A 72089-nucleotide genomic window follows, 5' to 3' on the forward strand; every position below is an offset into this window, starting at 1 on the left:
TGTAGAAGGTTGGACAGGAACGGTGCCAGCACACCCACAGATACATAGTGTCACACAATAAACTGCTTGTTAAAGACCAATCATAACTTTTGAAATCTTTAGCTGATGTCACAGTGTCTCCTGTCTTGCCATGTATGTTGGCGTTTTAAAAACAATTTGTTGACTGGGTCTAAACATTAGGAAATTAAGCAGATTTTTAGGGACACAAAGTCCTGTCATGTTTTTGGCGTATTCACGTTTCTAACCTTAAGTAGCAGTGTAGATTTTGATGTTGATGCCAAACAAATCCTCCCGCTGAAAATAATACAAAAATCTAATTTCTTTTGTTATATGTATCAAAGTGTGAAGTATGAAATTGCACTCTAGTTTGTATATTCAGTAAGAAAATTAACATTTGTTTAGGCAATCAGGTTTTTGAGCCTTCTGACTGAAACACATGTTCACGTCAACCAAACTCTGTGATCTTCTCCTCGAACTGCCTGCATGCTTTATTGTGTAGAATATTTATACCTTCCTGACCTAAAATATGTGTTAATAGTCCCAGTAGGTTAGCCAAGGCTATTACATGACAACTGTCTTTAGTTCACTGCTGAACTATTAAAATGAAATATTTCAATAATCATCCAGTAAGACTACCTTTCAGCTCAGCAGGGCCTCGTTGAGCAGGTGTTTCAGCTTAAAGTCAGCAGACATGAACAATGGCAACAATGTTAAACACACACAAGAGGATCCCTCTACTGGAATGGTATTTCCGTTTTTCTTTTAAAGCTGGAAACAATTTTAGCCAAGTGGCTTTGCCAGCTCTCTCTATATCCCCACTCAGTGGCATATCTTATATCGCAACTTATACACATGCACAATATTTGTCTACATATGAGGTGCCCTGCACTCTACTTCTCTGTAGCTTTCAGGACTGAAGCTATTGTAGCCTTTTTTTATTGATGGGAATCTCCATAGACCTGTCTGGGCTCTTTGGTACCAAGAAGAAGGGTGATCAGATATCTGATGAGATATCCAAGATATGCGCATAAGGTACCTCCGATCCCAAGAGTTCAACCCTGATTCTGATTTGAATCCCATCTATCTTGCCACATACAGGTCCTTCTCAAAATATTAGCATATTGTGATAAAGTTCATTATTTTCCATAATGTCATGATGAAAATTTAACATTCATATATTTTAGATTCATTGCACACTAACTGAAATATTTCAGGTCTTTTATTGTCTTAATACGGAGGATTGTGGCATACAGCTCATGAAAACCCAAAATTCCTATCTCACAAAATTAGCATATTTCATCCGACCAATAAAAGAAAAGTGTTTTTAATACAAAAAACGTCAACCTTCAAATAATCATGTACAGTTATGCACTCAATACTTGGTCGGGAATCCTTTTGCAGAAATGACTGCTTCAATGCGGCGTGGCATGGAGGCAATCAGCCTGTGGCACTGCTGAGGTCTTATGGAGGCCCAGGATGCTTCAATAGCGGCCTTTAGCTCATCCAGAGTGTTGGGTCTTGAGTCTCTCAACGTTCTCTTCACAATATCCCACAGATTCTCTATGGGGTTCAGGTCAGGAGAGTTGGCAGGCCAATTGAGCACAGTGATACCATGGTCAGTAAACCATTTACCAGTGGTTTTGGCACTGTGAGCAGGTGCCAGGTCGTGCTGAAAAATGAAATCTTCATCTCCATAAAGCTTTTCAGCAGATGGAAGCATGAAGTGCTCCAAAATCTCCTGATAGCTAGCTGCATTGACCCTGTCCTTGATAAAACACAGTGGACCAACACCAGCAGCTGACACGGCACCCCAGACCATCACTGACTGTGGGTACTTGACACTGGACTTCTGGCATTTTGGCATTTCCTTCTCCCCAGTCTTCCTCCAGACTCTGGCACCTTGATTTCCGAATGACATGCAGAATTTGCCTTCATCCGAAAAAAGTACTTTGGACCACTGAGCAACAGTCCAGTGCTGCTTCTCTGTAGCCCAGGCCAGGCGCTTCTGCCCCTGTTTCTGGTTCAAAAGTGGCTTGACCTGGGGAATGCGGCACCTGTAACCCATTTCCTGCACACGCCTGTGCACGGTGGCTCTGGATGTTTCTACTCCAGATTCAGTCCACTGCTTCCGCAGGTCCCCCAAGGTCTGGAATCGGCCCTTCTCCACAATCTTCCTCAGGGTCCGGTCACCTCTTCTCGTTGTGCAGCGTTTTCTGACACACTTTTTCCTTCCCACAGACTTCCCACTGAGGTGCCTTGATACAGCACTCTAGGAACAGCCTATTCGTTCAGAAATTTCTTTCTGTGTCTTACCCTCTTGCTTGAGGGTGTCAATAGTGGCCTTCTGGACAGCAGTCAGGTCGGCAGTCTTACCCATGATTGGGGTTTTGAGTGATGAACCAGGCTGGGAGTTTTAAAGGCCTCAGGAATCTTTTGCAGGTGTTTAGAGTTAACTCGTTGATTCAGATGATTAGGTTCATAGCTCGTTTAGAGACCCTTTTAATGATATGCTAATTTTGTGAGATAGGAATTTTGGGTTTTCATGAGCTGTATGCCAAAATCATCCGTATTAAGACAATAAAAGACCTGAAATATTTCAGTTAGTGTGCAATGAATCTAAAATATATGAATGTTAAATTTTCATCATGACATTATGGAAAATAATTAACTTTATCACAATATGCTAATATTTTGAGAAGGACCTGTATAGCTCCAAGGATCACAAGAACTGTTCTGTCCACCACTAAACATCAGATTGAAATGAGATATCTCTGTTTTTGGAGCAGAGTTACCAAAAAGTCTGCCTAATTTGTGATTCATTTTTATTTTGATCGAGACTTGTTTTTCTTTCATCAGCTTCATCTGAGTCAGGTATTATAACTACTAATGGTGTCATGACTGGTACAAATGGTATTATTAGAAACTGCTTTGGGATTATTTCAATTGTTATGGACATGGAGACAGAAATGGAAAGGGAAAAAATAAGCACGTAAGAGAGACAGGTGGGGCAAAAAGGAAAATGGGAGAGAAGGAGAAAAGAATGGAGGAAAGAAGGATGAAGACATTACGAGACAACACCCAGCACCTGAACCTGGGCTGGGCTAGACTGGGTTGGTGCCTGAACCTGAATGACCCTGGCCCGCACCCTGACCCCCCAACCCTACCCCAGTCCTCGACCCCCATCCTCATCTGGAGAGGGAGCCATGTACAAAAGAGGGGTCCACATGGTCCAAACTAGCCCGCCAACCAGAGCCGCCACAGGATGAAATAGTCCCAACCCCAATGAATTCCGATCGTAACCCCATGAGCCCCCCACCCCCAATGAACCCCAACATGAATTTGCCCACCGGTCCACCCCTAATCAGGACACAGATATTGAACACATGCCCCCAAACCCAAATGCCATGAATCCCTCCCTCCCCACAGGGGCACCCCCCCCACAAGTAAGCATCAACCCTAAAAAGCCGACAAAGCCCCGCTCCACACCCCCGCCGCATCCTGCCCCCACCACAGGACGTGCCGCGTCGGCAAGGCAAGGGCCCTGCGCAATGCTACCCCAGCCCCCACTCACAGTCGCAACAGGGCAGACAGCATGGAGCACCGCTTCCACAACAGCACACCCAACCCCACACCAAGATGGGACAAGCTCAAGATCCAAATGCCTGTGACCCCACATCCAAGAAGAGGACACAACCTCCTAAGCCACCCTCTAACAAGGTGTTCATTACACGGCAAGAATTGTGAGATGGCATAGTAGAGAAATTTCACTCTGAATAAATAGAAGTTACAAACTTAGTGAAAAAAAATTGTGAGGTAACAGAAATAATTTCATTTGTGACACATTAGTACCTGAGAGGCATTCATTTTACTCCACTTAATTTGTTTGTAAGTAACTTCCCGCATAACTTGCTGTCTTTACTACTTTACTTATGTCTTTGACCTCCAAAACTTCCCATGTATGAACTTGAGTTCCCCAGACATGCTATAAAATTAAAGATGTGATGTGCAAGCTTTAGGGCACCATACATCAGCATGTATGGTGAAAATGGCTGAGCACAGACCTGTCCCATCCGACCTGATGGAGCTTAAGATGTGCTGCAAAGAAAAAAGGGGCAAAACTGCCCAAAGATAGGTTTGCTAAGCTTGTGGCATCATATTCAAAAAGACTTGAGGCTGTAATTGCTGGCAAAGGGGGATCAACAAAGTATTAAGCAAAGGCTGTGAATACATATGTAAATGTGATTTCTAAGTGTTCTATTTGTCACAGATTTCCAAAAATCTCAAAAACTTTTTTCACATTGTCATAATGGGTTATTTGAGTGAAGAATTTTGACGAAAGAGATTAATTTAATACAATTTGGAATAAGGCTGTAACATAACCAAAGGTGAAAAAAGTAAAGTGCTCAGAATACCTCCGGGGTGCACTGTAAGTGGCCATCCAAAATTGCCTTTGAAGTGTAAGTTTGTTTTATTCATTGCAAACTGGGCTATGACAATCAAGTTTTAAGACTGGATCAGTGTCCTGATGAAGGCATTCTTAAATGATGTGTATCAAAGTTCCTGTTGTTGGTCTGCTGCCTGTGATTTTTTTATTTTTATTTCAGCTACACAGTTTTGATCAGCAAGCTGTGCTGTTGCATTTTGCAGGGTTAAGTTTTTTATACTCATACTTTCTGGACATTTTGTTGATCTAATAAATGTTTGCCCTCACAAGCATCTTCCACCCTTCACAATGATGTTCATCTGCTCTTCTCACTTTGCTCACATATTGCCAGACAGTTATGGGAGACACAAAACACAAAAAGCAGAAAAATTACTCATTACATTTATGATGTTCAAAGCAAAGCTCTTAGTTAGTGAAGATATATGGCTGAAGACTTCATGTTTGGAGTTACAGACAGGTGAACGGGGGCAGAACAAGAAACTAAGCTAGCTACAAGCTAATTAGCCCCGGTCCTGTCACCGGTCCTGTTCATAACTTTCATGGACAGGATTTCTAGGCGCAGCCAAAGGCCGGAGGGGATCTGGTTTGGGAACCAGTGGATTTCGTCTCTTCCTTTTGCAGATGACGTGGTCCTGCTGGCCCCCTCTAGTCGAGACCTACAGCACGTGCTGGGGCAGTTTGCAGCCGAGTGTGAAGCGGCTGGGATGAGAATCAGTTCCTCCAAGTCCGAGGCCATGGTTCTCGACCAGAAAAGCGCGGCTTGTCCTCTTCAGGTTGGAGGGGAGTTTCTTCAAGTGGAAGAGTTTAAGTATCTCGAGGTCTTGTTCACGAGTGGGGGAAGAATGGAGCAGGAGATCGACAGACGGATCGGTGCGGCTGCCGCAGTAATGGGGGCGCTGTGCCGGTCCGTTGTAATGAAGAGAGAGCTGAGCCGAAAAGCGAAGCTCTTGATTTACCGGTCGGTCTACGTTCCTACCCTCACCTATGGCCATGAACTTTGGGTCATGACCGAAAGAACGAGATCCCGGATACAAGCGGCAGAAATGAGCTTCCTCCGTAGGGTGGCTGGGCACTCCCTTAGAGATAGGGTGAGGAGCTCGGCCATCCGGGAGGGGCTTGGAGTAGAGCAGCTTCTCCTCCACATTGAGAGGAGTCAGTTGAGGTGGCTCGGGCATCTATACCGGATGCCTCCTGGACGTCTTCCTTGGGAGGTGTTCCAGGCACGTCTCACCGGGAGGAGGCCCCAAGGACGGCCCAGGACACGCTGGAAAGATAATGCATCTCGGCTGGCCTGGGACTGCCTTGGGCTCCCCCCGGAGGAGGTGTCTGAGGAGAGGGACATCTGGGCGTCTCTGCTGAGCCTGCTGCCCCCACGACCCAGTCCCGGATAAAACTGAAGATAACGAGGACGAGTACGAGTACGAATACGAGTTTGTATCATCGGACTGTATGGAAACAAAGAGGATGACAATGAAATCTCTAGATTTCCCCACAGAAGTTAAAGCTATGACTGTACAGCAGGTACAGCAGACCTCCTGTTCAAGGAGATAAAAGCGCTGTGACTGCAAAATGCAGAAAAAGACAAGAAAGTGTATCTGGAGAACTGAGTGGCAGAGTTGGAATAGTTGACTGGCATAAATGACATGATCACCACAGGGATATCCATTTAGCCCCGGTCATTCACCCTGGCTGTGAGCAGTGACAATGGGGGCGATTCTAAGGACCTCGAGGAGGTGGCTGCATTCCAGCCGAGCAAGAGGATCACAGTGGACTGTAACAACATTGCTGACAGGAATGCTGACAGGAAAGCAAGGGATCTAAGGAAGCACAGGAAGATCCAGAACACATGGTCATCTAACTACTAAGTCAGTCACAAAATCAGAGAATTCGTAAGAGAGTCAAATCTGAGCAGTCAATAATGCAATTAGAAACAGATTTAATGACACAGAACTGGGATAGTATGTATCAACAAACTGGCATCAATACGACCTACATTATATTGCTAAAAGTATTTGCTCACCCATCTAAAATCAGAAGTTTGGTGGAGAGGGGATTGTCCTGTGGGGTTGTTTGGGGTTCATTTTACTTAACCTCTTAAGCCTGACGGGCTCTCTAGGCCGCACCCCTTTTTGGCAGTAAAGCTCCACCAATTTTTCTTTCTTAAATATATTGCAAGAGGAGTCTTTAATCTTCCCACAATTCGCCAAATGGGTTTTGCACCAATACCTTTTAGTTTTACAGCAACTTAAACATAGGCAATGACATTTTAAGGTCTCTATTAGACATTGCTGACTCTGTAAACAAAACGGTACAAAAAGCAACTCTCTATTTGCAGCACCCCCACATGTCTCATAACATAAACTAGAGACACACACTTTTCTAACAAGGCATAACTTGTCTTTCTAGCATCTTCTCTAGAGTTGTAATTTGCTTGCACATTACAGTCTGCTGGTTGCTGTCCACCGGCTGCTAGCTTATGCAGTACTCCGTTAGCTTCCAGTTTGCAGCTGTAGATTTGATTATACATAGGGTAAATGTCATAACCAAAGGCTATGTCATATGCAGAAGGACTCCTACAATGGAAATCAGCACTTTTATTTGACCAGATTCCCTTTTATTTCCTTTTTGTGAGGTAAAAAACACATCTGGGAAAGTTTTGGCACCCTTTGCCTAACTGCCATTTTCGCCCGGCACAATGCCCTCTAAAACATTTTTGAAACATATATGCTTAAACTTATCCAGTCCAAATTTGCTGCAGTTATAGTGAAGATGGGGATGAATGCAACCTTGGGGTTCTCCTAGTAATTCCAAAAGATTTCCATAGTGTTTTGCAATGTTCATTTAGAAAAAACGTTTGGCGAGGCTCAGAAACGTTTATTTTTCCTTTGTTTAATCACCAATAAATCATACATATTAACAGTTAAAATAGTGGTTCCACTGGAAAAATATTATTTTATGTCTTACATTTCCACAGGCACCAAAAGTTTGCATGTAGGCCTTTTAACTGTGGAGCTATACTTGATTTATTTATGATATGTAATTTCAGGAGGATATTGCTCTAAGGTTAATAGAAGATATGGGTAACGAAGGTATGTTTTTACCTTGGGTTGAGATTTTTATTATATTTAGTTGCCTTTTCTAACTTGACACACTCTTCACATTATAAGTAATTGAAACACAGGACTGGAGTAATGGCAAAACGGTATATTTCCTTTGTTAGCAGATATAGTTCAGGCTACAAATAAAGGCATTTGGGCCAATTAGTTAGGTTAAAAATAATAATAATAATAATACATTTTATTTAATAGGGGCCTTTCTGGCACTCAAGGTCACCTTACAATGAATACAAATCAATATTAAAAACAAGAACAAATAAATAAAAAAATACAAATATAAATACAGCGATCAAGCAGTTAAAATGTAACAGTGCGAAATAGTCAAGTGCAGAAGGCAGTCCTAAACAAGTGAGTCTTTAGTGAAGATTTGAATTGAGAAAGTTAATTTATGTTCCTTAAATCGGTTGGTAGAGATTTCCAGAGCCGAGGAGCAAAGCGGCTGAAAGCTCTACCCCCCATGGTGGTGAGACGGGCAGAGGGAACAATCAGGTGAATAGACCAGGACGATCTGAGAGTGCAAGAGGGAGTAGCAACGTTGAGAAGATGGGATAGATAAGGTGGAGCGAGGACAACCTTGAAAGTGAGAAGAATGATTTTAAAGTATATACGGAACTTGATGGGGAACCAGTGGAGCTCTGACAGAACAGGAGTGATGTGATGGAAGGAAGGGGTTCTAGAGATGATACAGGCAGCTGAGTTTTGAACTAGTTGAAGCTTATGAAGAGATTTGTGTGGAAGACCGAACAGGAGGGAATTACAGTAATCAAGACGGGAAGTGACAAGGCAATGAACGAGGATGGCAGTAGTATGTGAAGTGAGGGAGGGGCGAAGACGACTGATATTTCGTAGATGAAAATAGGCGGACCGGGTCATGTTATTGATGTGAGATTGGAAAGAGAGAGTACTGTCGAGGATGACACCCAAACTCTTTACCTGAGGCGAAGGGGAAACAGAGCAGTTGTTGATATCAATGGAAAAACCGTTTGTTTTGGATAATGTGGTTTTTGTGCCAATTAGGAGAACCTCAGTTTTTTCACTGTCTAATTTGAGTAGATTGGTGGAAAACCATGATTTTATTTCAGCCATACAGTCAGTAAGGGAGGTAGACGGAATGTTGGGAATGGGTTTGCAGGAAAAATAGAACAGGGTATCATCCACGTAACAGTGGAAACTAATATAGTGTTTCCAAAAGATATTGCCAAGAGGGAGGAGGTAGATTATGAAAAGAAGGGGACCAGGACAGAGCCTTGGGTCACACCGGAGATGACAGAAGAAGGCTGAGAAGAAAATGCTTTTAGCTGAATAAATTGAGAGCGATGGGAGAGATATGATTTAAACCACTTTAGAGGGGTCTGAGTAATACCAATGGAGGAAGGTCTATTGAGGAGGGTGGGAGCTTATGGCTGTAATAGTTGAAGTTATCTAATCATATGGAAAGTTATGATTACAATGGATTATACGCAAATGTTTTATTTGTGTATTCTGTTTAGTAGAACCACCAACACCCGTACCTGGTACCTGAACCTGCTTATTAAAATATCATCTGGCCTGATCATTAACTTGGGGGTCATACAGGCATTTAACCAGTGTTCACTCTACGATCTCCACCATAGTAAACTGGTCATTAATCTTAAAACTCAGCTTTACAGTTAATGCATTCAGTTCAGAACCTTGTTTATCAAACACTGAATGAGCATCCATTTATGTTTATTTTGTAGTTTTCACGGTGCTGGAAAGTGTTCTGGAGATGCAAGGATTATCTTGGATGCTCTGAAAATGAGAAATAAATATTTGCACCTGTCAGAGACTCTTGTAGGATTTTTTTGATGTCATGGGCTTTTTCATGTAGCCAGGGAACTTTAAATGCTCTTTTCTACTCAGTCTTAAATATACATTTGTAAAAACAGAAGATAAATGGTCTGTGATAGTTTTCTTTTTTTTTGGCAGCCCCTATTAATATTACAGCAACACAACATTTTTCAAAGTTAGTCATTGGTTCTGATTTTGGTGTGCAACCCCAGGATTTTTAATGGTCCCACGTGGGGGGACTGGGGGTGCGTTGCATCCAACATCAGTCTATGATCTCAAAGATGTGCTTCTGTAAAAACAAAAGAAACAAAAAATAATTAACAAAAAAGTTAAAGTAAAACAAAAGAAAAATAATGTTGTTTGGTACATCAATCATGGACCTAAGTCGACAGGTAAATGGGGTGAATGTTAAAAGAGTTTTTGAAAATAAATTTCTTGGTGTCACTATTCATGATAAACACAACTGGAAACCTCACATTATGTCATGATGTAGGGTTGTTTGGTTTTTGGTTTCGGGGGTTTTCCTTATGTTTTTCACTGTTCAAGTTTTGAATCATGTTTCTGTTTATTTTCCTGGTCATGCTTTTGTTTTGTCGTCTTGTTCATGTTTTGTCAAGTTTGGTTTTCGGATCTGTTTATGCTTTTGTTTCATGTTTTTCTAGTTTGTGTTCAAGAGTCTCTGTTTTGCTCCAGTCACGTTTTGTTCTGTTAATTAAGTTTATTCAGTTCACCTGCTTCAAGTTAATCTGTCTCCTTACTCCACCTGGTTTTCACGCCATATATTCACACCTGTTCTGTTAGTCTTCGCGGAAACATCTTTCACTCTCATGCTCTTGTCTAGCTCTCATGTCTAGCTCTCTAACCAAGTCTTGTCTTTTTTTGATCATGCCATGCCTGTCTTGCCTGCCCGTTTGTTTTGTTCCTGCCTCCTGCTGAGTGTGAGTTTTTGTAATTAAACCTTTTCTTCACTTACCATCACGCTGCCTGCTCGTCTGCATTGTGGGGTCCAATATCAAGTAAACCGTGACACATTAGGCATATTCAAAATATACTGTCAAAAAGCATTTCAGTATTAACCAAAGCTAACTGTTCTAGACCACAAAGCACTTCCTAACTTAACATGTTGTGCCGAAATTTGGGGTAACAATTACGAAACAATAATACAACCAGTAAAAAAATTAAGAATACAAATAATACACAAAGTTGAACAGAACCACATCAGTACCACAAATGAGACTTTTTGTATTTCAATGCATGGTGTGAAACTCTGGAACACTCTGAATGTGGAGTAACAGCGATGTCCAAATATTAAACGATTCTAATAAAGCTACAAGAGGATGGTTATAGATGAACATGCTATGTAAATTAATGAAGTAAGAAAACATGTTTAATATACTTTCTTTCTAAAATGAGCGAATGTTGGATAAAGATAGACTAGATCAACAAACATATAGGATAAACATACTGAGCACGTTTGGGGGTTTTCCAGCTGATTCTTTTATTTTTTTTATTCACTTCTTCAAACATTTCCTTTCCTAATCTTGACTTTTTCTTTTGAGTTCAGATCTTCTGCATTTATAAATATAACATTCAACCTTCATGGGTTTAAGCCGTAATGTAGAACGAACTTTATCCAATTTAAGGGCTTAAATTAGTAACATACTCTTTGATATCTATTTAAATCAGAAGTCACGTGCTTGCAAGCTTTCATTACCATCTTTATTCTATACACTGCACACTAAAGCCAAGAATGTTTTGGCAAAGGCTTTAAGTTTTTTCTCCATTACTATAATTGCATTCAAGTTGAGATCAATATTTACGGCTCGTGGACCCAAAGGGCTGAAGGACTAAGCATTTCTTCTTCTCAGGTCTTTTATTTGATTAGGCAAGACTACGGGCAGAGCTAAAGTATACCTGCTGATTAAAGCTCAAGGAAACCTTCTTTCCTGGTAAAATAATGTGTCAATTCTTGACCTTCCACTGTACCTTTGGACTCAAACTGGCTCTTAGAAGAAAAGTGGCAAAATTTTCAATTAAACTTACCTAACATGATGAGATTTATGAAACGGCAAAAATCAGACGCAGGATGAAAATTAAAAAAAAAAGTCAAACTGAGGAGGGAATATTTTTTATATAAAACGAAGTGGGTAAGTTGGACTATGTAAAAGAGAGAAAAACTGTTGGTGAAGGACAAGAAACACAGAGCAATGAAGTCTCCAGAGTGTGAAAGGCCAACATCCCACACTGTGATTCCATCTGGCCTGTTTCTCAGCATGTGTGTGTGTTTGGGTGAGTGGAGGTGTGCCAGAGCAAGAAATGACCCTGTGTGTGCTTGTGCATGTAAGCGCCAGGCTGCATTTGTGTGTTTTTGTGGGATGCCATTCCTGTGTGTCTAAGTATGCAAGTGTTTTATTTTGTGTGTATGTGTGTGTGTGTGTGTGTGCGTGTGTGTGTGTGTATGTGTGTGCCCACAGCCTCTTGCTTTGGCAGTGTGTGTCATTACCTGACCTGCTTACAGAAACCGAACTAAGCCAACAGGGAGGCATCTGTGACACAAACAGGACATGAAGCTACCAAAGACAACTGGAGGTGATTACTGAAAACATCCATTGAATATTTGTATAAGCATATTTTTCTGCTGCTTTGAAAATCTCAGCAAACATGCATGTTACTAGATGGGTCTGGGCTCGCGACAGGCTTCTTGTAAGGGACCCATTTGAGCTGACTACATACAATTCCAGCAAAACCAGCTGGGTACCTTATGTACACTGCCTGGCCAAAAAAAAAAAGTAGCCACCAAAAAAAAAGGTCACACACTTTGATTACAGCACACATTTGCTGTGGTATTGTTTCGATAAGCTTCTGCAATGTCACAAGTTTTATTTCCACCCAGTGTTGCATTAATTTTTCATCAATATCTTGCATTGATGATGGTAGAGTCTGACCGCTGTGCTAAGCCTTCTCCAGCACATCCCAAAGATTCTCAATGGGGTTAAGGTCTGGACTCTGTGGTGGCCAATCCATGTGTGAGAATGATGTCTCATGCTCCCTGAACCAGTGTTTCACAATTGTAGCCCAATGAATCCTGGCATTGTCATCTTGGAATATCCCCGTGCCATCAGGGAAGAAAAAATCCATTGACGGAATAACCTGGTTATTCAGTATATTCAGGTAGTCAGCTGACCTCATTCTTTCAACACATACTGTTGCTGAACCCAGACCTGACCAACGGCAGCAACCCCAGATCATAGCACTGCCCCCACAAGCTTGTACAGTAGACACTAGGCATGATGGGTGCATCACTTCACCTGCCTCTCTTCTTATCCTGATGTGCCCATCACTCTGGAACAGGGTAAATCTAGACTCATCAGACCATATGACCTTCTTCCATTGCTCCAGAATCTTTATGCTCCCTAACAAATTGAAGCCTTTTTTTCTGGTTAGCCTCACTGATTAGTGGTTTTCTTAAGGTTATGGTTTTCTCTGCTTGATGCCTGCCAGTGATTGGACCCTTCTGAAACAGACTGATATCTTTTCCACGACCACGGGATGTGTCTCTCGACATGGTTGTTTAAGAAATGAGAAGCAACTCATTGCACCAGTTCAGTTGTTGTGTCCTTGGGCAAGATACTTCACTCACCTTGCCTACTGATGGTGGTCAGAGGGCTCGGTGGCATCTGTGTATGGCACCTTCACTTCCGTCAGTGTGCCCCAGGGCAGCTGTGGCTACAATGTAGCTTTCCACTGTCAGTGTATGAATGGGTGACTATGTAGTGTGAAGCGCTTTGGGGTCTCCGAGGACTTGAAAAAGCGCTATACAGGTACAGGCCATTTACCATTTCCTACCCTTGGTTGGGATGAAATTAAAAAAGCAATCTTTTCAGGCCAGTAACAAATAGATATACTTACTAGGCAAGGGCCTTTTACTAGTAGTAATTTAGTCAAGGTATTCAGAGATTACGGTTTCAAAACTGATCTATTTTCAATTATGTTTATTTTCTATTGTTGATATTTTGATTAAAAACAAATTAAAACATATGTGAAAATCAAAAATTAGTTTTGTTTTATTTTGAGCAACAAAAAACTGTTTATTTAAACCTAACATCCAGGTAAAGAATATTGGGAACTGTTGAAATTATAACTAAAGTGCTCTGCATGGTTGCCAACAGCTGGTTCTAGGAAGCCGGCTCTTTGCATCACCTATTAAATTAAATGTAAAGAAGCCATCAGCTATCTTCCCACATTTCCGTCAGTAGAAACACTAATGTGTCGGAGCATCCATTGTAGGCAGCAGATACCAGGATTGTGGTTTGTATGACGGATGAATGCACATGAATAAAGAAAATATGATAAAAGGAAAGACAAGTAATTTATTTAGATTATATTTAATGGTTTTAGTATATAATTTCTGCCGATGGATTTTAATTCTTTGTCTCTCTTCATACATTTTTTTGCTGTAATTCCTTGGGATGTCACGGCTGACACTAACAACCTTAGACATTCAAATTAAAAACGAAGGACTAGAAATATGTTAGCATTATTTAAATATAGAAGTGACATGTTCAGTCTGAACTCTGACTGTTGAATCAACCCAAACATGTAAACTCTTTACTAACTATGTAATACATGTGTGGATCTGTCTCAGACAGTAAACTGGATCCACTATCCAAAGCATCTCTAGACCTCCAATACAACCAAAGAAAAGTAGACATTTTGAATTTCTGTTTGAAACCAACAACTTTCTCTGTCAAAATGCTTATACTGTAAAAGTACAGAAGTTTAAAACTTTTAAATAAATACAAAAATATAGCAAAACTTGGTCATATTTCACTGAAAAGCTGGGCTTTCTGTCTTGTTATTCCATTAATTTCACCTTTTAGTAATTGGTGCTGTTGCATGCTATTTTTCAGTTTTGTGTAAACGTATGTTATTTGTACATGTTTGTATATATTAGCTTCTTGGCTGCTACTTGTTAAAGGAACATTTGTTGTTTATGCTGTGTTTGGTTTATCTGGGAAGTTTGAGTTTGAAACGTGGAATAACTTGAGTTGAGTGCATTCCACCTGGAAGTCAAACAACCAGTGGGATGTTCTTTAATAACTAAAGGATTACAAGAAACACCTAGAAAAAAATAAGCACTTTATTAAAACTTCAGACAACTTTTTTTTTTTACTTTTTTTTTTTCACTTTTTTTGTTTTTTTTTTTAGATTACACATTTTTTATGAAATAAAATATTTTTTTCTTGATGAATAAGAAGTGGTAGGAAAATGTTGCAGGATAAGGGTACGCTAGCTTCTGTCCACTCTTTTGAGTGTGTGAATATTGTATATTAATAAATATTGCTGTTACTATCTGCTGTCATGTTCAATAAGACTTTGAAAGAAAGAATGAAATGCAGGTGCTTCTGTAACCAAAGGATGCCTCTGATTTTAGAGTCTGTTAATTTTTTCGTGCAATTATAGCGGTGGTAAGATGATTAATTGATTGAATAATTGATGATTATTCTATATACTATATTAATAATTCAGTCAGGGGGTCTTAAAAGAACCCAGAACAACATCTGCAAAGAAGAGTGGGAACAGTGGCAAAAGTCGTACAAACGGTTATTAGGTTTAAGGGCCAATTACTTATCCACTTGGGGCCAGGTTGCTCTGGATAGCATTTTAATTCACGTCTTCAATTGTTAAGGTACAATGTTATATTCCATAAGTGTTTGGGTTTTGGTTTTCTTTAGTCTCTGTTTCCATCATCTCTCTGTTGTTTATAATGTTCTAAAAGGCCTTGCTGCATTCAGTTCATTTCTCTGTTTATCATTGTCTCTAAGGTGTTGCCATATTAGTTTATTCCTTTGTGTTTAGATGTGTTCTGTTCCCTGTGTATTCTACTTTTTCCCCATAGGTTACTATTTATTTTCGCCTTGATTAAGTGTTTTTTTGTGGCTTAGTTCAGCCGCTCTGTGTTAATTAGTCTCCCTCCCTCTGTCTCCCTACTTACGTTCTGCCTCAGCTGCTCCACGTCATTCTTAGATAAACACACTGGTTCCAATGTTAATCCCCACACTTGCCTCAGTATTTAAGTTTACTGTTAGTCTTTGTTCTCTGCTGGATCCTTCTGTTCAGCTGCCAGGTTCTCAGTTTCTCCCTTACAATGTCCGTTGCTCTATATTTCCTGCCTGTTTCACCTACGCCTGCTCCTTTCGTGTCACTATACTAAGTTCTTATTCTTTTAATAATAATCGCCACTTAACCAATGTGCCTCGCCTCTGGTCCTGCCTGCATTTGGGTCCTACTATAAACCAAACACAACATAAAGAGGTTGTTAGTTATTCCTGATAATGTTTTTGCCATGTTTTGCAATAGGAGACTGTGGCTTCTTCACAGGGTGAGAGGTCGAATAAGAAGGTAGAGTGACACAAGCAAATAGAGAAACAAACAAATCTGAGAGCATGCAGACAAAAACTGAGCAGCAAGCAGACAGCAATTGCTGTGAAAGAGGAAAGAAAACATTTAAGACTGCTTATTATTAAGATAAATGCAAAGAGGACATGAGAGAATGTATTGCGCTTTTTCAATGCGTGACAGTAGCAAAGCATATGGTATGATTACATACATTGCACTTCAACCTGAGCTGTTTTAATTCAACAGGGTATTGTGTAATTTATATGCCTGTTGTATATCTGATTTTCAAACTTTTCAAGTTGCCCCTTTATAGCTCACTGTACAATCCTGGTTCAAATGTCAGGCCTCTGCGACATCTGCACAGCCCACATCCATGGCGTGCAGATTATACTTGGCAGCTCATTGAAATTAAATCTGTTACATACTGTTCATATTTCTGTTCGAAATTACACCCAATTCAGACAATTTTATTCTGAGTGCTTGACTTTTTTTGTTAGTGAGAGTATTTGCAGCTGTGGATACATTTATGTCAATATTAATCAAATACCTAAGCATATGCTATAAAACAGTGCTAAACCCAGTTCAGGCATTTTGCAGCCGTTGCACAGATGGGAGCAAGCGGTCCCACCAGGAGTACTCTCCAATTCAATTCAATTAATTCAATTCAGTTTATTTATATAGTGCCAATTCACAACACATGTCGTCTCAAGGCACTTCACAAAGGGTTTGGAATGGTATAGGGTTGTTGGGGAGGTTAGATTAAACTACTGAGTGTTAGAGTTTGGACATTTTAGAATGGGCTATGTGTAGGGGTACGAAGTAAAATAATACACTGATATAGTGTGTCCATGTAGAGCCCACTGGTGGCCATTGTTATATTAAAAACCACAACGATTGGGGGTACCTCTCTCTGTCAGACTGATTATAACCATTGGAAAAGAGAAGGGGTCGCACAGGTAGCCAAAATGGAGGGTGTTTTCGCACCTCAACCATAACTGAGCCAGTTTAGGCTAAACCTGACTCCCCCATACTCCATCCAACAGGGAGGGAGGAAGGCAGAGGTAAGAATAATTGGAGAGTGTTGTTTCCTGTTGCATTGTGTGAAAGGTGTCCAGTCAGTGACTTGTGGCATTCACTCCTCCTGGATGAGCATGTAGCAACAGTGGACAGTCACTGGTGTTGACTTTGAAGCAATCCCTCATACTGAGCATGCATATAGCGACAGTGGAGAGGAAAAACTCCCTTTTAACAGGAATAAGCCTCCAGCAGAACCAGGCTCAGTGGGAGCAGCCATCTGCCACGACCGACTGGGGGTTTGAGAGAACAGAGCAGAGAAGAAAAAAGAACACAGAAGCACTGATTCAGGAGTACTTTCTATGAGAAGGAAAAGTAAATGTTAATGGATGTAGCTCTTTTAGTCGTTTCATCTAGGAAGAAAGAACAGATAAACTCTGAGCCAGTCTTCAAGGCTAGAGTATGAAAGAGAGCACATACAGTGCTAGAGTTAATCCGTTTTCAAGCAATTATTTGCTTCCTTTTTGTGTATGATCTCTGCTTATGTTGGTTGACCAGGGCTTTTGTTAAAAGCCCGAGTCAGCATTGTGCAGACAGTATATTTTGTCTGTTTCTCAGTAATAGAATGAGTCAGAATATGTTGGTGCTGTAAGCGTTGTTAGGTTAGCTTGAGCTAACAAAAAATTAATATTCAATGCAGTGCAGGTCCAGAAAGCAACAAACAAGCCTGGTGTTGCCTCATATCAAGGAAGCTCATTGTGTAAATAGGTGACAGTAAGTTGGTGACCTCAAAATGACATTTTACATTGTACAAAGCGTTGCTCTTTTGACCTGAATTGCTTAGCAAAAGCAAATGCTATAATGCTGAAAATAGTGATAAAAAATGCAACCAGGGAAATATAATCCTAACTGCCTGAGTAACAATTGGCAATGAAACAAACAGCTCCTTAAATCCCTCTGATTCTTCCCTTCTTCACACCCCAGGCGCTCTTGTCCCTAAATATCCCCTGACCCACTTCAGGCTTTTGTTGGGCCCAGTTGAGATAGTCTTGCATAAATTGTTGCTGTAACAGCTGCTGATCCTCTGACAATATGAGAAAAACGGTTTACCATTGTTAAAGAAAATTACATATTTTGGAGTTACAGTCAGATTCTGTGGGTAAATAAGGAAAGGAGGGGGAGTCTGCAGGCTTATTTAAACAGCATTAGTTTGCATTTGTCAGATATTTGTTTAACAGTAATTACTAGTGTTAAATCATTCTGTTCTTTGAAATACCAACACAGAGTATTGCAACGTGGTGAAGCAAAAGGAAAGTTACAAAAAAAAAAAAAATCACAATAAAACTCTCAAAGCCCTGGCATACATTTTATCCTGCCTCTTTTACCCAGATGCCCCTAAATGGAATACATTGCAACTAACTGTTTTTGTAATCACTAAGCTTGTGCAGGAGACAGGAGACTAGATTCAGTGTGTATGTTACTTATTCTCAGCATTACCAAGCCCTCAGATGTTTGTTAGAGAACATCTGATGAGCCCAAGTTAAACTTATTTGATTCAGATGGTGTCAAGTGTGTGTGTCAGCAACCAAGCTATGAGTACAAAAACATGGATGTCTTGCCCACAGTCAAGCATGGTGACGGGAGTGTCATGGTTTAAGGCCGCATGAGTGCTGCTGGCTGTGGAGGACAACAGTTCATTGAGGGAACCATGAATGCTAACATGTACTGTGACATACTGAAGCAGAACATGATCCCCTAACTCTGGAAACTGGGCCAAAGGGCAGCATTCCAACAGGATATCGACCCAAACACACCTCCAAGACCACCACTGCCTTGCTAAAGATCCTGAGGGGCAAAGGTGTTGGACTGGCCAAGCATGTCTCCAGACCTAAACCCTACTGAGCATCTGAGGGGAATCCTTAACAGAAGGTGGAATGCAAGGTCTTGAACATCCACCTCGTCCATGATGTCGTCATGGAGGGATGGAAGAGGATTCCTGTGGCAACCTGTGAAGCTCTAGTGAACTCCATACCCAGGAGAGTTAAGGCAGTGCTGGAAAATAATGGTGGACACACAAAATATTGACACTTTTGGCACAATTTGAACATTTTCACATGGCTGCGTGTTATACAGCTAATTTACAATGTTATACAAGCTGTACACTGACTACTTTACATTGTATCTTACCCAAAAGGACATGAGGCTGTTATTTCTGCAGACGTTGGTCTAAAAAGTATTAATTTTGGGGGGGGGATAATTGTAAGGAATACTTATCTTTTAGTTCATTTGTAAAAAGACAAAAAAAAAAAACATTTGAAAACCATTTATTATTTATGTTCCACTTCACAGCTATGCACTAATCTGTCAGTCAATCACATAATATCCCAGTTAAATACATTAAACCTTCTGGTGGTAATGTAACAAAATAATAAAAATGAAAGGGGATGAAAATTTGTAATTTCACCCTTTGTTTTGAAATGTTTTGAATTTAAGATGGAATCTCAGATTATTTTAAACCTACAATAATAAAGCCTAGAGATACAAAACAATCAAATAACCCTGCAATTTTGTGTAATCTGATGTTTTAAAAAAACAAAAAGAATCTAAGTTTTTTCTGACAAAATTTCAGCAGTGGAAAACTAAAAAAAAGACACCCAAAAGGCAATGGTTTTGTCACTTCTTTTCACAGCTCCTCCATGTGCCTCAGGCTGACCTTTATCTATTCTAGTTTTTGGATAAAAGTTTCTATTTTTTATTCCAGGGCTGTGTTGCATCACATTTGAGTTCTAGGAATGAGAAGCATGGAAAAAACGTAAAATTGTGTATGGTAACATTCTGTGTGTGCAGAGGTGGCCTTTTGACATATCTTTAACAGCCACATGAAATGATGCGATGGGCATATTTAAAGTGAATTCAATGAAATCTACAGACTCTTACAACCCAGCCAAATGCTGCCGGAAAGATTTTTCTTATTCTGCCTGGTGGATCCAGACAGAGTGGCCTTTTACAGCGCTCCAATAAAGAATGCTGGCCTCCTCCAGCTATTCATTATCTTAAGTGTCTCTGCAGCAGACAGTGAGCAGGGAGCATTCAGATGCACAAGGGGAAGGACTGCTGAAAGAAGCTTTTCAAAAGGGAAAATCTCAGTGGACACTGTTAATTAAGGAGAGGATGTGATGGGTCTGACTGATGCGGCTGACATGCTCGTCCTGTCAGCTTGTTGTTCAACAATGTTCGACTGGCTGTTCTAAAAAGGTAATCACTTTTTTTTAAGTCTGCAGCCTTGCTTTTAAGGTCTGTTGAAAATGTATGTTCATTTTGGTGGGGCTCATTAGCTCTGCCTAAAAACAAACAATACAAAGATTATTAAACAAAAAGCTACAACAAAAGATTTTGCAGGGCACATTGAATAAAATTCAGCATCCTGTGATTGATGTGACTGGAATGAACTAATAATATGCCCACTGATCAGCTCAACCTGTTTAGACACTTTTAAGCTGTTTGTATCTTTGCTATAAATATCAGTTAATCAATCAAGGTTTCAAACTGTATTTATATAGGACTTTTCATAGTCAAGTGTAAAAAGTTTAAGTGCTTTACAGATGTTATAAACAAGAAGACATTCATAAACACAACAATAAATGTGCACTTTTGGGCACCTGAAATACAGAAGCCCAACTAAGTGTTCATTTAATCTGAGACTATTTCACCTGATTATCATGTTTTCTTTCTGTCTTTGACATTAAAACAGTTCTTTTTCACACTGGCTCATAATTTCTACCATGACCCTACCTTGTGTACAATATATTTTAGTGTCTTCCATATGAGATCATCTTTCCCTTCCCATTTTTCTGAACTCTTGTGTTGCAGTTACCTATCTATCCGTCTACCCATTACTTTTGGACTCTTTCCTCAGAACTGTTGCAGATGTCACATAACATTACAAATATTGTGACCATTGCAGGTCAATTTGGGGGTGTGGAGGGGCGGGGTTATTGGGCAAAAAGAGGGTTACATCCTGGACAGGTTGCCATACAACCTTTTTTTCACTTGTTCAGCCATCACCCCTTCCCCTCAGTATTTTCGCACTCTCCTAAATAGGCTTGAGATAGAACTATGCTTTCATTGTCCCCATCCTTCTTGTTGGAACCACCACTGATTACAGCACCAACAGCCTCTTATGGTTGTTCTTACAGCTACCTTCTTTGCAGTTGTTTAGGAGGTTTTGTCACAAATGAACTAGGACTCAAAGAGACTCAGCACTGGTGAATTGTTTAGGTGGATCTATTAAAAGATTATAATGTTACTTTAATTTAGCCCCTGGGAAGCTGTTATGTTCAGAGCTTAATGAGAGTAATCTTGATACATGGGAAATAAGCAGCAGCTGGTATCATGTAGTATATGTTGCAGTAAAATACAGGGATCGATGGATAAGGTGAAGAATTTTACCGCGACCAGCAATATCCTGAAGCCATATCCATGAGTAAACTCTTTAACACTAACAACACAAACATGGCATTTATCATCATTTCATATATTTGCAATTAAAGGGAATTGCATTCCTCTTGTCCAGATGATGTTGATGAAGCAATCTTCTTTCAGATGTGGTAGATCAGACAGCAGGGCAGGGCAGGGAGGAAGTTGTTTAGGAAGTTGTTTAAGAAATCAGTGTGACTCCTTGGTCAGCAGTAATGTTTTCCACCTGCCTGCATTCAATCTCCATGGTAACCAATTCATGTCTCCAGTCCTTTCATTACAGCTTCAGGCCTTAATTCAGATATTCACCACAACATCTGTATATAGGTTTTACAGGAGGTCCACTGATTTTATATATGGACAGAACATTTTAGCTGCCAGTCTGCTCGCACATTAATAGATTACAATAGAGCCACTTAAAAATAAAGACGCAAAATTCTTACTTACAAACTGCATATAAATAATCCATTCTTATCCAATGCATAAGAATGTTTTTTTTTTCTGATTTGCTGTGGCCATAAATTAAATATATGTGCAGGAAAAAAACAAACATGGTGGCAATGAAGAAAGCTGACAAGTAGCAAAATGCAACTAAGTGTGAACACAGGGTGTATTATTTATCTCTTAACATTCTTTGGCAAAATTAGAAAAAAATATATTTCCAGTCTAATAATATTAGGGAATGAGGTTCATTTTCTCCCCTTGTCCTCCCCATTGTGTCATTTTCCTTCTCCCTTGTGAGTGTTGTAATGTTTACAGGTGGTGAGGTAGAGCCATCAGTACGTTCTTAATGCTGATGAGAAGAACCTGTTAATTACCAAACAATGTCAAGCTCCAGCTTAAAACACTGGTGCCTCCAGCCTCACCTCACTGGTTCATCAGTGGTACACTAGCTGCTAGATTTAAGTCAAGTCTAGGTTTTGGCCTTGACTTAAACTTGGACTTGACTTGGTCCCCCCCCCTTGAATGCCACCTTAACGTGGTGGAGGAGTTTGAGTGCTCCAATGATCCTAGAGGCTATGTTGTCTGGGGCTTAAATGCCCCTGGTAGGGTCTCCCATGGCAAACAGGCTCTAGGTGACGGGTCAGACAAAGAGTGGTTCAAGACCAGGCCTGGGGTCGGGACTTGTCGGAGAGCGTCCGGTGACTGGGTTGCTCCTCGCGGGACCCGGCCGGGCCAAGCCCGAACGAGAGACGCCAGGCCATCCCCCAGTGATGATATACTGCATCCCCCGGTGAGGGACCGGTGCAATGAGGATTGGGCGGCGGACAAAGGTGGAGACCTCGGCGGCCCGATCCCCGGATGCTTAGGCTGGCTCTAGGGATGTGGAATGCCACCTCGCTGGGGGGGAAGGAGCCTGAGCTTGTGCGGGAGGTTGAGAGATATCGACTAGAAATAGTCGGGCTCGCCTCCACACACAGGAACCCACCTCCTCGACAAGGGCTGGACTCTCTTCTACTCTGGAGTGGCCCACGAGGAGAGGCAGCAGGCTGGGGTGGGTTTGCTTGTTGCCTCCCAGCTCAGCCGTCTCGTGTTGGGGTTTACCCCAGTGGATGAGATGGGTCGCATCCCTGCGCCTTCGGGTTGGGGACAGGTCTCTGACTGTCGTCTAGGCCTACGGGCCGAGCAGTAGTGCGGAGTACCCGGCCTTCTTGACGTCCCTGTCAGGGGTGCTGGATAGTGACCCCCCGGGGACTCCATTATTCTGCTGAGGGACTTCAACGCCCACGTGGGAAATGACAGTGACACCTGGAGAGGTGTTATCAGGACGAATGGCCTTCTATTCTAGTCACGGATTGTCCATAATGAAGACCATGTTCAGACATAAGGCTGTCCATCAGTGCACTAGGCACCAGGACACTCTAGATAGGAGGTCAATGATCAACTTTGTTGTCGTATCATCAGACCTTCGGCCGCATGTTTTGGACACTTGGATGAAGAGAGGGGCTGAGCTGTTCCATTAATCACCACCTGATGGTGAGTTGGATCCGCTGGAGGAGGAGAAAGCCAGACAGACTTGGCAGGCCCAAGGGCATAGTGAGGGTCTGCTGGGAATGTCTGGCGGAGCCCTTGGCCAGGGATGTATTCAACTTGTGGGACTCTTGAGGCGGCTGACGGGCTGGGCAGTGGGAGAGACAAAAACTCGGGCCTGGGAGGAGTTCGGTGAGGCCGTGGAGAAGGACTACCGGTTGGCCTCAAAGTGATTCTGGCAAACCGTCCGTGCCTCAGGAGGGGGAAACAGTGCTTCGCCAACACTGTTGACATCGGGGGTGGGAGGCTGCTGACCTCGACTGGGGACATTATTGGGTGGTGGAAGGAGTACTTCAAAGATCTCCTCAATCCTGTCATCACGCATTCATTGGTGGAAACAGAGGCTGGGGACTTGGGGTTGGACTCTTTCATCACCCAGGCTGAAGTCAATGAGGTGGTTAAAAAGCTCCGCGGTGGCAGGGCTTCGGGGCTGGATGAGATCTGCCCTGAGCACCATAAGTCTCTGGATGTTGTGGGGCTGTTGTGGGGCTGTCAATGCTCTTCAACATTGCTTGGCGGCCAGGGACAGTGCCTCTGGACTGGCAGACTGGGGTGGTGGTCCCCCTTCATAAGAAGGATGACCGGAGGGTGTGTTCCAACTACAGGGGGATCACACTCCTCAGCCTCCCTGGTAAGGCCTACACCAGGGTATTGGAGAGGAGACTCCGTCCGATAGTCGGACCTCGGCTTCAGGAGGAGCAGTGTGGTTTTTGTCCCAGCCGTGGAACACTGGACCAGCTCTACTTGAGGGTTCTTGGGTGTTTGCCCAACCGGTCCACATGTGTTTTGTGGACCTGGAGAAAGCATTCGACTGTGTCCCTCGTGATGACCTGTGGGGGTGCTCCAGGAGTATGGAATCGGGGGCCCTTTACTAGGGGCCATCTCTGTACAAGCAGAGCAGGAGTTTGGTTCGCATTGCCGGCACCAAGTCAGACCTGTTTCCTGGTGCATGTTGGACTTCGGCAGGGCTGCCCTTTGTCACCGGTCCTGTTGTGGACAGGATTTCTAGGCGCAGCCAAGGGCCAGAGAGGTTCTAGTTTGGGGACCAGTGGATTTCGTCTCTTCTTTTTGCAGATGATGTGGTCCTGCTGGCCCCCTCTTGCCGAAACCTACAACATGCGCTGGGGCGGTTCGCAGCCGAGTGTGAAGCGGCTGGGATGAGGATCAGCTCCTCCAAGTCTGAGGCCATGGTTCTCGACTGGAAAAGGGTGGCTTGTCCTCTTCAGGTTGGAGGGGAGTTCCTGCCTTAAGTGGAGGAGTTTAAGTATCTCGGGGTCTTGTTCACAAGTGAGGGGAGAATGGAGCGGGAGATCGACAGACGGATTGGTGCGGCTGCCGCAGTAATGGGGGTGATGTGCCGGTCCGTTTTAGTGAAGAGAAAGCTGAGCCGAAAACCAAAGCTCTCGATTTACCAGTCGGTCTACGTTCCTACCCTCACCTATGGCCATGAACTTTGGGTCATTACCGAAAGAACGAGATCCCGCATACAAGCGGCTGAAATGAGCTTCCTCCGTAGGGTGGCTGGGCACTCCCTTAGATATAGGGTGAGGAGCTCGGCCAACCGGGAGGGCCCGGTGTAGAGCCGCTGCTCCTCCACATCGAGAGGAGCCAGTTGAGGTGGCTCGGGCATCTATACCAGATGCCTCCTGGACGCCCTCCTCGGGAGGTGTTCCAAGCACGTTCCACTGGGAGGAGGCCCAGGAGACGGCCCAGGACACGCAGGAGGGACTACGTCTCTTTGCTGGCCTGGGAATGCCTTGGGCTCCCCCCGGAGGAGCTGGAGGAGGTGTCTGGGGACAGGGACGTCTGGAAGTCTCTGCTGAGTCTGCTGCCCCCAAAACACAGTCCCGGATAAAGCGGAATACGACGAGTACGAGTGCTAGGTTTTGGTTGAGCTCATCTTTGTTGTCTCTCATCAGAGGAAGATTGTTCGACTTCTAGTTTGCCAACAGATCGAAGAGTCCTCCACTGCACTTTTTTGTCTCCAACAGAACACCAAAAGGCTGTCAATCATTCAACTAGAAGATACTGTTGTGCTTACATTCCTTCTAACATCTTCCGCTGCATGGCTGATGTCATATCTGAGCTTGCACTTGGTTCCAGTATCTCACCCTTACTAATAAATAAATGCTGAACATTGTTTGTTCATTTTATAAATTAGCTGTTACAATCGGTGTCATCTGAACTTTGAGCCAGTTCTTTTCCACCAATGCGGTTCAGAGCCTGTTCTGTTTCCGGAACGTGATTTCAAACTGACAAACAGAGGTTCCAGAGCACAAAATCTGGTTCAACTCGGACTCTGCAGAATACTTGGTTCTTCTGCACAAACAGTAACGTCGCCCATGGGTGGGTTGAAGCTGCAGGCAATAGAAGCAACAAGTATGTCAGCGAAGACAAAGAACGTACAGAATAAACATTATTTTTATATTTGCAAAAATACAATAAGCACTCATTGCCTAATTACTCGTTTTCTTCACACTCACGGATACTGAACATATGCAAATGAAAACATTAAACATTGTACATACCATTGTTTTTGCACAGAGTTGCCGTCTCATTTTCCGTATTAACTGTAGTGTACGGATGCTCTTTTTGCATTAAAATGAAGGTTGCACCCTTTGCAAGCTCAGCTGTCTCACTGTCTCATGCTTGGTCCCCAGAACTGGTGGAAACGCACGTCGGTGCTCAACAAAACACCAAAGGTCAAAGGCAGGCGAAGCGAACCAGTTCAAGAACAAGGGTTCCTTCGGTGAAAAAACACTGGTAGAAAATGAACTTGGCCTGTTTCTTTTATATTTCTCTATTTTTACATGCTAATGTTATGATATATGCATTTGCTTCCATAAAGATATACTGCATAAAATGTTACATTCTACTAATGTGTTCTTTTTATGACTAATACATCCTATCAAGCAGACCCATTTCTAATTTGTTTTGTCTTTTTAATGGGGTTTTATTGAAGCAAATATACTTGGATTTCAAAACTATTGTTCACTGTACGTAAAACATTTTTTTAGCTAAGCCTGTCAACATTTTCAGCCATGTGTTTGTTTTATTAACACATTAATATGACTGGAGACTGTTATAATTTAACAAATCATACTCTTCTTTTGCCTTACTGAAACAATGATTTCCCTACGTTTTTAGCATTCTTTAAACATCCACCAATCCTGTAAATGACAGAGAATGACCTCAGGCATCCTGTTTTATTTGGTTTCAAAATATCCTGTTTGCAGGCTGTGGGTGGTCACAGCATTAATTTAGTTTTCTTGAACATTAATTATCATTGGTGGCAAACAAGTCATTTGAGCAAATTGTTTGATTCTAAAAAAAGTAAATGAAACCATTGTTGAGTTTAAATCAATCACCATAAAATTTACTCTCCAATCAAAGCAAACAAAAAACCAATTTGGAAACATAATAGAAAGACAGATAAAAGGCGAAATTTTGGTTGAAGCAAAATAATCTTTCCTGTGATTTAATTTTATTTTTTCAATTTCTATGACTGCGCAGAAGGCTAGAGAAATGAAATTACTATCAGAATTAGAAAAGGCAAATCTGCTTTAGGTGACATTTCCCATTCAGACTCCACTTGCAAGAGTTGTGCTTTTAGCAACACAAAGACAGGAAAATTCAGAAAAGAGCTTCCTATCTTTCTCGTTCCACAACAATGAAAACCCAATATATTTTATTACTTATTACTTAAAGGAATTCTAATTAATGTCTGCTTTCTATAAAGAGGACAATCACTTGGGTTTTATCTCCAGCTGGAAACGGATGCATTTGAAGCTTCGGAGGAAAATAGCAAGGACTCCGAAATGAGAGTGTAATATCTCATTTCTGAGTAAGGAAAAAGTAGAGCCGGCTGCACCAAGCACTCCAGACTTTCTTCATGGAGAACCGCCTGACGCTGCATCTCGGGCTGCCTCGTTCTGCTTCACTTCACTCACTTTGCAGATGAGGTTGGCAGCAGCAACCTGCTCCATATTTCAGACTAATTTATGGCCTCTGCAGAGGAGGGTGCATTAGGAAGATAAGCCACGTCAACCGTTGCCATGCTGCAACAACTGGCCACGAGGAGGCCTAACAATGGTATGAGATATGCAGAAGCAAGTATGAGTGCATGTGCTGTCAATAAAAATTGATATTTTATTTGAAGACCTTTTAGTTACACTTTTAACAAATTAACTGCTGCATTTTAATCACTCCTTTTTCATGGTTAAACATACTGATAGACATTTCATTGTACAGTTTATTAGTTAAAGTTCTAAAATCCTTCTAACAAGTAAAAACAAATTGTTCTAGTAGCTTAAACATCCAAAACTGTGGGTTGTTAAAGGACAGAATTAATTCACCTTTCTGTGTAAAATTGGTGAATTGTCCCTATAAATACTGACATAGTTGTTTAACTGCATTGTACTGACAGTTCTCTCTAAGCAGTCGGTTGTATATGAACCTTTTGTCCTTTTCCCACTCTTTCTTCATCTGACAATGGAGGGGCAGATGTATAGCCAAGCTTTGCCTCTAGCACTGACAGCCATATGTTTCTGCATTAAATATTTATGACTGTGGGAAGAACAGACAAAAATTCAGTGGTTCAACATGCTTGAGTCAATGAAACCTCATGGTCTATTAAGGCCCAGAACTCATTCCAGAAATTATTTATCCCTTCTGAAGGGACACGCCATGGGAAAGTGTCACTGGGAAGAAGGATGTCTGTGGTTCTCTTTTGGACCCGCTGCTTCACAAACACATCTTAGATAAGTACAACAACATTATAAAGTGAAAATATTTTTTACCAGAGGCCTTTTTCCTCCAGCTTTCTTAAATGCTGATGTCCAGCAACTTTGAGAGAAATCTGAAAAAGCCATTGGCTTAATCTCAGAATATACAGGCTACATCTTAGCATGTTAAATAATAAATTTTATGGCAGCACAATTAAAAAGGAGTGAATAAGTATAGCTTGTTTGGAAGGGTTATCATCTTCTCTCTAACTTAGGTTTCTAAAGTTGCAACCACAAAAACCTTTGGAGCAATGCTCTTTGAATAGATAGGATCAATGTGGAGATGTTTTGCCATGTTGCACAGGGTCATGTTTGGCAAACAAATACACACAACAATCAAACGCCTCTTACCATTTGTCAAGCGCATCATTGACGGTGTGATGATTGGGTTTCAGTCGGCAGCCACAGGACTAGACACCTTGCGGTCATTGAGTTGACCATCAGGTCCCCTGTATAGCAAATATTGTGTAGTCAAATGTAAGGCCACCTATCAAACAGCTAAAGCGTGGCCTAAATTGTCATTCAATATGACAACATTGTTCTGTCTCCTTAAATTGTCAGCGTTTGAGTGGTCAGCCCGGTAACACGTAAATCCCGGTGAAGAGGGTGATCGCAGTAATCTGTATAAGTAATAGTTCGTCATGCACTGCAAAGGGCTGCAGGAGGTTCTGATCCAGCTTGAGTTGAAGTTTTTTGTTTATACTTTACTGTCTGATAGTCCGATAATGTCTTACAGTTATGCTGCTGGATCTATGTTTGCTTCGAAACCTTGCACACATTTACAGTATGCAAGGTTTACATGTTTGCAGAGGTGTTGCCTCCTTAGGAAGCGAAGCTTGTCATGTTTCACATGTTCTTAAGTTTATGACATGGAAAGCAACTGCACACATTAACTGGTTAGTTCGCCTTTTTTTTCTTTTTATGACAATATGAAGCTGTGTTCTGTAGGCAGGACTGTGATGCATTTTTTGAGCTTGCCACTAGGGGCGCGGCCTGTTTAAGTAATGTTAACCCGAGATGTAAACAAAGCAGTGAGAATCATTAGCCGAGTGTGTGCCACCCTGAGACTTTTAATGGCCCCATGTGGCCCTCCCTATGAAAAATTTCACGGGGCGCCACTCTCAAAAAGCCCACAAAATGCAGATCACCCGCCACAATTATTGAATGGATTGTGGATTTAGGAGACTAGACATTATCAACTATAAACCTGGATACTGATGTGCCACAGGGAAGTATGCTAAGTCTCTTCATACACTTCTGCAACACCATAATTAAATTTGCCAATGAAAACCTATGGTGAGACTAATCATAGACAATCATAGGTCCTACTGTAGAGAGATGGCTAAAACGTTTAGGGAGAATGACCTGGTTATTTAGCAGGAACTTTTATAAAATATCTATTAAGAGAATTCTCTTCCACTGCTGCACTGTGTGGTGTGAAAAGTCCTTGAAGGGGAACAGGAGGATTTTAAGCTGAGTAGTGAAAAACATAGGCTTACATGGGACTTGCTGCCACCCCTGGACACAGTTTACACTGAATGCAGCAGAAGGTGTAGACCATCGGTGCTGATGACACTCACCCAGGATATTCTCTCTTTTTTCCCATGCCTTCCGCATTGATTTAGCGCACCTGAAAAGATGCATTAAAGAACTAAGGAACAGTTTATCTATGTACTGACTGATATGTAATGTATGCAGTACAATAACCAGTGACCTGGGTAAATGTACACTACTGTCATGGATTACTGTTCTTGATTGTATTTAAGTTTTTTATGTATGCAATATCAGTCTATATGTAACTTGCTGCTTCCTTTGAGATAGATGGAAAAAATTTCAAGGTGGCTAACTACAATGACAATGAAGTCTGCTTACCTTACCCCACTGAGCTGGGCATGTGTGGGTTTTGTCTTTTCAAACCACAGGTTAGTTTAATGGGTGATTCTAAAATAACCTCAGCAATGAACTGTTTATGTTTGTGTTGGCCCTGCGATGGAGTGGGGACTTCCTGCCACTTTCCCTAATGGGAAAGTAGAAATGTATGGAAAAAAATGAACAGTTGAAATGGACCAGCAATAACAGCATAGAAGGGAAAATTATATAAAATGGTAGTTTTATATATAGTTTTTCACTGAAAAACTACCACAAAAGATAAGTCACACTTACTGTATAGTACAGATGTGTTAGAAAAAAATACAACACCTGTACAACAAAAGGTGGAACCGTCTAAATTTTCTTTGTGTAAAAAAAAACTATACCTCATTTAACCACCATACTGCTCTCCTGTGTGACAACCCAACACTGAAGACAGTTCTAATCAAAATGTTATGATGCTGCAAGGAGGTAAATGTATTGTAAGACAAAGCATGCTTTGTATTTGGGTGTTTTCTCACTGTTCATATTTGAAGATAATTTCTTAATATCTCCCACCATACATTCTTTAATGTTATTGCAGCTCCAACTGAAATATAATCTGCAGAGTAATTTCCATAGTTTTTTGTCATCTGCTTGCTCGCAGACACCAGGAGAATGTCACGCGTTAGACGGGACACCAACTTGTCGAGCTGAAGTGCTCCTTCTCCTCTAGCTGTGTGGTAATTGCTACACAAATCACAATGACTGCCCGGAGAAGTGGAAAAGACGGCGAAAATTTATTTCTTCACAGAGAATGTGATTTTTCCTAATTTGGACTAGTGAGTCAACTTGCTAATTTGAATCTATCACATCAGTACATCCTGAAGCAAAAAAAATGTATCAACATTTATCTTACTCACAATTATTATGGAAGGCCATAAATTTCATTCAAATATGTGGTTCACAATCGCACAAATCCTCCTTTTGACATGCTGCCACTACAGTAAACGGCAACAAAAAGCTTTTTAATAGTAACGTTTAGGTCTCAAGTTCCTCTTCAGAGTTTTGTCATTGATGTACCTCTATTCTGTAGGCTGTGGTCTTTAAATAGGTATTTATTGTAGCTGCAGCATTCAAATAACTGTGTTCCCTCTGAGCATAAGTGGGTGGCAAATGCTTGTTGGGACCCACAGCTATGGATTTCAACATTAAACTCCGGTACGGACTTTTCTGGAACTTTCAAAATAAAGTGCATTAACCCTCTTCCGGCACAGCCAGGAAACGGGATAACTGTGGACTTCCTGTGACGCCACTACCCAAATAAAAGCACAGCTGTTGCTACATCAGCCCTCTTTCCACACGGCCTTCGAGAAGGACCGGTCAGGGGAGGCCCAGCGCGCTGATGTCTTTTGCTGGCAAAAAGACATAAACTCTTCAACTGGATCCAAGGAAGCCATATGATCATCGATCATATGCAAAGATAAGTACAGATGAAATACTGTCTGTGTATCCGGTATTTTCATTCATGAACGGGGGTAATTAAGGTACAAGCAATGCTTGACTGTCTCTCCGAGCCCCCGCAGACGCAAACGTTGTTCGAGAGAAGCCCCGGCAAAGACGCGGTCTCCCAGTCTGGAAGGAAGACAGCAGAGACCGCAGCGGACAGAACGAGCCGCCCAGCTACAGCTCCGGAGCAAACCCTTTTGTTCACAGAGCGAACGCACCTTCAACCCCCGAGGTTAGCTGAAAGTTAGGTGAGGTTAGGTGTTTTGGGCAGAGACAGATTTAGAATGAAATGATCTAAACATTTTTCATTTTATGAAATTTGTGTGAAACTCGGCTATCTTGGTGCTAGCAGGCTATCTGCAACACACGTGCCGGTTTGGGTTCTTTGTATGTTTTAAGGTTAAGGTAAACTTTATTTAAAGGGTGATTTTAAACAGAACATTGATCATAATGCGCCGTTCGCGCTTATGCGTTTTAACCCTTTTATTAATCCTGGTATTTTAAAGGTATGTGTTGATTCTGGTGCTAAGCTATCCGCTTCTTTGTTAGCTTAACTGCTAACTGGTAAGAACGCGTGTTTGTTACTAAAGAGTATTTAACAGAAAGGTTGTTGGTTTTCAAGCTAGTGAATAATAGTTCCTAAACATCATTTACTAATTTTGATAACTAAGTGAACACCATTAAGCCCCATTTCTCCAGAAAGATTTGGCTCTTTTCCAATACTCCCTTAATAATATTTCTTCGAATATTATTTCAATAACTAAGGGCAGCTAATTAGACACCATTGATAAATGGTCATCCAGAAGGTTGGTTTCATACAGCAGATAATTATTTAAAACATTATTTTATTAAAATAATATTTTATCTGATCTTGCATTGTGAAGGGTTGTCTAAACACTAGAGAATTTAAGTACACCCTTTCATCAAACTTTTTGACAGGTGGGCGGGACTTCCGGTGAGGGCGGGACTTCCGGTGGGGGCCATGTGGGCGCCATGTGGTTGCCATGTGGGCAGCAGGTCACGTGGTCAAGCAGGTGGTGTGTCCAAGGGGGCGTAACCGTGGATGCTGATTGGTTGTCGTCATTAGGGGCGATACCTTAAATGAGTCAATTAAAACACAGGGGTGTGTTTAAGGGTGTTACGGGGAAGGCCTTAAATGAGCCAATTAAAACACACAGGGGTGTGTTTAAGGGTGTTATTAATAATCTGTATGTTTTTTCAGGCGTTAATACATCTAAAAAACAAAAAAAGACATGCATCCTTTTATATTTTAAAGGTATAATCAACTTAATGTTGACCTATCACATGAAATCCTAATAAATGAACTGTGTAACCTGACAGAATTGTAAGTTCATTTTGCTTTACAGCAGGACCTATTTTGTTGAATATATGAGCCAGTCTAAATCAGTTCAAAATAGAAAAGACCTAAAAAGTAAATTAAAAGATTGTGCTTCACTACATCGATGGAACGAGAAAAACCTTCAGCTTCTGCGTCAACATACTGGAAAAGCAGCTGAAAGAGGTAAGACGAATATGAGATTAACAGAAAAAAAAAGAACTTCAGTATACTGTTTCCAAGTTACAAATTGACTCTAGCAATGATGTGTTTGTTTTTGAATCATGAGAGACTCCATTTTAGGAAAAAATGAATGATAATTTTAGTTACCGGTAGCTTTTCTAAAACATTTACTTTTTCATCTTAGAGTAAAAGGTTTCAGGGAGTTACAGTTATACTATATCCATCTGTTAGGGGCGATGTCAGGAAGGGGCAGTTAGGTCTGTTCCTTAGATAACCATATCACCTTTGAACTGGAAAAGCAGCTGAAAGAGGTAAGATGAATATGAGATTAACAGAAAAAAAAAGAACTTCAGTATACTGTTTCCAAGTTATAAATTGACTAGTAATGATGTGTTTGTTTTTTTAATCATGAGAGACTCCATTTTAGGAAAAAATGAATGATAATTTTAGTTACCGGTAGCTTTTCTAAAACATTTACTTTTTCATCTTAGAGTAAAAGGTTTCAGGGAGTTACTGTTATACTATATCCATCTGTTAGGGGCGATGTCAGGAAGGGGCAGTTACGTCTGTTCATTAGATAACCATATCACCTTTGAACTCAAGAAAGGTTTTGGTCTTAAAAACATAGTCTTTGCAGTTGAGATAACACTGTCATGTTCTGGTATAAATACTGTGTGTAAAATGTTGTTCGGGGGCTGTTTCATTGGCTAACCTCAGTGTCAGGGTCTTCAAATGCTGAATGTCTTTGAACCATAACACTTGTTACATTGAAAATACCAGTACTGACAAGAAAAAATGTCGGTAAATATTTCAGGAAACCCGGAAATTGTGGTTTCTACTTCTGATAATTCACAAAAGCACAATGACATCTTTAAACGTAAGTAAGTAAGTAAGTATTCATTTTTAAGAAATCATTAAATGCATGTGAATGTTCTCTAATTTTGTTTATATATATTGTTTATATATATATATATATATATTTGTTTCTTTGTCATAGAACCCCCCGCTGATGACCTTGATGATTTCATCTTGACACAATCAGATTATGGTAAGTAAATGTTAAATGCAATAAAATATGTATATATATATATATTATAGTTAACCCTTGACAATGTTTCAATTTATAGATTTGATGAGAGAGGTAAACCCGAATGATCAAGTTGGAGGGTTCAGTGGCTGGAATCGACAGTCAAAATTAAGAAGGCGAATTATTTCCAAACAAGAAAAAACCCCAACCACAACTGAACTTTCTTCTAACACAGAAATTAAAACTGATTCTTTGAATACTCCTCCGTCAATTATCATCATTTCCCCTGAAGACACACCGAATAAGTTACCGGCACCACCAGAAAGTAAGTAAGTCCTAGGAACTAACGACTTTTCTTTGAGAGTGAATGTATTTTAAACCTCAGATAAAAACTGTTTACAGATTCGACTGAGAGCTCTGTGGAAGACACAGCTGTCGAGCAGCAGCAGCAGCAGGGTAGAAAAAATAAATAAAAATTAAATAAAAACAATATATATGTATTTTAAGCATAGTTCAATAAAATGTCATATAAACCCTTTTACAGATACATCCAAAGATGCCACATTGAATCCGCCCACCAGAAGGTCGCTTTTCAAAGATCAAGACAGCTTTCAGCAGAGAGGCACCATTTCAGTTCAACAAGAAGTGAAATCTGGAGGTTTTACCGCAAAGAATTGGAGTAAGATAAAAAAAAAAAAACTTGTGTATTTTAAAAACTATTTTTCGTTTTATTTATGAACGCTGTGCTGCGCAGCGTAAGATAACTTTTATTGTCTTCTGTTTTTACAGAATATTTAACCCCGGCCAAACGACAGTGACTCTCTGCGCTACAAAGCAGAGCAACGCTAGTGAGTGGATTAATGAACGGTACTTTTTAATTCATACATACATACTGAATTAATTTGAATTCCTTTGTTTTTTTTCCAGCTTTAATGTGATTATTTCAATATATATATATATATATATATATATATATATATATATATATATATATATACATATTTTTTTTTATTTATTTATTTTTTGTTCATTCTCCTTACAGAGGTAACGTTGATGGTAGGACAGATTGGCTACAGAAACGGACAGCGCAGGAAGACAGTCTCTACAGCCTCACGGGATCTTCGTAATAAGGCCTCATCGTTAACGCTTCTGGCAGCATGTCAGATTCTGTTAAAGAAGCATTTTGGTGACATCAAGGTGATTTTAAACTGAACTGATCACTGTGTTTTGTTTTTGTTTTTGTTTTTTTCTGTAGGTTAGTTTTATTTTTATTTTTTTTCTTATGTTCATAGAAATGGATAACCGAATCAGACTTGCCCTGGATGAAATAAGAAATTTAGTTAATGAACTTAACGAAATTCACGTTAATGCAGAAGTAGCAGATAACATCGTTTTAAATGCATCTCCTGCTAACAGTGAAAATGTAATAAATGAACATCAGCACGGTGACGTTTTAAACGTAATCAATCAGGCTCTTGATGATTTAAATAGAGCATTTTGTCCACTCAGTATTGAGCAAAATGATCCACCTGACACTCATCAGAATCCTTCAATGTCACACGCCGCAGATCAGCACGGGGGTCATTTCAAGACGGACGTAGCAGTTAGTTCTGATCAAATAGGATGAAACCCTCCAGCCGTGGTTGAACGTGAACATTTTAATAACCATGAAATAAGGAGACCTTTTACCATACCGCCACCCTGTCCAAGTAACGTTCCAGATTTAGCCGCATTCTATACAGATATCATGCGTATTATCATTGAATTAGCCGACGCTGTGAGATCGTTAACCAGACGTAACGACGTTGTGCAGCTGGAATTAGTGGGTGAAAATCTCAATCGTCACATCACATTTACTGTTACAGATGATGGAAATATGATCCTGCCTGCTTTCGAAAACTTCCTCGACGATTTAGTACAATCGAATGCAAATATACCTGTAGATAATAACATGGAATTTGTTCTTCAGGTTGTTAATGACCCAGCAGGAGGTTCTAAGCGTAAAGCTGCAGGAACGTTAGACTGTGAACTGTTTAATAAGAAAATGCGTCATTTGTATATTATAAACAATACCGGTAATCAGTTATGTTTTGCAATCAGCCTCGCACACGTCTCTGATCCTGAGCTCACGGATCACCGTGCTGTAGAACTGGGGAGGAGATGGCAGCATCAGGCAGGCCTCGACGAGCAAACAGCAGTTACTTTTAGTGATATTGGTAAATTTGAAACCATTCTGAAGAGAAAAATTGTAGTGTTTCACAGAACCACGGGCTCTACTGCTCTGTGTAAATTTGAGACCAGTTTCCCTGATCGTTCAAACCCTCTGTTTTTGCTGTTATTTCAAGGTCATTACTATGGAATAAAAAATCTCAAAGGTTTTATGGGGTGCAGATATATTTGTAATTACTGTTACACCAGCTATGATAATGCAAATACACACCATTGTGAAGGTTATTGTCCAGTGTGTCGAACATATAAATGTATGCAAGAGATTAGCAATCCTGTAAACTGTGCAGGCTGTCAAAGAATCTGTCGTAATTCCTCATGTTTCAGCAGACACAGGGAACCGCGCATCAGAAATAGTGCTGAAAGGCCTATGAGTGACTGTGAGTTGGTAAAACTGTGTAAAGTATGCAAACGGATATACGTTATTCCAATCAGTAAACCGAATAAACCACACGTGTGTAATGTAAAATGCAGTATTTGCGGTGAAAATGTACCCCCCAGCCTAGACATTACATGCGATGATCATAAGTGTTACATTCAGCCTCGCAGTGCAATTAATCAGCTTGATGATAAACTGATTTTTTATGATTTCGAATGCCTCGTCAATGAGAGCGGCGTGCATACCCCCTTTCTGGTCTGTGCTAAAACGTTGAAAGGTGATGAATGGTACGCTTATGGACTGAATTGCACCCAAAAATTTCTCCTGCATTTCAGGAGGCCGAAGTACAGAGGCTTCACCTTAATAGCGCACAATGCGCGGGGGTATGATGCTTACCTGATTCTCACAGCAATGCTGCAGTTAGGCATTAAACCTCATCTCGTCATGTAGGAAGTAAACTTCTCTGTTTAACCGACCCTGATTACAGGTTAAAATACATTGATAGCCTGTCCTTCATGTGCATGAAGCTTAGTGCCATGCCGAAAGCGTTAGGCTTTACCGATCAAAGCAAGGGTTTTTTTCCCCACCTATTTTCCTCTGAACAACATCTCCAGTATGTGGGGCCTTTTCCTCCTCCATCCTGCTACGCTGTAGAACGCATGAGTCTTCAAGAACAACAGGTGTTTAGCAGCTGGTACAGAGAAGCGAGCAAAGAGGTCTTTGACTTTAAGAAAGAAGCTATTCGTTATTGTAAAAATGACGTTTAAATTCTTTTTCAAGGATGCTTAAAATTCAGAGACGAGTTTTTAAGGAGACAAGTGTGGATCCGTTTAAAAGTATCACAATAGCATCAGCCTGCATGAAGGTTTTTGTAACCAATTTCCTTCCTCCTCAAACCTTAGCCATTCCATCACCTCTGGACTACAGACGTAGCAGTAAAACGTTCTCCAGCGCGTCCATTCAATGGCTCGGCTGGATTGCAGACAGCAGAGCCATATTTATCGAGCATGCATTAAATAGGGGTGAAAAGAAAATCGGGCCATATTCAGTGGATGGGTATGCAGAGATTAACGGTGTCAAAGTTGCGTTTGAATTTTACGGCTGTTTTTTCCACGGCTGTAAAAAGTGTTACATGCCTCATGACAAGTGTCCGTTGAGAGGGGTCGCATTTGAACAGTTTTACGCAGCCACTGTTGAGAGAAGCAAGGTGTTACAAACTGTGTACGGCCTTCGTCTCGAAGTCATATGGGAGCATGAGTGGATTGAAATGAAAAAATCAGACCCAGGGGTGATCAGCTTTCTTGAGAAAGTTAATGCACCCGAACCGCTATCCCCCCAGGATGCTCTGTATGGTGGACGCACCTGTCCTATGAAGTTGAGGTACACAGCGGAACCGGATGAAACTGTACACTATGTGGATTACACATCTCTGTACCCTTATGTAAACGCCAACTGCGTTTTTCCCCTCGGACACCCCACCATCATTTACAAAGATTTTGATGACCCCAGCAGCTACTTCGGTATAATCAAAGCTGTGGTCTACCCACCACGTAACCTGTTGTTCCCTGTTTTACCTTACAGAACATCCCAAGGTAAACTTGTGTTCACTCTCTGCCGCTCATGCGCTGAATTAAATAACCAGTCAGGTCCCTGCATGCATAATGGTCAGGACAGAGCTGTGACGGGAGTTTGGGCGAGTGTAGAACTCTGTAAAGCGTTGGAGTGTAGTTATCGTCTTGCTAAAATCACAGAGGTGTGGCATTTTGAAAAGAGAAGTGATACAATCTTTAAAGGTTACATTCATTGCTTTTTAAAGGGTAAGCAGGCTATCCGTCTGAAGCAGTGGATCAGGAGAGTAAGTCAAAGTATATAAGCGACTACAAACAGCATCAGGGCATCCAATTAGACCCTGAGAAAATCGAGATGAATCCTGCCAAAAGGCAGGTTGCAAAATTGTGTTTAAACGGTTTTTGGGGGAAATTTGCGCAAAGAAGTGATCTGTCTCAGACCACAGTCATCACTAACCCTGAAGACTTTTTCAGCTTCATGTTCTCGAGTAAATACAGGGTTAACTATTTTAATTTTTTCAACCCTGAAATGTGTGTAGTGCAGTGGAATTTTAGTAAACGTGTCATATATCCACCAAGTAAGACAAATAATGTGTTTATAGCAGCATTCACCACCGCTTATGCACGTTTAAAACTTCTCAGCAGCATGGAGAAGTTACAGGACAGATTGATTTATATTGACACGGACAGTTTGATTTATGTGACAAAAAGTGGTGAAACTCCTCTGGAATTGGGGAATTATCTGGGTGATCTTACTGACGAGTTAGATGGTGACAGCATTTCGGAGTTTGCATTGACAGGACCCGAAAGTTATGCATACCAAACTAAAAACCGTAAAAAAGTAGTGATACGTGCTAAAGGCATCACTCAGACGCATGAATGCAGCGAGAGGGTAAATTTTGACAACATCAAAGGGCTGGTCGATGGCTACTTACAGAGGTCAAGTGAGGGTGTCATTGAAATCCCTCAACACACGATCAGGAGGGATAAAAAGAGATTCCGTTTGACAAACGCGACATTTCTTAAGTTTCGACTGGTGTATGATAAGAGACGTCTTTTTTCGGACGGGACAACTCTGCCTTTCGGTTATTAGAGTTGAAGAAGAAATCAAATAAAAAGTCACATGGATTTACAGGAGATTGATTTTGACCCTAGATTTAGAGCACCTTTCTCATGCATGATAGTTGGACCCAGCGGCTGCGGGAAAACTTTCTTTGTAAAAAGTATTTTACAAAACTGTAATCATGTCATGGATATTGTTCCAGAAAATATTGTATGGATTTACACATCTTTTTAACCCATGTATGCTGAATTGCAGAAGATGAATAAAAATATTACCTTTGTGGAAGGATTGCCTCATTCTTTTGAAGATGAAAACCTGTTTCCTCCTGATCAGAATCATCTGATTATTCTAGACGATGTTATCGCTCAAGCCTCAGATGATGAAAACGTGATGAAGGTCTTTACCCAGTTTCGTCACCATCGTAATATGAGTGTTATGATGTTGACTCAGAATGTTTTTCATCAAGGAAAGTTCAGTCGCACTATTAGTTTGAACTGTAATTATATGGTGTTGTTTAAGAACCCGAAAGATAAACTCCAGCTGAATATACTGGCCCGCCAAATGTTTCCATCTCAAAAGGGTCTCTTCTTGGAGAGTTTTGAAGACGCAACGAGAGAAGCTCATAGATATTTAATTATCGATTTTACGCCTACCTGCCCAGAACATTTCAGACTGAGAACGGGCATACTTCCTCAGCAGTGGCCTGCTGTGTACGTGCCCAGAACAAAGTAAGTCATCATGTCTGCGCGTATAAAAAGGAATTTACCATTATTCAGAGCTTTGTACCAGGCCTGTCCACAGAAACGTAAAGATATTCTCGCACACTGCTCTCCCGACTTTATTCAGGCTCTGTGCGAGATTGCACTGAATATCCTAAAAGGTAACATTAAACTATCACCCTCTCAACACCGACAATTGAAGAAACAAAGAAATATCATCAGATTGTTGGCTGATAAAAGAACCGGGATAAAAACTAAACAGTTGGCTCTCAAAAAGCAACGAGGTGGTTTTATTCTCCCCATCTTAACGGCTCTTGCACCCTTGATCGGTGATCTAGTGGGTGGAATCATCAGGAGATAATGTCTCTCAGAACATCGCAGAAGATGTTTCTCATTTCACCTCATCAATTCAAGCGTCTGACCCAGTCAGACACGTCCATCAGACAGACGGCGGAGGAGAATTTGGATGCTGAAATGAGAGCGATATTAAACGAGCCGGGTTTGACTTCTTATGAAAAAATCAAGAGATACGATGCTCTTCTCCAGAGGTATCTGACTTTACTTAAGCAAGGTGTCAAAGAAGAAAAACAGCGGGTCAATTTAACGCTGCAGCGTGACACAGAGGTTCCTGAACATGAGTGGTCCCAAGAAAAACAAGGCCCAGGGCAGGACAAGGCCCCTAAGGATCAGGTTCTTACGGAAGTACTGAAAAGCCTTCCTAAACACAACCGTAAAAATGCCGAGTACATTTTGAAGAAATTATCCGAAAGAAGTGAGAGTTGGACTTCGCGAAGTGACTTTGTATTTAAAGGAAATGTTATAAAAGGGTCCCACATGATTGATTTGTTGAAAAATCTAATGCTTCTGTTTAAAAAATCTGGAGCATCACAAACCCGAGGATGGTCTGATTTTCTACACACCTTGTCAGAAATAAACATCCCTATATCTTCAGTCATTAGCCCTTATGCTCGTGAAGAATATAGACGTTTCAAAACAGAGGGTACATCGATTGAAAATGGGGGTACACCCCCCAGCGTTAAGCAGAGAAGAAAAAGAAGAAGAAGGCAGATAACTCATTCTCCCTACTGGTCGAGATCTGAGCTGGAAGATCCAAAAAATGCTGATGGGAGATCAAAAAGGTCTCTTCGTAAGACGACACTACCACCCCGATGGATTACATTTTCACCATAAACCGTTATAAGAAAATGAAACATGTAGTCTATTTCTTTTATTCAATAAAATATTTATTGATTATATTTTTCAAGTCTGACTCCGTTCTCTACTTCACACACTAACATATGATATCATTACACAAATATTAAATCATAAGAAGAAAAAAAAAAAAAAAAAAAACAATGAAAAAAAAAAGAAAATACATTTTAAATTCCATAACAATCCAGAAACATCTCCAAAGAGCATGTTCCGTGAGTATAAAATGTACAACTTTAATTAATGACACATTTCTGATATTTTTTCACAAAGTTAGATACCATTAAATCATTCTTAATCACATCTCCGGTGTATTTCGACAACACTTGCTGCATTGATAATCCGCACGCTCTATGACATAGATAAAAAATGCAATGGTGACCGCACACAGTGGACAGAGTGTTTTGAAGCTGATTATTATGATACAATATTTTTGAGGATCTGTCTTCTAAAAATGTTACGATGCTTGACGGGTAGAACTCGAAATCCGGAGAGAATCCATAAGAGTCAAAAAAGCTGGATTGACCCTTCTCATCCAATGTCAGAGCTAGCCAGTGTTCTCCAGGCATGGGTGAAGGATGTGTGTTCACAATAAAGTAGGCCGGCCCTGGGAATTTGTCAGCTAGCAGCGGCAGCTGGTCGCACGGCCATACACCACAAAACAAATCTCCCAGCAGATGACGCACCAGGCTCTCAATTTCATGATTATTCATGCCTGATTAGATTAATAATAATCCACCAGCACACGCCTCTTTGAATCAATCTCTAAAATAGAATCATAACAAGCGTAGATGATCAGCGTGGTGGTATGAGGCAACGGGTTTCTGAAGCGCATTTCCAATCTTAAATTCCCACTGGAAACTGGAGATAGAGCATCTGTGTCCTCGCCCGGGTTAAGATTAAATGTGAATAGAGAGTATCCTTGATTAAATTCCTGACGTGTTATACTCAGCGGAAGATCTTTTAGATGTTGTCCTGTAGCCGTAAACAAGTTGTAATACTCTCTCACTGAATGACCTTGGTTAAAATTAGGCTGGAAGGCTTTAGCAGGAATTTGTCTGCCATCCTTACACAAAGCTAAATATTCCATATCAAAATGATTAAAGTCAAACGGATTGAGATTGCGTGTTCCTGTAAAAGCGTCATGATCCAGTAACGCAATCACCACATACTTGGGAAAGACGCCTAAGAAAAGATACTCTTGGTTGCATACCCTTAAATTTTCAGGGAGGGAATATGTTTTTACATTCACACGTGAAAGTGGATACAGAGCATTTGCTTTCATTAAAGCTGAAGCGTGCCCCAGTCGTACAGCTGGAGAGACAGTAACTTTTTTGATAAAAACAGATGCTCCTAATATCCTGAGTTTGTAAGTGGAGTCTCTTGCTGCCATGAGACAAAAGGCATCGTTGGCTCTTGTAAGTTTAATTTTAAGGTCAACAGAGTTTAAAAGAAGTCTCTCGCAGAAAAATATGTCTGCATGCAGGGGGCCTAGGAGATGTACCTCCCTGGAATTTGCCGTAAAGCCTGCTCTGCTGTTAAGACCTTGGTTAGGGCCGTTAGTTGTAACAACAGAGTTCAGAGCACCTGCAGTGTCTTTATAAAAAAGACCAGAGCTAAACTGGGTTTTTAAAGAATCCTCAGAAAAATTTAACAATGTCTCAAACATGGCTCTATATGGATGTGTAGCGCTGGATTGTGAAATCATTCGATCTCCGAGAGTGACGTCACACTGACTGAAGATGGTGTTTAACGGGTAGTTGATGAGCCCTACAGGTGCATCATCTGGCAGGTTTGTTCCATTCTCGTTAGTAATTTTCACTAGGAGATGCAACAGCGTATCGTTGAGATCCAGATACTTTTCTCCGTCTCCCGGAATGAAAAACTCGATCGGGCCTCCATCAGTGATTGCTGATAAAGGCTGGATCTCGGTGTAAATTTTATCTTCGATCGATAGCTGCGTCATCGGGGCAGAAAATAAGTCCAACTCTGCCAGCGTGCACTCTGATGATTTGTTATGTAAAAGAGCCATTATTTAAATATATCAAAACTTGCGGATGACTTCCTTCCTCTTCGTTTGTCAGCTGCGACTGATCTCCTTTTTCGCGTTTGTCGTTGTTTTTTAACCGTCCTTAAACGATCACCAGGGGGTCTTGTTCTGGGTCTTTTGGATAAAACCATAATTCCTGAACCTTCTTGACCGTCGGTGTGTGTAGAACCACTCATTTTACTCACGGCTCTACCGATGACATCCGAAGCGATATTTGATGCAGCCGTTTTAAGATGGGGTTTTGCAATTGCAAATCCTTGTTTAACCAGAGGGGATACGAAGCGGAATAATTTTGAAAATAATGATCCAATTCCGCATCCGTACATGACCGGGGCCCCATAAAACCCTGGCAGATTACCGCCTGATTGACTTACATGGTAATTTACAAAGCGATTTGGATCACGTCTCAGACTTAGCTGTGCCATGTTCTCTCTTGCCTGCTTGATGCAGTGTTGAATGACCAGCGTAATATGAATGATAACCAATCAATCTTAGAGGTTATATACATATCTCTGGAATAGTTTATACAAATAAAATTTATCTCAAGCTACGTTGTGATATCACCGGTCTGAAGTGTAATCTTATGACGGTCTTTCCATAGACGAAATTTACAGGAACGTTTTGGTCCGATTTAATTTCTATATTGATATTTTCAATATGTCTTCTGGAGACTGGAAGGTAGTGGGCGGGGTTAAACGTCTGAGTAATCATATCACTGAATTTGCCTTGTACTTTGACGGTCCGCAGTAAAGGTGCAAAAGTGTCGCCTACTATTTGAGGGCTGACCACGTCGCTGTAACAGTATAGGTGATAGAAACCAGCCTTTATATCCGCCGGAAAAGGAGCCAGTTTTGGTTCAGAAACACAAATCCATTCCCCTGGTTTCACGCCCATCATATAAGCTAGAGTGTTGAAGAAGCGTATTTCATACGGACTGTTTGCTTGAAATGCAAATCTCTTTTGAACTTTGCTGAATTTAATGCGTAAATCCGATTTCAATTTTTTGAAAAACATTTCCATCTCTGTCTCGAGTTGAATAACGCTGTTATAGTAGCCACTTCTGATCCTTTGCGTATTGATCTCCACATCACCAACCTTCCTCCATTCAAAGTAGGCATCATAATCCGGTAAATTATGTAATGTATGAGGATATGAAATCTCGGCTAATGCAACCATCCATTGGCCTTCTAAATCAATATGTTGAGCTAATTTTACACGGAAACTTGAACTGGTATTATTTTTAAACACTTCCATGCTAGCATTAGATGGAAGAGTAACGTAAAAGCCATCATCCTCTACCTGACGGTTCATGATGCTGTGTCAACTGTGAGGTTTAGTGCAAACCTTTTTTATACGTTTCGAAGTTCATCAAACTTGATCCAACTGTTGAATTTCTCAGGCCAGTTTTTCCAGCTTACAAAAACCTGTTTGACTCCCTTGACCGTACGTCGTTTTAATATTTTTTCCACTTGATACATCTTGTCGTTAAATATTTTGCTTTTTGAAGTTCCTCAGCGTAAAAGGAACCCTCGATAGGTTCTCCATCCAAATCTTTGAGTTTGTATACAGGAGGAGAACGGGGTATCCGCTCATACACTGTAAACACTTCATCTGTAAAACTCTGTTCGTATTTTTTGTCAAACACTCCACGGACCTTGGATATTCTGACAAGATCCCCTTGTTTAAACGTTGTCACTGAGTCCTTGCAATATCTGTTGGACTTGACATCATACAGATTCTGAAACACTTGAAAGGCATTTTCTGGGGTCACTTCCATAGGGCTCATTTTAATGCTGGAGTGGAAGGAATGGTTGTAGCTTCTAGCTAGGTTTTGCAGTACATCGACGTACCGCCGGGTATTGTTAGCTGTAAAATATCTCCACATCCTTGTTTTTAATGTGCGGTTAAATCTCTCGACCACTGAAGCTTTTGCTTCACTCGCTGTGGCAAAATGTTCAATACCGTGTTTCTCCATTAAAACCTTAAATTTCTTGTTAAAAAATTCTTTACTGGCATCAGTCTGAAGTTTTTTGGGGATCTGACTTTCTGTAAAAACTGATTCAAATGCCTTTACCACCTCAGCGGCTGTTTTCCTCTTCAAAACTCGTACATACGCCCTTTTTGAAAAGATGTCAATGACTGTTAATAAATAATTATAACCATCATTTTCCATGGCCAGAGCTTGCATGTCACAGAGATCAGCCTGGAACTGCCTCAATGGTCTGGTGACAAAAACTCTGTTTCTCGGGAACTTTATTCTTGCAGGTTTATGTAGAGTATAGGTATCTACTCCTGATAAAAAATCTTTAACTTTTTCAACCGCAACCTTCTTTCCCGTTTCATCTTGCATAACCCTCCTCAGCCTATCTACACCCCCAAAACTTCCCGGATTTGAAGGGCTATAATATACTTTCTTCATCAGCCGTCTTCCTGCCATCTCTGCCTTATGCTCACTCTGCCGATTACTTGTTAAATAATGAAATAAAACACACAGGAGGGTAGATTTATCCTTATTTTTTATTTATTTTTGTATTTAATATAAACAAAAAAACAACCAGAAAACAAAATCAGATAAAATGCAGATTAATGCAGATGAATTCAAACACTACTAGCTTTTAAACAACACTTTTGGGAAAGGTTACTATGTTCCTACTTTAATAGTATTTAATAGTAAAAAGAAAAAAGAAGAAAAATCATATAATGCAGATTAATTAAAGTACTGGAATACTAAAAAAAAAAAAAAAATGATACAACAAGTCATCAAACATGTGAGATCAGTTTGTCAGTCCATAGCACTCTGAAACAGAGTTAAGTTGTTTGAGGTGTTTCTCTTCGACCATGCAATCATAAACGTGCGCTATTGCACTGTGGATGCCTTGTACCGATTTCAGTTCATATAAAACCGTCTTGGCAATCGTCTTCACTCTGAAGTCATCCGCTTGTATGCGTCGAAGTACCAGAAGATTCTGAATAGCAGGAACGAGTTTGGGGGTTACGAGTCGTCGTACGATGCGTTGAAAGTTGACTTGGTAATAATCCTCCCCCAATACCTCCAGGCAATGGTGTTGACGCTGGCTCGGGTGGTTCGTTATACATCCATAGCAGGTTTCTCTGAGATAGTTCAAAGAGGTTATGTTGAATAAATGAAGTATCGCTGTTTTCACCGTATTGATGAGGGTGGTTGAGAACCAACCGTCAATTTCGTCCTCCTGGTTACTCTCATCCTCTGCTGAAGGCTGAGGGTCCTCCATCGGTTCCAGGGTTTGTGTAGGGGCTTCGGTAGAGGGTGAGTAGCCGGTGGCTACCTCCTCCTCCACGACCACCTTCATGTCTTCTGGCAGGACATTCGCGTCTACAGACTCAGCCATGAATAGCGGTGATGGTGAGCAGAGGTCTGGAGAAAGCGGTAGATATTTCATGTTGTATCCTGTAGGTGATGCAGGACTGAAGTGGTTCTCTGAGAATGAGGATGTTGAGGTGGATGGTGAGAAGAGGTCAGGGGAAGGCGGATGATATGGTCCAATGTTGAAGCTTTCATCGTGCTCAGGAGAGAAGTGGATCTCTGCTCGGTGGTTGTAGAGATCCCTGTATGGTGTCGGTCCACTCATTCTCATGATACGATTCTCAGTGTCTGTGAGCTTGCAGTTATCCCCCCGTATATATATCATAGGAAGGGGCGTGTCCTCAGAAGAGGGTTCGTTCTAAACGTAAAACAGGAAACGTCAGCGTTTTTTTCACTGACATGACATCGATCCAACTTCGTGACTTTTGGAAAAGGTCGGAAAGACGATGTCCAATTTCACTCATCTTCTCTGCCCAAGCTTCAAACGGCAGAGCCAGCATTGTCTTGAATACGCCGCAGTCCTGATTGAAAGCCTCCAACACAAACAGATCTGAGGGACTCGTCCGGTTGTTCCTGCGTCTGCTTGCCCGAAAAGACCAGCGGCCATTTGCTGTGGTTTTAGACCCCCACACTGCGCTAAAGAGAGGTTCTCTCTCAGCTATTTCAACATCGGATGGTATATGAAACATTCTCGCCCGTTTTACAGGTCGAGGAGACAGTTCATTTTCTTCTTCTTCTTCCTCCCTCTCCTGCCTTGAGACTGTTTCAGGGCTATCATTAAGGTGCGGGATTGCAAGCTTTAACACAGCCCAGTCGCTGTGGGTGAGTGTACACAGAGCCAGTGATCCATTAAATACCTCATCTTGATCCAATTGATACAGGCAAAGCTCTCCTATTTCATACATGAAAATATAACCCCAGCTGCCAACCAGGCCATATGGCTCCAAAGACCATTCTTCCTGCAGAGTGTCGAACGGGGGTCTTTGTACCCTGCAGATGTAGTATGTTGATTTCTTAGGAGCATTCAATTCACGGGATGAATACTGGTAGACGGTCACTGGGGTTTCGCACAGAACTGACATACCTCTTGGCCGACCCGAGGTCTGATTTTCAACCATGGTTGTTGAAGTTGATGTTGGATCCTCATCATCGGTAGAGTATGTCATGACGGGAATTCCGATAGGTACCTCCGTTGAGGAAGTATATGATGCAGTTGCTTGTTCATCATCATCATCTTGGCACGCGTTGCGTTTCTCCTCCGCTTGACGATAAACTCTCTTAACTCTAGCCATTGTTGAATGGGTGTTCTTTTTTCCAACGAATGCTGCATGTAAAGTGCAGAGTTTTATCTCTGTATTTAAAGTAAACACTAAAGCACGCCCTATTGTTTTCATTGGGTTATTCAAGGTTTAACGATGCTTACAAACACACCCCTCTATTTTTAATTGGTGCTGATGCCAAACAGTTTCCGATAATACCATATTTGTCTTGTTCTATTTATAACAAACACACCCCTGTGTTTTAATTGACTCATTTAAGGTATCGCCCCTAATGACGACAACCAATCAGCATCCACGGTTACGCCCCCTTGGACACACCACCTACTTGACCACGTGACCTCCTGCCCACATGGCAACCACATGGCGCCCACATGGCCCCTACCAGAAGTCCCGTCCTCACCGGAGGTCCCGCCCACCTGTCAAAAAGTTTGATGAAAGGGTGTACTTAAATTCTCTAACACTTGCTGATTATTGTCTAGGTTAGTTCCAAGACTAACTTAACTTCATTTCCAGATTCTTCAAGATAATCCTTGGTTCTCAAACATAAACATTGCATGGTAATGTTGCATCACTCCTTTGGTCATGGTTCTCAATCATCTTTAATCAACTTGCTTATATTGTACATAGCCCATTAGTCTCCGTTATTCTTTAATTCTGATTGGTAGTTAGTTGGATTGTTTTAGCATAGTAAAGAGTTTTTTGATTGAAAAATGTTTGACTTTGAGTTGACTTATTTTTGTTAATAAATTCTTGTATTTTAAGAAATTGTGTGAATTAATTCTGTGTGTGTGCAGAGTTTATGCTGTTCAATAATGTCAGAGCTTGGCTCACACCTTTCTATTTTGTCCTAATACCATTGCCTTACTGGGCTGGTATTCACAGGACAACCCTTAACAGACCGAAATATTATTTGATAAAATATTATAATATTTATATTAAATATTAAATAATATTCTCAGATTCATAATTACAACATGCTATTCTCTATACTGCCTCACTCAGTGTTTTTATTGGCAATCTGCATCAGAGCAACTGTAAATAACTGGAAAAGTTGCTTATTTCTACGCTTCTCTTTTAGAGAATTTTAACAACAAAAGCTTCCCAAATGGAGGCCAAAGTTTCTGTAAGAAGAAAATGTTGTGATTATGAATCTGAGAATATTATTTAATATTTAATATTAATATTTTAATATTTTATCAAATGATATTTGTTATAGAGTTATCCTGTGAATACCAGTCCAATAAGGCGGGGGTATTAGGAGAAAATAGAAAGGTGTGAGCCAAGCTTTGACATTATTGAACAGCAAAACTCTGCACATATATGGAATGAATCCACACAATTTCTTAAAATACAAGAATGTATTAACAAAAATAAGTCAACTCAAAGTCAAACATATTTCAATCAAAAAACTCTTTACTATGCTAAAACAATCCAACTAACTACCAAGTAGAATTAAAGAATAGGGAAGACTAACAGGTTATGTACAATATAAACAAGTTGATTAAAGATGGTTGAAAATCATGACCAAAAGAGTGATGTAACATTACCATGCAATGTTTATGTTTGAGAACCAAGGATTATCTTGACAAATCTGGAAATGAAGTTAAGTTAGTCTTGGAACCAACTTAGGCAATAACCAGCATACCTTTAGACAACCCTTCACAATGCAAGATCAGATAAAATATTATTTTAATAAAATAATGTTTTAAGAATGATCTTCTGAATAAAACCAACCTTCTGGATGACTAATTCTGAACGGTGTCTCATTGGCTGCCTTTATTTATTAAAATAATATTTAAAGAAATATTATTAAGGGGATTGTAAAATATTTAGTGAAGTATTTTGGAAAAGAGCCAAATCTTTCTGGAGAAATTGGGCTTAATGGTGTTTACTGAGTTATCAGATTTAGTAAAAGAATGTTTAGGAACTATTATTTACTAGGTTGAAAACTAACCTTTCTGGGTAAATATTCTTTAGCAGGCAAGCACGTGTCCTAAGCCGTTAGCAGTTAAAGCTAACAAAGAAGCTGATAGCTTAGCACCACAATCAGACACACACCTTTAAAATACCATTAATAAAAGGGTTCAAATGCATGAGCGCGGACGGCACGTTATGGCCGATCTTCTGTGTTAAAATCACCCTTTACATAAAGTTTGTCTTAACTTTAAAAACACACAAACACAAACTGAGCACGTGCTGAGCAGATAGCCTGCTAGCACTAAGATAGCAGAGTTCAACACAAACAAAACCAAACTTCATAAAATGAAAAACGTTTAGATCATTTCATCCCAAATATCTCTCTATTACTCTGCCCAAATCTAACCTCGTTTGAATTGTGTTGAGGAGGAGTTGTCCGGGCGACAACGACGTTTGAAGAAAGCTTTGTGAACAAAGGGTTAGTTTCCAGCTAACCTCCGTAGCTGTGGATGAAAGACGGCTCGTTCTGTCCGCCAACCAACGGCGGCCTCTGTTGTCCTCCTTTCAGACTGGGAAACTGCTCCACTCTGCTTTGTAGAGACAGCGTCTCTGCAGGGAACTCTCTGGAACACAGCTTGCTTCTGTAGGCTTAGCTTTGTGCATATGACCGATGATCGTATGACACCCTTGGATCAAGTTTTTAGAGTTTATGTCTTTTTGCCAGCAAAGAGACATTAGCGCGCTGTCCCCCCTATCCGGTCCCTCTGGAGGCCGTGTGGAAGAGGCAGGATGTAGCAAGAGCGGTGCTTTTATTTGGACAGTGACGTCACAGGAAGTCCTTAGTTACCCCGTTTCCTGGCTGTGCCGGAAGTAGGTTAATGCAATTTATTTTGAAAGTTCCAGGAAAGTCTGTACTGGCCTTTCACGTTGTATCCATGGCTGTGGGTCCCAACAAAAAGTACATTTAACAGTGTTTTGCTTGGTAGTAATACAATTCAATTCAGTTTATTTATATAGCACCAATTCACAACACATGTCTCACTGCACTTCACAAAAGTCAGGTACATACATTCCAATTAATCCTAACCATTGAACAGTGCAGTCAGATTCAGTTATTAATTCAAATTGGATAAAAAGTTTTTCTACCTAAGGAAACCCAGCAGATTGCATCGAGTCAGAGACTTGTAGCATTCACTCCTCCTGGATGAGCATGTAGAGACAGTGTCACTGGCGTTGACATTGCAGCAATCCCTCATACTGAGCATGCATGTAGCGACAGTGGAGAAGAAAAACTCCCTTTTAACAGGAAAAAACCTCCAGCAGAACCAGGCACGGTGTGAGCGGTCATCTGCCACGACCAACTAGAAATAGTCGGGCTCGCCTCCACGCACAGCGTGGGCTCTGGAACCCATCTCCTTGAGAGGGGCTGGACTCTCTTTTACTCTGGAGTGGCCCATGGGGAGAGGCGGCGGGCTGGAGTGGGTTTGCTGGTCGCCTCCCAGATCTGCCGTCTCGTGTTGGGGTTTACCCCAGTGGATGAGAGGGTCGCATCCCTGCGCCTTCGGGTTGGGGAGAGGTCTCTGACTATCATTTCAGCCTACGGGCCGAGTGGTAGTGCGGAGTACCCGGCCTTCTTGGCGTCCCTGTCGGGGGTGCTGGATAGTGCCATTCCTGGGGACTCCATTATTCTGCTGGGGGACTTCAACGCCCACGTGGGAAACGACAGTGACACCTGGAGAGGCATGATCGGGAGGAATGGCCTCCCCGATCTGAACCAGAGCGATGTTTTGTTATTGGACTTCTGTGCTAGTCACGGATTGTCCATAATGAACACCATGTTCAAACATAAGGCTGTCCATCAGTGCACTTGGCACCAGGATACCCTAGGTAGGAGGTCAATGATCGACTTTGTTGTCGTATCATCAGACCTTCGGCCGCATGTTTTGGACACTCGGGTGAAGAGAGGGGCTGAGCTGTCCACTGAGCACCACCTGATGGTGAGTTGGATCCGCCCGGGGAGGAGAAAGCCGGACAGACTTGGCAGGCCCAAGCGTATAGTGAGGGTCTGCTGGGAACGTCTGGCGGACCCCTTGGCCAGGGATGTATTCAATTCTCACCTCCGGGAGAGCTTTGACCAGATTCCGAGGGATGTCGGAGACATAGAGTCCGAGTGGACCATCTTCTCTGCATCTATTGTCGATGCTGCCGCCGTAGCTGCGGCCGTAAGGTCTGTGGTGCCTGTCGCGACGGCAATCCCCAAACCCGGTAGTGGACACTGGCAGTAAGCTGAAGAAGGAGTCCTATCGGCTGTGGTTGGCTTGTGGGACTCCTGAGGCGGCTGACGGGTACCGTGGGGCCAAGCGTGCCGCGGCCCGGGCGGTGGCAGAGGCAAAAACCAGGACCTGGGAGGAGTTCGGTGAGGCCATGGAGAAGGACTACCGGTTGGCCCCAAAGCGATTCTGGCAAACCGTCCGACGCCTCAGGAGGGGGAAGTAGTGCTTAGCCAACACTGTTTACAGTGGGGGTGGGGAGCTGCTGACCTCGCCTGGGGACATTATCGTGCAGTGGAAGGAGTACTTTGGGGATCTCCTCAATCCTGCCATCACGCAATCCCTGGTGGAAACAGAGGTTGGGGACTTGGGGTTGGACTCTTTCATCACCCGGGCTGAAGTCACCGAGATGGTTAAAAAGCTCCGCAGTGGCAGGGCTTCGGGGTTGGATGAGATCCTCCCTGAGTACCTCAAGTCTTTGGATGTTGTGAGGCTGTCATGGTTGACACGCCTATTCAACACTGCGTGGCGGACAGGGACAGTGCCTTTGCATTGGCAGACTGGGGTGGTGGTCCCCCTACATAAGAAGGGTGACCGGAGGGTGTGTTCCAACTACAGGGGATCACACTCCTCAGCCTCCCTGGTAAGGCCTACGCCAGGGTATTGGAGAGGAGAGTCCGGCCGATAGTCGAACCCCGGCTTCAGGAGGAGCAGTGTGGTCCCGGCCGTGGAACACTGGACCAGCTCTATACCTTCTACAGGGTACTCGAGGGTTCATGGGAGTTTGCCCAACCGGTCCACATGTGTTTTGTGGACCTGGAGAAAGCATTCGACTGTGTCACTACCAGGTATTTTTTAAAACAGTGGAAATTCAAAAACTGAGTTGGTTAGCTGAGTTAGTAGCAAATCTTTTATCATGCTTATAATTGTAACACAATGAACAGCTCAGGCAAGCACATCAAGTTGAGGGTAAGGCTGGCTGACCTTAACTCAAGCCAACCTTTGCTCCGTTCTCTCCATTAAGAAAAGGAGTTGCCAACTTTCCCGTTTTATCTGAGACATCCCGTTTCCACCTTGTTATGATGATATTTTGTGTGAATTCTGTTTGGATCAGCATTCTTACATGTAAACAAATAGTGCCTGTAGCAAAATAAGATTAAAAAAACATGAGGATATCAACATTCAAACTTTAAATGGAATAATATGTTTCAAGCTGGACCTTTATCTTTCAATAAATGGGAGAATGACCTGACAAAATGGGCAAGGATTGCTGCTAAGAAAGGAGCATGTAGGTAAAATATACTTTAATTTGATATTGACATGGCATATGTTTCTTAGCTTTCTATGCTTTTAAATTACTGACTGCACATTAATTTAACATTGACTACTTTTAAGTAATAATTTTCTGGTGTCTGTTGAAAATGTAGTTAGTGATGGGATATCATGCACTTAATAATTATTTTATAACCATTATTAAAAGACCTAACTCCTTAACTTATTTCTGTAACCTAAATCATACTTGATCTGCTCTTAGTAATGCTTTTATACTGACTGAATTCTGACTTTTAAGTGAGATGGAAAAGAGATAACTGATCCATCTTTATGGATCTGTTATCTCTTTATTGAGCATAACATTGAGAGTCATACTGGCATCCTCCACATCTGAACCACAGCCAATAAAACCCATCAGAGCACGGAGAGACACCTAGAAGCAGTGGGAGGTGAAGAGAAGAAGTCTTTCAGTCAGAGTCTAGGGTGCATCTCAAGGACATGTAGAGAAAATATATTAGGCCAAGAACCTGTTTAGAGAAACAAGGTCTTATTCTCTTTACAACACACCTCAGAAAACAAATAGCAACAGACTAAGATAATTAACCACAACAAGTCATTCACTGGTGGTGAAGGAAGGTATATTTTGAATACAATAAAAAAGGGTGTCTAAATGTTTCTGAAATGGCATTATTCTGCATGAGTATACAAGTAACTTGACAAGGACCAACATTTTTGGAACACAACAGGGGATGGGTTCTTGCTTCCCACCATTGGCTCACTGCCGTTCTCTGTCCTTCAAATAGAGCTGGTATCCAAGGAGCCCTGTGAAGTGGGTTTGCTGAAAGAACTTTTATTACATGCAAGGAACACAATTGCACAACTACTCAACTGGCCTTCATATTTTGTAAAAGGCATGCTGTGTGCAGCTTTGATTCCTCAACTCAAAAACAAATTTACAAGAATAATACAAGCATGGTGAAGAACTGTGTTATGAACTAGTTTATGCAAGTTGGAATATTTTGTCCCATCTTTCTGCCTTTTATGGATAATTAAAACAAACCTACAAGTCCTGTACTTAAAAGTCAAGAGTCCCTTGTTGCTTGAGGAATACATTTAAGTTACAACTGCATTTTCTATGCCAGTTATGCTAACAGAAATGTACAAAGAATGATGCAAGACAACATTTTTATAATAAACCCTTTTTGGTATATCTATAGAGGCTGGGGACTCGGGGTTGGACTCTTTCATCACCCAGGCTGAAGTCACCGAGGTGGTTAAAAAGCTTCGTGGTGGCAAAGCTTCGGGGGTGGATGAGATCCGCCCTGAGTACCTCAAATCTTTGGATGTTGTAGGGCTGTCATGGTTGACATGCCTCTTCAACATTGCATGGCGGTCGGGGACAGTGCCTCTGGACTGGCAGAATGGGGGAGGGTGTGTTCCAACTACAGGGGGATCACACTCCTTAGCCTCCCTGGTAAGGCCTACGCCAGGGTATTGGAGAGGAGAGTCCGACCGATAGTCGAACCTCGGCTTCAGGAGGAGCAGTGTGGTTTTCGTCCCGGCCGTGGAACACTGGACCAGCTCTATACCCTCTACAGGGTGCTCGAGGGTTCATGGGAGTTTGCCCAACCAGTTCACATGTGTTTTGTGGACCTGGAGAAGGCATTCGACTGTGTCCCTCGTGATGCCCTGTGGGGGGTGCTCCAGGAGTATGGAATCGGGGGCCCTTTATTAGGGGCCATCCGGTCCCTGTATGAGCGGAGCAGGAGTTTGGTCCGCATTGCCGGCACTAAGTCGGACCTGTTCCCGGTGCATGTTGGACTCCGGCAGGGCTGCCATTTGTCACTGGTCCTGTTCATAACTTTTATGGACAGGATTTCTAGACGCAGCCAAGGGCCGGAGGGGGTCTGGTTTGGGGACCAGTGGATTTCGTCTCTTCTTTTGTGGATGACGTGGTCCTGCTGGCCCCCTCTAGCCAAGACCTACAGCATGCGCTGTGGCGGTTCGCTGCCGAGTGTGAAGCGGCTGGGATGAGGATTACCTCCTCCAAGTCCGAGGCCATGGTACTCGACCGGAAAAGGGTGGCTTGTAGAGGGGAGTTCCTGCCTCAAGTGGAGGAGTTTAAGTATCTCGGGGTCTTGTTCACGAGTGAGGGAAGAATGGAGCGGGAGATCGACAGACGGATCGGTGCGGCTGCCACAGTAATGGGGGCGCTGTGCCGGTCCGTTGTGGTGAAGAGAGAGCTGAGCCGAAAAGCAAAGCTCTCAATTTACCGGTTGGTCTACGTTCCTACCCTCACCTATGGCCATGAACTTTGGGTCATGACCGAAAGAACGAGATCCCGGATACAAGCGGCTGAAATGAGCTTCCTCCGTAGGGTAGCCGGGCACTCCCTTAGAGATAGGGTGAGGAGCTCGGCCATCCGGGAGGGGCTCGGAGTAGAGCCGCTGCTCCTCCACATCGAGAGGAGCCAGTTGAGGTGGCTCGGGCATCTTTACCGGATGCCTCCTGGACGCCTTCCTCGGGAGGTGTTCCAGGCACGTCCCACCGGGAGGAGGCCCAGGGGACGGCCCAGGACACGCTGGAGGGACTATGTCTCTCGGCTGGCCTGGGAACGCCTTGGGCTCCCCCTGGAGGAACTGGAGGAGGTGTCTGGAGAGAGGGACATCTAGGCGTCTCTGCTGAGTCTGCTGCCCCTGTGACCCGGTCCCGGATAAGCAGAAGACGACGAGTACGACGAGTATGAGGTATATCTATGCAGAAAGATTTTAAATTACCTTGAGGTTCTGGGATCACTGATTATCTGTTTCAGCCCAATACAGTAGAGACTGGAACCCAAAGAGAAGTGTATGGATAATTTAATAGTTGATCTGAGTTAAAAATGCACAATAAATTATTTTGTAGGATATAAATGTAATTAATATTGAGTCTAAATATAGCTTCCCTGTGATGGCCTCACAAGTTTGTTAGAGAACATTAGTGAACAAGCAGCATTATGAAGACCAAGGAACACAACAAACAAGGCAGGGACAAAACTGTGAAGAAGTTTCAAGCACAATTAGGTTATACAACAATGTCCCAAGTTTTAATCTCATGGAGCACTTTTCAATCCATCATTTTGAAAACTAAAGAGTGTTGCACAACCTTAAAATTAGCAATGGCCTTCCAAAGGACAGCAATAATCAGAAAAACAGGTGAAAGGTTCATGGTGACTCTGGTTGAGCTGCAGAAATCCACAACTGAGGTGATAGAATCTGTCAAGAGGCCACTCCAAAAATCTGTCTTTTAAGAAAGAGTGGCAGGAAGAAAACTATTGAAGTCCCATAATAGGCCTGTATGTTCATGTGTGGTGAAAAACACTACAGTTTACCCTGAGTACAGCACCCTCACTGTTAAACATGGTGAAAGCACCATCATGCTGTGTAACAGCTTGTCTTTAGCAGGAACAGAGAAGCTGGTCAGAAATGATGGGAAGATGGGTTAAATACAAGAGAATGCTCTAACAGGAAAACCTGTTAGAGGCAGCAAGACCTGTAATTGACTAACTAACTAAATAACTAACTAACGGTTTGTTGGCCAGTCGGTCGGTCTTTTAAAGACAATTTCAACAACTGTTTATCGTATTGCCAAACAGACATTCGTAAAACTCGTAATTCGTAAGCTGGTTGTGGTCTAATTGCGGTAAGAAGTTCAACCAAGCCCACCTTCACAGCTAAGTGATTGTTGACATTAACCACATCTTCCCGATCCCTGAAAGAAACTAGTGAACTTCCTGTTAATTATTGATCGCCTTTCTCCGATCACAAACGCACAGCCTGATTTTAAAGATTTGTCCCTCTTTTTTGAATCAATGCTGTTTCTCTCTGACTCAGTGTCTTTGCTGCATTGCTTTGTTTGTTTCAAGCCTGCACTGAACTCACTCTCTCTGTTTCTCTCGCTGTCCACCTTACAGGTTTGTTTTTTGTTTGTCCCCCTTTGGCAAGCTGTGGGTGTTGAGTTGTTATTCTGTTCGCATCCTGGCTGTGAAGCTGCCCAAAAACACACTCTCTTCAAGGCCTCTGGGCCGTTTCTAAGCCAGTTTTCTGTCGGCCCACACGGTTAGAAGCTTAGCTAAGTCAGATTTTTTTTTTTTTCGTTAAGCATGTCTCTCTGGCCTCAGTCTGTTCAGCATTCCCTCTGTAAAAAGTCAATAATCTCAGAGTTTCACTGACCTTAACTTTAGTTAAAAAAGCACTCTTTATGAAACTTAAGTCTGGGTCAAACTCTATTTTTCTGCTGTTTATCCTGGAAAAAGTAAGGAGTCAGCTTTTTCAAATTGAATAAGAAAGTATTAAATATGTCAGTGTTATTTGTAGATTACTGTAGATTTTACAGTTTTTCAAAGAAAAACACTGTGAAGAAGATATAGTCAAAAAGAAAGTTTTTGACCTACCTGCAAACGTTATATGCAGTAGTAAACTAATCCCTGTTTTCCATTAGTACCTTCCCAACATGGTTCATCTCGGGTCAGTTCTCCTCTGCACGGTTTGGTTTGTTTTCTATTACAATTGAGTACCATGTTAATTTGAGCGGGATTGTCAACAGCAAGACGGCCCCACAGTCTGAAAATGTCATGATGTGATTTGTAGTGACACAAACACAACAATAATAGAGGACCTGCTGCTTCATCTATAGCTTTTGTCAGACTCTAAGTGAAAGAAGAGCTAGAGAAGGCTGCGGACGGCAAGACGAGGCACTCTGGAAAAGTACAGGAGAGAGATAGAGAAGTACAAGCAAAACGATGCGTGAGGGTAAGATAACACTACCTAATGCTAGCTTGCTTAGCATTAGGTAATATTAGTATTGTCATATGCACTATAAGCCCAGCGTACAACGATTTAACATGTGACTGGCAGGTGTGGTTCAGCAGCTGCAGCTCATCAAGACTAATCAGAGGGAGCTTAAAGAGGAAGTGCTCCCCTGAGGCAGATGCTAGATTGTTAGCTCACTCATCGTGGTAATCAGGCCTACATTTCTTTTTCTTAGTCTCCTTGCTCCAGCCCAAACCTAAGTCTGTCTTTTCTCCTTCCAGGATCCAGCCCATGCTAGTGCTGGAGTTCCTTACAGTTTCCTCGCTCCCCAGATAGGAGAAAGAATGTCCTCCTGAGTCCATCATTGTTACTCTCCTCGCTGCTCCTCAGATCCTGCTCCTGGAAGATTGTTGCTTCCATCACTTGGCCACTGACGTCACTCTCCCCTGCCCGTTTACCCTCCAACGCCATCTGCTCCACTGCACGCCTCCTCCTGCAGACGAGGAAACAGAGACTGTGGATCTTCAAACCACCAAACACCAACACCAGGATGTCCTCATACAAAATCAACTGTAAGATCTTGTTTCTTTCTTCTCATCAATTCTTTATTACCCTCTGCTCAATTAATAATCACTTTCCTCCTCAGTGTCCAGTCAGAGCCACACTGGAAACTCAGAAGACAAACAATTCCTCAAATGATTTTAAATAAATCTGTCAAACTGTTATCCTGTGTCCATGATTGTCACCTGCAACAGAATCATTATTATAATAAACATGACACATCCCAGATTACTTTGCCTCTACTTTTTTGTCAAACTTAAATATTTCTGATCATTACATTTTTGATATTAAACCAAGATAACCTGAATAAATACAAGATGCTTTTTTGAAAATGTATTTAATTTATTACTGGAAAAAACACCTACCCAAACAACATGCACATTTTGTTTCATAAGTCTCATGGATCATAAAGTTGCTTCTAGCGAATGTGAGATGGGTTATTTTATGTTCTTTTAGGTCAGCTGTGTTTTTCATGTTGGAACTCTTCTATAGAGGCAGTTTTTGCCAGTTCTCTTTCTTATTGTTGAATCATGAACACTGACCTTAACTGAGCCTAGTGAGGCCTGCAGTGCTTTAGCTGTTGTTCTGTTTGTTTGTTTTTTCTTTGTGATTTCCTGGATGAATCATCTATGTTTTCTGGGAGTAAGCTCACTCCTGGGAAAGTGCACCATGGTTCGGAGTTTTCTACATTTGTATTTAGTGGTTATCACTGTGCCTTGGAAATGGCTTTGTAACCCTTTCTAGACGGATAATGTCAAAGGTTGGTGGTTGTAATGTGACAAAGTGTGAAAAAGCCCAAAAGGGATGAATAATTTTGCAAGACAAAGTAGTTTCCTGCCAGTTCTGCTCATAAAGTTAAGGACCACCTCATAGCAAAACATTAGTGTTTGAATAGGGCACACAAACATCTGTGCAAACCATAGACGTCCTTCTGTTTAAGAAGCAGTACAGGATTTTGATAAAACTGATGTCCTTGTCAACACCAGCCTTGTTCTTCAAGGTATCCTCGTATGAAAGCAACCTGGCAAACTGGATAACATCACCATCTATTAAGGGAACAAACCTTTATTTATGATGATTTGTCCTGTGAAGATAAACTGCATGAGGAGGCTGCTGACAAAAGGTTTGTGTGGAGGAAGTGGGGGGAGGTTGAGGTAGATCTCCCGCTGCGTACAACTTCTGTGATTCATGTCCGCTGTCGCTGTGACCTTTATGCAATGTGTAATTAACTCATCAGAGATGTCAATAACACAATTTTGAGTCAAAGGGCTAAAATAAAATAACATCTGAAGAAAGGGTGAAAAGTTTAACTTCTGAACAGGTTTAAGTGAGCAATCTTTCTCTTTCAGCACTAACACGGTCCAAGGGAACGTTTTATTAGCAGACTTAAAGACAGCTGCAACCTCAACTGGCAATCCTGCTTTAATGAATTTAGTGGATGATTTAAAACACCAAACAGAGGAGTAGATGGAGTTTGAGCCAACAGAATAGTGTAGATAGAAAATAGGAAGAATAGCACACTGTCTTTTCTTTTGTCTCACATGCAGCAATTAGCACCAAACGTCTGTAGTATAAATACATTTTTAAAGCAATAGAACAATCTCTCCTGAAAAGTTTTGGAAAAATCCAACCTTGTACTCTGAGTCCGTTTTAATCCGTGGGAACAAATCCCCAACACTAAGAAAAATTGCTGTTAAGAAAATCACTGATGCGACACTCATTGGCAACACAATTACTGGCACATTTTAAAAGTTGTACTTTATAAAGCTGATCAAAGCAACTAGGAATCTTTCATTATTATTCATAGCTTCTTGTTTCCATGGAGTATAAATCTGACATGATGCAGTGGCCAATTTTTCTCAATCACTTTTCAAAATGGGAAGGATAGGAGAACATGGCGTTTAATATCTACCCAGCTATGAATATAATTATGTAATTATGTTCAAAGACAGGTTTTAGAAAAAGCTTTGCACCTTTAAAAAAATAAACAAAATACTTTTAATTTTGTCTTTTACCTAGTTACCTCAATGTATATTGTCCACTGCATAATCTCATACGGCACTACATGGTGTTTGGAGAGTTTTCCTCACCCCTATTCATATAAATATGTTCAATATAACTTACAATACCGGTGCAAAGAGGATTGGGTGGCGGACGAAGGTGGAGACCTCAGCGGCCCGATTCATGGATGCTTAGGCTGGCTCTAGGGACGTGGAATGTCACCTCGCTGGGGGGGAAGGAGCCTGAGCTTGTGCGGGAGGTCGAGAGATATCGACTAGAAATAGTCAGGCTCACCTCCACGCATAGCGTGGGCTCTGGAACCCATCTCCTTGAGAGGGGTTGGATTCTCTTCTACTCTGGAGTGGCCCACGGGGAGAGGCGGCGGGCTGGTGTGGGTTTGCTTGTTGCCCCCTAGCTCAGCCATCTCGTGTTCGGGTTTACCCCAGTGGATGAGAGGGTTGTATCCCTGCGCCGTCGGGTTGGGGAGAGGTCTCTGACTATCATTTCAGCCTACGGGCCGAGTGGTAGTGCAGAGTACCCGGCCTTCTTGGTGTCCCTGTCGGGGGTGCTGGATAGTGCCCCTCCCGGGGACTCCATTATTCTGCTGGGGGACTTCAACACCCACGTGGGGACACCTGGAGAGGCGTGATCGGGAGGAATGGCCTCCCCGATGTGAATCCGAGTGGTGTTTTGTTATTGGACTTCTGTGCTAGTCACGGATTGTCCATAACGAACACCATGTTCAAACATAAGGGTTTCCATCAGTGCACTTGGCACCAGGACACCCTAGGCAGGAGGTCGATGATCGACTTTGTTGTCGTATCATCAGACCTTCGGCCGCATGTTTTGGACACTCGGGTGAAGAGAGGGGCTGAGCTGTCCACTGATCACCACCTGGTGGTGAGTTGGATCCGCTGGAGGAGGAGAAAGCCGGACAGACTTGGCAGGCCCAAGCGCATAGTGAGGATCTGCTGGGAACGCCTGGCGGAGCCCTCGGCCAGGGATACTCCCACCTCCAGGAGAGCTTCGACCAGATCCCGGGGGATGTTGGAGACATAGAGTCCGAGTGGACCATGTTCTCTGTATCTATTGTCGATGCTGCTGCCCGTAGCTGCGGCCGCAAGGTCTGCGGTGCCTGTGGCGGCGGCAATCCCAGAACCCGGTGGTGGACACCGGCAGTAAGGGATGCTGTCAAGCTGAAGAAGGAGTCCTATCAGCTGTGGTTGGCTTGTGGGACTCCTGAGGCGGCTGACGGGTACCGTGAGGCCAAACGTGCTGCGGCCCGGGCTGTGGCAGAGGCAAAAACTCGGGCCTTGGAGGAGTTCGGTGAGGCCACGGAGAAGGACTACCGGTTGGCCTCGAAGCGATTCTGGCAAACCGTCCGGCGCCTCAGGAGGGTGGGGGTGGGAGACTGCTGACCTCGACTGAGGACATTATCGGGCGGTGGAAGGAGTACTTCAAGGATCTCCTCAATCCTGCCATCACGCATTCCGTGGTGGAAACAGAGGCTGGGGACTCGGGGTTGGACTCTTTCATCACCCAGGCTGAAGTCACCGAGGTGGTTAAAAAGCTCCGCGGTGGCAAAGCTTCGGGGGTGGATGAGATCCGCCCTGAGTACCTCAAGTCTCTGGATGTTGTAGGGCTGTCATGGTTGACACGCCTCTTCAACATTGCATGGCGGTCGGGGACAGTGCCTCTGGACTGGCAGACTGGGGTGGTGGTCCCCCGTCATAAGAAGGGTGACCGGAGGGTGTGTTCCAACTACAAGGGGATCACACTCCTCAGCCTCCCTGGTAAGGCCTACGCCAGGGTATTGGAGAGGAGAGTCCGGCCGATAGTCGAACCCCGGCTTCAGGAGGAGCAGTGTGGTCCCGGCCATGGAACACTGGACCAGCTCTATACCCTCTACAGGGTATTCGAGGGTTCATGGGAGTTCGCCCAACCGGTCCACATGTGTTTTGTGGACCTGGAGAAGGCATTCAACTGTGTCCCTCGTAATGCCCTGTGGGGTTGCTCCAGGAGTATGGAATCGGGGGCCCTTTATTAGGGGCCATCCGGTCCCTGCATGAGCGGAGCAGGAGTTTGGTCTGCATTGCCGGCACTAAGTCGGACCTGTTCCCGGTGCATGTTGGACTCCGGCAGGGCTGCCCTTTGTCACCGGTCCTGTTCATAACTTTTATGGACAGGATTTCTAGACGCAGCCAAGGGCCGGAGGGGGTCTGGTTTGGGGACCAGTGGATTTCATCTCTTCTTTTTGCGGATGACGTGGTCCTGCTGGCCCCCTCTAGCCAAGACCTACAGCATGTGCCGGGGCAGTTCGCAGCCGAGTGTGAAGCGGCTGGGATGAGGATCAGCTCCTCCAAGTCCGAGGCCATGGTACTCGACCGGAAAAGGGTGGCTTGTCCTCTTCAGGTTGGAGGGGAGTTCCTGCCTCAAGTGGAGGAGTTTAAGTATCTCGGGGTCTTGTTCACGAGTGAGGGAAGAATGGAGCGGGAGATTGACAGACGGATCGGTGCGGCTGCCACAGTAATGGGGGCACTGTGCCGGTCCGTTGTGGTGAAGAGAGAGCTGAGCCGAAAAGCAAAGCTCTCAATTTACCGGTCGGTCTACGTTCCTACCCTCACCTATGGCCATGAATTTTGGGTCATGACCGAAAGAACGAGATCCCGGATACAAGCGGCTGAAATGAGCTTCCTCCGTAGGGTGGCCGGGCACTCCCTTAGAGATAGGGTGAGGAGCTTGGCCATCCGGGAGGGGCTCGGAGTAGAGCCGCTGCTCCTCCACATCGAGAGGAGCCAGTTGAGGTGGCTCGGGCATCTATACCGCGTGCCTCCTGGACGCCTTCTTCGGGAGGTGTTCCAGGCACGTCCTACCGTGAGGAGGCCCAGGGGACGGCCCAGGACACGCTGGAGGGACTATGTCTCTTGGCTGGCCTGGGAACGCCTTGGGCTCCCCCCGGAGGAGCTGGAGGAGGTGTCTGGAGAGAGGGACGTCTGGGCGTCTCTTCTGAGTCTGCGGCCCCCGCGACCCGGTCCCGGATAAGCGGAAGACGACAAGTACGAGTACGAGATAACTTACAATATTATGAAAAAAATTTCAAAATTCAAATTTTTTTTATGATATAAAACAAGCATCCTTTTACTGTGACTGTTTTCTATTTTGACCCGCTCAACAATAATGATAAACTAAACATGCAGTATTTAATGAAGTAAACAAAGTAATCAGATTTCTGTTTGTAAATCATGGTGGATGCAAAACAAAGTGGTCATCACATGTTTGTTTAAATAAAAGTAAGACATACAATTTCCTCTGATTTCTGGAACATTATCTTGACAAAATTATTAATCTGTTCTTAGCAACAAAGCTGGGATATGGGTTACTCTTAAATGCTTGCTGTATTTAACTGATTTCATGGATGGATGCACCCAAGGCTGCTTGAATAAAGGTAGCTGAATGTTTGTGGTCTTGTTTACTAATAAATTAAAATGAAAGCAAAAAAGCATTGTAAGTAAAAGACAAATGCCTTGTGCTATAGCAGAAATGTTCCATTTTACCAAGATTTTAATGTCTGTACCGTTTTAGAATGGCCTCAAAATAGTGAAAATCTCGGCCTAACTTTCTTTTAAAAGCATCTATCCACCTATAGTGAATCTGTAACAATCCTTGAATCTCAGTCTCAGATGACACAACATCAACCACATGTGGCCTGAAGGCCACACATGGCCCATTGGACACCTCTGCCATGTCATGAGTGACTGAGAGTGAATGTCAAATTTCTAAATGAACAGAACAGGAAGTCCTTTTATTTTCATCACCAGGAAAGGTCTCTGAAATGATAAAGCTAGAGAATAAGATGATGGAGGTAAGTTAAGTTTATTTTGTACTGAAATGACTAAAAGTTATTTAATGTAGGGTTCAGCTGGTTTTACACCCATGTGGTCAATATTATCAATCTAGAACTGTGAGCCTTTAACAATCTGCGGTCTCACAGTGTTGGCTAATAAATCAAATGCATTCTTGTAAATAAAAGCATGCCTATAAAGTGGATCATCTGTCAGAATTGAGGTCTGCCTACATACTGACTTACTTTCACTCCAGAGTTTTAAGATGCATATTATTGTCATACCTGCTTGTGTTTTTGTTATATTACCTGGTTTAGTCCTTTGTCTTCTGTCTCCCTGCACCCCAAGCCCACACCTGTTCTGTGTTTTCCCCTGATTGTCTTGTCACATTTGTCATTGGTTCCCCCTGCTGTCCAGTTTTTGTATTTAAGCCCGTATGTTTCCTTCGTTCCCCGTTGGTTCCTTATGTTATGTTATGTGTATGTGCGATCTCGTGTGTTGGCTACCCTGTCTGTGCCCACCCATGGATAATAAAGACTCATCTTACCTGAAAACCTCGAGCTTCAGGAGTTCTTCCCTGCATTTTGGTCCAGCAAAAACCCACTTTATGACAGAAGGAACCAGCCAACGGGACCAAGCCGGAGGAATGGAGAGGGAATTCAAGAGGGGTGAGATTCTGGTCAAATAATTTTTCCAACTTGCTACCTCTCCCAGCTCACCATGGGGAAGGTTGGAGATAGTTGGCAGCCTCCAGGACTGGCAATAGGCAAGGAGGAATGTTTTTCCTGATCCTCAGATTCACCACATCATTGAGGCCGAGCGACAAAGGGCCCTGGGAGAAATCGTCGCTTCAATGAGGAGGCCTCCTGCCCCCTCTTCTGCTCACCTCTCCACTGAAGCTGGAGGCGGCTTTATGGCTCATAGTTCAGCTCCTGATCAGCCATCACCGCTGCTTCTGACTCCTAATCCTGTTTCTGGTCCAGTTCCAGAGGGGTTCATGGATGGACCGCCTCCACACCCCGATCCTGTTCCTGGTTCTGTTCCGGAGGGGTTCCAAGCCGAGCCGCCCTCACACTTTGTTCTTGTCCGTGAGGGGCTCGTGGATGGACTGCCTCCAATTCCTGCTCCTGTTCCCGGTCCTGTCCTGGAGGGCTCCAAGGACGAACTGCCTCCATCCCTGGTTCCCGTTCTGGAGGAGTTCCTGGAGGATCTGTCTCCACTTCCTGTTCTTATTCCTAAGGGGTACAAGGACGTACCCTCTCCGCCTGCTGTGTCTCAGTGGCTCCGCCGCAGATCTCCACGACCTCGCCAAAGGTCCCAGCAGTATCCGCCGCAGGCCGTCAGATCATTGGCTCCTATGTCGCCGGCCTGCTGATCGCAAGGCCCTTCGTCGCCGGCCTGCTGATCACCGGATCTGCCCGGGACGGCCTCCGGGCCAGCCGCCTAAACTCTGGGTCTGCCCGGGATGGCACACCCAGAGGCTACTCTGCCTGTGTCCTGTCATGGATTATAAAGACTCATCTTACCTGAAAACCTCGAGCTTCAGGAGTTCTTCCCTGCATTTTGGTCCATCAAAAACCCACTTTATGAAAATTATTTACAACTCTTGAGTCTCAGGCCACAAGTTTAAGTAAAGTCTTGAGTAGTTAGGATGCAAGTCTAAGTTGAATTGGAAGGCTGACTTTGTTTTTCTGACTCAAGTCAGACTTAAACTCAAGTCTCCATCTCTGCCAAATACATTTAACTTTCAGTTTATTTAGATAGCATTTCCACCTTGAGGGTATTTTCCCTCAATTATTCCTGAATACGAGAAAACCTGGGAGCCGAGACATTAGTCTTAAATTGATGGAATAAAGACAATTATGTGAGGAGCTATGTTATGCACACTTTTTCTGTTTTTTATTGTTTGGTCTTAAGCTCTTGTGCTTCATCTATTGATTTTTGCCTATTTGAACAGTAAGGTTTTTGTTAAACAGTAAAGATTATAAAAAGTTATACATATTAATTAGAACTTTAACTAACTTACAAGAAAGAAATAATTTTACAAAGGTTTTCCTGCAGTGCTCTTCACTGGAGATTGCATTACCTCATCACATTCAGTCAAGCCTTTATAGAACAGCTTATCAGCATGCGTATGTTTAACTTGCTAGAAGTGCATTCAAGTCTACATACATGAGGCATCACATGTTTGCCTCCTACGTTATTGGTATAAATCTCAGAAAAAAAATCCTCCATTTTAGAAATACAATAGTTAGGGAAAACTTTCAGTAGATCATGGATACAGCACTTATTGCATTATTATTATTATTATTATTATTATTCATAAATACAAAGCCTTAAGATGAAAATGAGCCAAGAGTGATGTGAGAGTGCCTTTCTTGTTGGGTTATGTTGTTTTTGTTTTGTCCAGTAAAAGCGGCTTAGTTCTGGTAAAAAGTCATCCCTATAAAGCAGGAACAACTTCAAAGAGAAAAGTATTTTTAGGCAGCAGGGGGTTCATTTGAAGTCTAAAGAGAACTGATCAGAAGATCACTAGAAAAGCTAACTTCAAAAAACATTCAGGAAAACTTTGACTAAGGTAGCAATGTTCTGTTTCCCAGCAACACCTGAAGAAATAAATTATTGAAAGAGGAATTTGAAGAAAGTATTTTCCTGAAATCTGTCCTTAGACATTCAAGAATAAATTTATAAACCTGCCATTTAAGATCTTGTGCTGGAGCTTTCGGTGCGGAGAATTATTCAATGGGAAAGGACTTTCAATCCATTGTCTATACACACTTATTCAATGCCAGGGTCACAGGGGGGCTGGTGCCTGAGTAAAGCCTGGACATGCCAACAATCTATTCCAGGAAAAAGCAGTTTAATACTGTAGTAGAAAAGTTAATAATTAAAAGAGTGCACCTGGTACAAAATCCAAAGTATACCTCAGAATAAAAGATGGTATACTCCTAAAGGGAATAATAAATATGGTTGAGATTAAAGATGGAATCTTTAATTTCAAAACGAATACAGTCTGTTATTCCATCACTGTTTGAAAAACACCTTACACTTTTCCACTTTCCGAAATGTTATGTATCCGACTGCTGTTTGCTGCAGATAATGTACTGACTGCCCATAAAGTATTGATTCCTCATAAATGTTGACTACTCATAAATACTACACATCACCACACTTAAACCACAAATGCAAAATTTCACATACTATTGTGTATATAGTTCATTAGCATAAAAATTAAACTAGGCCTACAGATAAAACTTTTTTTTCCAAGCAAGTCACAAGCATGCCCTTTGGTACACTGTGGCTCTTAAATTTTAAGCACACACACTGTATCAAATCCCAATTTGACCTCAGTCCCCTCTGTCCTAGGATGCCCCAGTAAAACAGTCTGCTCCCTGCCAAGCATCAGCGCCAGCCACTATCAGATATTTGTTTCTGTTTAACATTTCATATTAATGTGACATACAGGAGCTGCTATTGATACTGGCAGGTAATTTGTGTTTGTGATGCCACAGTGGTGTTTGCAAGTGTGTGTCACTGTGGGGTGAGGGGTGTATAGTGTGCCTCTCCTTCATCCCTCTTTCACTAATGCAATGAGTTCCTGGGTCCATCAGTCCATGGCCAGAAAGACCGCATTGCTGCATCAGGCCTCTCATTATTCTCTTTGCTGCCTTTCCTCCCTCAGCTTGGTAACAGCGTGAGTGTGTAATCACATTTGGAGCTATTGTGAGTCTCAACAAAAAGAGGTCTCATGAAGTTCCTTTTTTTTTTTTTACATGACACCTGAAGTGGTGCACAGCACGGATGATTTATTCATGATATTAATGCATGTGTCAACAGCCCTGGCAGGGGTAAAATCTGGCATTTTTAGATGCCAGACAAAACACAAGTTAACCCCTTGGTGGGCTAGTTTATCCAATCAAAGCACAGGTGACAAAAAGAGACAAACCCCTCTCCAGCCCTGAAATATACAGTTTTGACATGGGCCATTTGGGCAGTTGCCCAGAGCAGCATTAGAATGTATGTGCAGCCAATGTAAAGTTGGTGCCCCCTGCCTTCTGCTGAGGATAGGGAGACTGTTTTATGTGTTTAGGGCAGGTGCATGTTGTATTTTATCCTGCCCCAGAATTTATATGGCTTTTTTCACTTTGATTAGTTTTGGGTGCCAGAAGGAGGGGTTCTCCCAAAGTGTCATTCATGCAAGAACCACCACTGCCTCAGAGGTTTGTTCAGGACCATAATAATCAGGACTGGGGAAAACTTTCAGCCTCTACATGTGCAAAGCTGTTACATATATTTTAGATACTTTTTAAATTTGCAATAAGAAAAATACCATGTATACCTTTCTATCCATTTCACACTGATTACTTTTTGTTGGACATTCACATAAATAATATAATATATTGACATTAGTGGTTGTGTGGCAAAATGCATAAAGACACTGTAATGTCTATAACTTTCTGGTTTTCTTTCAATGTCTCCCTTATTTCATGGGATCTCTTTTTCAATCCAGCTGTTTTCTGCTTCATCCATGCATTTTACTGCCAATACCTGCAAATTACAAACAGCAAGCAGAGTTTTCTTTTCTTTGCTCTGGCACTGCTTGAAGAATGGCAGCAAAACAAATGAATGTGTTCTTCTGCCTTATAAGATGAAAACCTGCTTAAATGCTGTGATGTTATAGGAGCAATGCCAAGAAGCATTCTTCCATCTGTGGTCCTGCAGTGAATCAACAGGAAGTTGGATTGCACTTTTACCAGAAGACGTCAAACTCATCCCCGAATAACAACCACCACAGCAGAAGACAGGCGTTTAGGGCTGGAACTGCCATGAAACGCAAAAATAACTGGATTTTAAATTCATCCATGTATATTTGAATGTGCCTTCATCTATGTGGGCAAATCTGTGTGGGCACATTTACAGACATAATGAAAGTTTTGGAAGACATGACGATGACAACGTCTTGACATGCTGACAGCCAGTACATTTAGCACATCTGACAGGAATTCAATTACAAGACACATCTCTTGTCTCTGAGTTGCAAACAGATGTCTGTCATCCTTCCGAGTGGCAGCTGCAAAAGCCCTATTTTGGGATGGCGAATTTTCCTTTTCACCATTTTTAAAAATGGAAAGAAATGAACAAGCTGCATGATGGTCTATTTGAGAAGATGGAAATCTGTCTTCCTCTCAACCAGCATGGCACCTGAGTGTTTTTATGACTAATGTCTCCCAGGGGCCAACCATGTTTGAGTGACTGTTTGTATAAATATCCATTTAAACAGAGTGTACAGGACACCTACACTGCCATGCAAAATTATGAACTTCAATCTATCTATTTATGAACTTCAATCTATCTATCTATCTATCTATCTATCTATCTATCTATCTATCTATCTATCTATCTATCTATCTATCTATCTATCTATCTATCTATCTATCTATCTATCTATCTATCTATCTATCTATCTATCTATCTATCTATCTATCTATCTATCTATCTATCTATCTATCTATCTATCTATCTATCTATCTATCTATCTATCTATCTCTCTATCTATCTATCTATCTATCTATCTCTCTCTCTCTCTCTCTCTCTCTCTCTCTCTCTTTCTTTCTCTCTCTCTCTGTCTGTCTATATGGTGGTATCCTTTAGTGATAATGGGACGTGTAATAAAAGTAACATTTTTGTAGCTTTGGAGGCGAGGGTGTCGGAATTGGAGGCCCGGCTCCGCGCTGTTGAAAGGCCAGCAGATAGCCGAGGCCCCTTAGCCAGCACGGAGCCACTGTGGGCGGCTCCTCATAGCAGTCTTTCAGCAGCGCCCGCGCAGCTGGGGCCTCAGGTTGGCTGGGTGATGGTACGTAGAAAGCGTAGTCCTAGATCCCAGCCCACAGGTCACCACCCACCTATCTGCGTTTCTAACAGATTTTCCCCGCTCAGCGACACACCCGCTGAGAAGCCAACTCTGGTAATTGGCCGGTCCATAGTCAGAAACGTGGCACCAGAGACACCAGCGACCATAGTCAAATGTCTGCCGTGGGCCAGAACGGGCGACATCAAATCCTACCTGAAACTGCTGGCTAAGGATAAGCGTAAATACAGTAAGATTGTTATTCACGCTGGTGGTAATGACACCCGGTTACGTCAATTGGAGGTCACCAAAGTTAGTGTTGCTTCAGTGTGTAAGTTTGCCAAAACAATGTCGGACTCCGTAATTTTCTCTGGTCCCCTCCGCGATCTGACCACTGACGACAAGTTTAGCCGCATGCTGTCATTCAACCGCTGGCTGTCTAGGTGGTGTCCAGAAAACGATGTGGGCTACATTGATAATTGGCGAACATTTTGGGGAAAGCTTGGTCTGATCCGGAGAGACGGCATCCATCCCACTTTGGAGGGAGCAGCTCTTCTTTCTAGGAATCTGGCCGAATTTATTAGTTCTCCAAAACTCTGACAACCCAGGGTTCAGACCAGGAAGCAGGGTCGTAGTTTAACACTCCTCTCTGCAGCTTCTGTACTTCTACCCACCCATTACCCTATTAAGACAGTGTCTCAACCACAGCCAAAATTGAATAGATTAAAAAATAATCTAAAAGGAGGAAATCATGAAAATCTTATAAAAATAAACACAACTCAGACTAAAAAGAAAAATAAAACAATTAAATGTGTCTTACTGAACATAAGATCTCTTTCTTCAAAGACTTTGCTAGTTAGTGACCTGATTTGTTACAATCAGATTGATTTATTTAGCCTCACAGAAACCTGGCGGCAGCAAGAGGATTATGTTACTATAAATGAGACAACTCCAACTAATTATTTAAATTTCCACATTCCTCGATAAACAGGTCCTTCTCAAAATATTAGCATATTGTGATAAAGTTAATTATTTTCCATAATGTAATGATGAAAATTTTACATTCATATATTTTAGATTCATTGCACACTAACTGAAATATTTCAGGTCTTTTATTGTCTTAATACGGATGAGTTTGACATACAGCTCATGAAAACCCAAAATTCCTATCTCACAAAATTAGCATATTTCATCCGACCAATAAAAGAAAAGTGTTTTTAATACAAAAAACGTCAACCTTCAAATAATCATGTACAGTTATGCACTCAATACTTGGTCGGGAATCCTTTTGCAGAAATGACTGCTTCAATGCGGCGTGGCATGGAGGCAATCAGCCTGTGGCACTGCTGAGGTCTTATGGAGGCCCAGGATGCTTCGATAGCGGCCTTTAGCTCATCCAGAGTGTTGGGTCTTGAGTCTCTCAACGTTCTCTTCACAATATCCCACAGATTCTCTATGGGGTTCAGGTCAGGAGAGTTGGCAGGCCAATTGAGCACAGTGATACCATGGTCAGTAAACCATTTACCAGTGGTTTTGGCACTGTGAGCAGGTGCCAGGTCGTGCTGAAAAATGAAAACTTCATCTCCATAAAGCTTTTCAGCAGATGGAAGCATGAAGTGCTCCAAAATCTCCTGATAGCTAGCTGCATTGACCCTGCCCTTGATAAAACACAGTGGACCAACACCAGCAGCTGACACAGCACCCCAGACCATCACTGACTGTGGGTACTTGACACTGGACTTCTGGCATTTTGGCATTTCCTTCTCCCCAGTCTT

At 42.3% G+C, this 72089-nt stretch overlaps 1 long non-coding RNA gene across 1 annotated transcript; it reads left to right on the top strand.

Moving 5' to 3' along the window:
• Window positions 1–19749: 19749 nt before the first annotated feature.
• LOC124858377 lies at window positions 19750–58836 on the top strand. Its single transcript, XR_007035818.1, has 3 exons — window positions 19750–20037; window positions 58344–58634; window positions 58709–58836. It is a non-coding gene; the product is annotated as an uncharacterized LOC124858377 (long non-coding RNA).
• Window positions 58837–72089: the final 13253 nt, after the last annotated feature.

This window comes from Girardinichthys multiradiatus, chromosome 21 (genome assembly GCF_021462225.1).
Source record: "Girardinichthys multiradiatus isolate DD_20200921_A chromosome 21, DD_fGirMul_XY1, whole genome shotgun sequence".
Taxonomy (NCBI): domain Eukaryota; kingdom Metazoa; phylum Chordata; class Actinopteri; order Cyprinodontiformes; family Goodeidae; genus Girardinichthys; species Girardinichthys multiradiatus.